General features: G+C 41.6%; 4 protein-coding genes across 4 annotated transcripts; all 4 read left to right on the forward strand.

Moving 5' to 3' along the window:
- Positions 1-1,317: 1,317 nt before the first annotated feature.
- Positions 1,318-3,636, forward strand: LOC139314992 (protocadherin alpha-5-like). Its single transcript, XM_070941011.1, has one exon. It carries the CDS (start codon positions 1,318-1,320, stop codon positions 3,634-3,636), a length of 2,319 nt encoding a protein of 772 aa, XP_070797112.1.
- Positions 3,637-23,965: 20,329 nt separating this feature from the next.
- Positions 23,966-39,021, forward strand: LOC139314993 (protocadherin alpha-4-like). Its single transcript, XM_070941012.1, has 2 exons — positions 23,966-26,323; positions 38,923-39,021. The coding sequence occupies exons 1-2, from the start codon at positions 23,966-23,968 to the stop codon at positions 39,019-39,021; spliced, it is 2,457 nt and encodes an 818-aa protein (XP_070797113.1).
- Positions 39,022-39,129: 108 nt separating this feature from the next.
- On the forward strand, positions 39,130-43,614 carry LOC139314994 (protocadherin alpha-5-like). Its single transcript, XM_070941013.1, has 4 exons — positions 39,130-41,496; positions 42,149-42,320; positions 42,481-42,553; positions 43,512-43,614. Exons 1-4 carry the CDS (start codon positions 39,130-39,132, stop codon positions 43,612-43,614), a joined length of 2,715 nt encoding a protein of 904 aa, XP_070797114.1.
- Positions 43,615-58,883: 15,269 nt separating this feature from the next.
- On the forward strand, positions 58,884-63,385 carry LOC139314997 (protocadherin alpha-5-like). The gene is made up of 2 exons (XM_070941021.1): positions 58,884-61,244; positions 63,293-63,385. Exons 1-2 carry the CDS (start codon positions 58,884-58,886, stop codon positions 63,383-63,385), a joined length of 2,454 nt encoding a protein of 817 aa, XP_070797122.1.
- The last annotated feature ends 8,166 nt before the right edge of the window (positions 63,386-71,551 follow it).

Here is a 71,551-nt window from a genome sequence, read left to right on the forward strand (position 1 = left end):
TTTGAAGATGGGCCTTTCTTCACTTATCTGGCACTATATCTATTGCTCTGACTTCTCAAAGATCACAGAAAGAGCTCCATCGTGACATCGACAAGCTCCTTCTAGATTATCAGATATAATTAATTTGCTTCTGGAGACTTAAACTTGTTTATGGTTGCTAAGTGCTCTTTAAATTTCTCTTTATTTTTCTTAGGTTGTCACTTCATCCTTATAGCAATTACTCTACATTCACTTCTTTGAGTTCTGAGCTCTCCCTCTCTAGTGACTGTTTTACCATCCTGTCATAACACCAGATCCTCCCTTTCCTTTCATGTGTTGCTGATGTAGACCAAAACTGATTTTTGTTGCTCTTAGTTTTCCTTGGAACCTAAGATCCTTTTTAAATTTTAGCCTTTCTTATTTTCTTTTTACAGACTTGGCTACTTGCTAATACACCAATTTGATGATAATGCCAACATTCTATTTTCTATACATGTTCTTTCAGCTATTATTTCAGTCCAAAGCTTCCTATGTATCCACAATGTTTTTCTAAATTACTCCTTTGTTTCCTTCTCATGGGAATAGTATGCAATTGTATCAACAATATCTTAATTTTGAGGTGTTTCTAAATATTCTGCATACCCTTTGACATGAGGATTTCTTCCCACAATCTCTGGCCTACTAAATTTCCAAATATGTGGAAATCAAGTATCTACTGTATATATGACTCACATTTCTCTCTGTAGTGCCTTGTCAATTTTTTCTCTCATTAGATACTTCTTAACAGTTTGAACATTTTGCATCAGTATTGAATCATTATGCTGAAACGTAGCTATTACGCTTCTTACGACTGAGTCAATGATTAGGGGAAAAATGACACTGAAAGTTACAGTAATACAGAAATATATGAATTAACTCCAAGCAGTCTATGGAAACATATATTCATATGCTCATCAATACTGGAAGTTTATTAGAAATCTGTCATGAATACAAAAGGATAATCTGTTTTTCCATTTTGAAATTCAGTCACAAGAGGTCGCTGTTTCCTAAGGAAACCCTCTAAGTGAAACTGAAAATGCAGAGCCCCTCCCTTAAAGGGACAGACATTCCTGCCAGTCAGATCCACAAGGGAAATATCGAACAACAGGGAAATCTCAACAAGCCAAGATTCAACCTATGAACCAGTATGGCTGGGGTAGATGGTCTCTGCTCCTGACACCTTTGAGACAAGATATTTAGAGAAAAAGAGAAGAGCTTGCTGGTGTTGTGCCTGTATCTGCGATGCTTACCTGGCCGAAGGGGCTGCTGCAGCTGCTTCTGCTCCACACCGCCTGGAAAATGGGGAGCGGCCAGCTCCATTATTCTGTGCTGGAGGAATCCCAGCACGGTACCTTTGTGGGCCGCATCGCCCAGGATCTGGGGTTGGAGGTGAGCGAGCTGGTGCCTCGGATGTTCCGGATGCTGTCCAAAGGAGAGAAGGACTATTTTGAGGTAAACCTGCAGAATGGGATCTTGTTTGTAAATTCCCAGATAGACAGGGAGGAGCTGTGTGCCAAGAATGCAGACTGTGTCCTTCATCTGGAGGTGATTGTGGAGAAACCTCCGAGGTTCTTCCATGTGGAGGTTGAAGTCAAAGACATGAATGACAATGCTCCCATCTTCTCTGCCAGGGAACAGATCCTGAGCATATCAGAACTCATAACATCTAGGATACGATTCGCCTTAGAGAGAGCCTCTGATGCAGATATTGGTACTAATGCTCTGTTAACTTACAAGCTCAGCCGAAACAACCATTTTGCTCTTGATTCAGGAAATAATGAAGATGGCAGCAAATCTGTAGTTCTTGTACTGAAGGTTCCACTTGACAGAGAGGAGAGCCCTGTGCATCATTTAGTACTGACAGCCACTGATGGGGGTGAACCAAAACTCACAGGAAATGTTCAGCTAGTCATCAAGGTGCTGGATGTCAATGACAACCCTCCTGTGTTTAACCAATCTGTTTATAGAGTAAAGTTGCTAGAAAATACAGCTAGTGGGTCATTAATTATTGCTCTGAATGCTACAGACTTAGATGAGGGGATTAATAGGGAAATCTCTTTTTTTTTTAGTAATAGCCTACCTCTAGATGTCACAAAGCTCTTTAGTATAAATTCTGATACTGGGGAAATCAGAGTTATGGGAAAATTGGACTATGAAGATATTAATTGCTATGAACTTCAAATTGTTGCAGAAGATAAAGGCAGTTCTCCATTATCAGGACATTGTGAAGTTTTTATTGACGTATTGGACATGAATGATAATATTCCAGAATTATTTGTGAATTCTCTCTTTGTACCATTGCCAGAGGATTCCACTCCAGGAACTGTGGTAGCTATCCTCAGTGCTTCAGACAAGGATTCTGGAATCAATGGACAAGTAACCTGTGTCCTACAGCCCTCTGACATGCCATTCAAAATAGAGTTCACATTCAAGAACTACTATTCCCTGGTTGTTGGAGCACCTTTGGATAGGGAGCAAGTGGCTGACTACAGGATGGTTGTGACAGTGGAAGATCAAGGCGTTTCACCACTGTCTTCTAGGATCACCCTCGTAGTGCCTATTAGTGACATAAATGATAATGTTCCAGCTTTCACTCAACCCTCCTACACAGTCTTTGTGAAGGAGAACAATCCCCCTGGTGCTCATATCTTCACAGTATCTGCCTTGGACCCAGATGTTGCTGAGAATGCTCTGATCACCTATTGGATAGATGAGAAGCTCTGGCCATTGTCAAGCTACATCTCTGTACATTCGGAGAGTGGAAAACTTTATGCTTTGCAGTCCTTAAACTATGAGGAGTTGAAACTGCTGGAGTTCCAGGTGAGAGCCAAGGATGCTGGAATGCCCTCCTTGTGTGGCAATGCAACTCTTCAGGTCTTTGTGATGGACGAGAATGACAATGCACCTGTTGTGTCAGGATCATCAGAAGAGAATCTGATTCTTCTAGTGGTCCCTGTGATGCCTGGGCATATTGTAGGCAAGATCCATGCCTTGGATGCAGATTCTGGATACAATGCATGGCTAAGGTATGAACTGGTTGAAGAAAGCAATGCTCCATGGACTGTAGGGCTGTATAGCGGTGAGGTGAGTACCAAATATTCTTTGGATGAATCAGAAGGCAGCAGAATCCAGAGTCTGTTGGTTCTTGTGAAGGACCATGGAAAACCTCAACTCTCAGCCACAGCTACCCTGAGTGTGTCACTTGTGACAAGTGGTCAGACAATCAAAACAGATATTACCCTCCCATGGTCAGGGGAGAACTTTGTGCCCCTGGTGGACTCGATCAACGTCTATCTGATCATTGCCATCTGCTCTGTTTCCAGTCTCTTCTTGCTGTCCACTCTCATCTATGTGGCCCTGCGATGCCACTGCAAGGCAAAGGAATCCATGGTTTATGGCCCTGGCATGGCCACCCTGGTGTGTGCCAGCGAAGTGGGCAGCTGGTCCTATTCCAATCGCCACAGCCACATCCTGGCAGGTGTGAGTGCAGAGGCTGGTGCCAAGAGTGACCTTATGATTTTCAGTCCCAACATTCCTGTTTTTGCAAATAATGGGGAATTTAGGAATGGGACAGAATTGATCCCAGATTCAGCTAAAGAGGTGAGTTTCTGGTTTTGAAGTTGTTGATAGTCATTCAAAATTGTATTTTTGTTTTAACACTTTATGATCAGTTTTGGTATTTATCTATTTACAGTATATTCAGAAAGTATTCAGATACCCTTCACTTTTATTAATTTTGTTATGCTGCAGCCTGATTCTACAGTTGTTGAAATTCATTTTTTTCCTCATTAATCTACAGTTAGTACTCTATAATGACAAAGTGAAAACAGAAATTTAGAAATATCTGTAAATTTATTAAAAAGAAAAAACTGAAATATCACATTTGCATAAGTTTTCAGATCCTTGACTCAGTACTTTGTTGAAGCACCTTTGGCAGCAATTGCAGCCTGGAGTCTTTTTGAGTATGATGTGACAAGCTTTGCAAACCTGGATTGGGGGAATTTCTGCCATCCTCACAAGCTCGGTCAGGTTGAATGATAACAATTGGTGCACAGCCATTTTCAGGTCCCTCCAGAGATATTCAATAAGGTTCCAGTCTGGGCTCTGGCTGGGCCACTCTAGGACATTCACAGAGTATTCTTAAGCCACTCCTGCGTTGTCATGGCTGTGTGCTTAGGATCATTAGGTGAACCTTCGGCCCAGTCTGAGGTCCTGAGTGCTGTGGAACAGGCTTTCATTGAAGATATCTCTGTACTTTGCTCCATTCAGATTCTTTCTCAATCCTGACTAGTTTCCCAGTCCCTGCGGCTGAAAAACAGCCCACAGCATGATGCTGCCACCACCATGCTCCACTGTTGGGATGGTATTAGGCAGGTGATGAGCAGGTGCCTGTGTTCCTCCAGACATAACATTTAGAATTGAAGCCAAACAGTTCAATCTTGGTTTCTTTGGATCAGAGCATCGGTGAAATCAAAAAATTTTTACTACCAGTTCTGTCGATGTGGCTTGGTGGGCATTGTGTGGCTTGGTGGGCATGGCAGGGGTAGGATATTGCAAAATCTCCATTCCCACCCCACTCTGGGGCCAGCCAGAGGTGGTATTTGACAGTTCTCCAAACGACTCAAAATTTCCACTACCGTTTCTCCAGAACCTGTCAGAATCTGCTGGATTTCACCCCTGGATCAGAGAATCTTGTTCCAGATAATTTTAGAGTCCTTCAAGTGCTTTTTTGCAAACTCCAAGTGGGCTTTCATGTGTTTTGCCCTGAGGAGAGGCTTCCGTCTAACCTCCCTAAAGCCCAGATTGGTGGAGGACTGCAGTGATGGTTGTCCTTCTGGAAATCTGTTCCATCTCAAAACAGGATCTCTGGAGCTCAATCAGAGTGACCATTGGGTTCTTGGTCATCTTTCTTATTATGGCCCTTCTGCTCAACTGCTCAGTTTGACCAGGCCACCAACTCTTGGAAGAATCCTGGTTGTGCCAAACATCTTCCATTTGAGAATTATGAAGGCCACTGTGCTCTTAGGAACCTTCGCTGCAGCAGAAATTTTATTGTAGCCTTTCCCAGATCAGTGCCTTGCAATAATCCTGTCCCTGAGCTCTGCAGGAAGTTCCTTTGACCTCATGGCTTTTACTCAGCTACAGTATGCATTGTCAGCTCTGAGGCCTTCTATACAGAGGTATGTGCCTTTCCAAATCATGTCCAATCAATTTACCACAGGTCGATTCCAATCAAGGTGTAGAAACATGTTACCAACAATCAAGGGAAATGAGAGGCACTAGAGCTAAATTTCACATCTTGCAAAGGATCTGAATAGTTATGCCAATGTAATATTTCAGATTTTTCTTTTTAATAAATGTACAGGCATTTCTAAAATTGTGTTTTCACTTTGTCATTATGGGGTACTGATGTGTAGATCACAGGTATCAAACTCGATCGTGTCAGGTAATGTCAGGTGAGGCATCACAATGTTTTTTGTCTTTGCGGAGCCAAGGTGGGTGTGGCCTCCATGTAATGCATCCAGCCCACGGGCCACTAGTTTGACACTCCTGGTGTAAATTAATAAGAAAAAAATGAATTTCAACAACTGTAGAATCAGGCTGCAGCACAACAAATTTGACAAAAGTGAAGGGGGTCTAAATACTTTCTCACTGCTATCTATCTATCTATCTATCTATCTATCTATCTATCTATCTATCTATCTATCTATTTATTTATTTATCTAATCTATCCCTCTGATTTTACATTTATAATAACAGTCAGTAATACCTAAAATGTGAGCTCATAATGCATTTGCTCAATCAGGATATTGAGTTGCAAATCTATTATATTTTTTGTAAGGAAATATGTTTGGAATGATAATAGTATTCAAAGATACGCTTCAAAATCATATTTTATTTAATAGTCTGTATGATATAAATATAACTAGATTTTATTCTTCTAATGTTCTTATATTAATTCTATGCAGATTCCAGCAATGTTTCTCAGACTTGGCAACTTTCAGATATGTGGACTTCAACTCCCAGAATTCTCAGCAACAAGAATTATTGGAAATGAAGCCCCTACATTAAGCTGCCAAGGCTGGGAACTGAAATACTAATCTGTAGCTCATGAAGCAGTCAACCAATACATTCTAGAAATCCAGGTGGAGTTTTTCAGGACAATTTTTATTAGGCTAACCTTTTTTTAAAAAATTAAATAACTTCCTCAGTAAATTGGTGAGAATAGGTAATGTTCCATAAAGTTTCCTTGAGAACAATATAGATATGTTCTGCCATTGCCTTTGGCTAAATTTTCTTAGCCTCCCAATTTAGCCCATAACCCAGATGTCTCCGGTTGGTCCCTAATCCAAATACTCAAAATATCCAGATGTAACAATTGGAGAACCCATAGGCTTCTAATAGAAAATGCGTGAAATTTTGGGAGATACAGTTTCAAGATGTTCAATCATCTCCTGATGATTGAGGAAAAAAATTTTTTTCTCAAAAAAGGAGGATTGAATCATTTCTTAAGTAGACGAATCCTTATACAGAATGAATTGAGTACCATACAGCCGGAGGCTTAAGATCTTGGCCTTCAACAGTTAACTGCTGCAGACATCTAGGTATTGCTTTTATGGTTTGCAAGTCTAATTAATTTGTTGTGCCTTTTGTCAGAAGTTCATTTATTTGATGGCTACAGAAGGCCAATGTTTAGAAGTAAATCCCAACATTTGCTCAATAGATCTATTGCTAACATTTCAATTATGGAAAAAATTAAAATGCTTTTTGGTGAAAGTTGGGACTTCTGTTTTACAAAACCAGTTTCTATTTTTTCCTAAACAAATGTATTAAGGCTTCTAGACATTTGTGAAGGCCAACTTGGAATGCAGAAAAGACTATAAAAGATATAGCCAGTCTATAAATCAGAGGTATCTCTCAGATAAAAGTTCAGCCATGTCTTGGTGAAGCTGACTATCTGCCTTCAGGATAAGATTAAATGATGGAAGATGAAAGATGGTCACTATCTATATGGGAATCAATAATAAAACCTCCATAATAGGCAACAAGTCTTTCTCATATTAACATACAATCAAAGGTAGTTGCCGCTCTGCTGGCTCTAAGTAAATTCTCTCAATATCACCCCTGGAGTCAAGCCTTTTAATATCTAGAACCCAAATATCACCTCCAGGTGGAATAATCTCCAGCTTTCAGGGCTAATGCCTTAGGTTTTGAAGCATTGCAGAATAAAATGAGTGGTCTAATAATATAAAAAGAAAGTGGGATGTTCAAATGTTGAAGAAGTGACTAATCAATGAATTCCCTTCTAAAGTGAGAATTACTGGATGTTATTATTTCTGAGTTTGTGCACTGGACTTTCCATTTGGACAGTTACTGTATTTATGGGGCAGTCAGCGAGATGAGGAGGTTGACTTATTCTACAAAGCACCTGAGTATAGGATGAAAAGCAATGGCTGGAAGGTCATTAGAGGGAAAGTCAACTTGGAACTAAGGAGCAATTTCCTGACAGTGACAACAATTAATTCACGGAACAGTTTGCCCCCAGAGTTGTGGGTGCTGTATCACTGGAGATATGTAAGAAAATATTGGACAGCCATTTGTCCAGGATGCAATAACACCTCCTGTCTTTGGCAGAGGGTTGATCAAGAAGACCTCCAAGGTCCCCTCCAGCTGTATGAGTCATGGTTTTCTATGTCTTCTATAATCACAGGTACAACGGCTGTTAGAAATCTTTTTGTGAGGTGGGAAGATTTATATTGATTAGAAAAATATTTAGGGGCCCAATTTTTTAAGACAATGACCAACACTAAAGTGTCACAATGAATGGATGGATGGATGGATGGATGGAGATCTGGTACAGAATTTGGAAGAAATAAAAATGTTGACCTTCCCAAGAGCTTGTCTACTTTTCCGGTTGCATGTTGCAGAGAGAAAAAGATGTACAGAGGTTATCTGGTTCCAAGAATTCTAAATCAAACTTGTACAGATAAAATTGGGCTCAATTTATTTAGCTTGCCAGTCTGTTATGTTCCAAGATAGTAACTGTGCAGCAAGCTAAATAAAGGTCATAATTGGAGTTAGCCACATTGCTGATCTGGAGGATCCAATACATCTACCGGTAACTGGTATTGAACTGGCTAATTGACAAACTACTTAAATGTGACCTTGATGGCTTGCCTATTTAAGTGACTCTGTAGCTGACTTGAAACCTTTAATTTAAACAAGTTGATCAACAGCAACTCATCAGACTGGGGGCAAATATGAAAGATTAGGCTCCCATGACCACTACTTGGGAGGAAAGAAGAGCACTCCTGATTTTATATGGTTTAAACTACCATATTTTTCAGAGTATAAGATACACCTTCCCCCCCAAAAGGGGGTGAAAATTTGGGTGCATCTTATACACCGAATGTAGCCCCACCCACCCGCTGGCCCTTACTCTTTGGCCTTTGGCTCCCAGCAATTTACTTCCTTGCAGCAAACAGCAAGAAGAAACAGCTTCTTTCTGCTTCAGCACAGCCTAATTAGCACAAGTTGATTGGATAGGCCTCCTGACTCTCAGCTGTTTTGTGCAGGCCTCTCCTGCTTGCTGCAAAGAAGTAAATTGCTAGGAGCAGATTTTTTTTCTTGTGCTAATCAAGCTATGCTGAAAACAAAAATGAAAGTAAAGCAGGCTGTTTGCTGTTTGCTGCAATGAGGCAAAATTGCTGGGAGGCAGAGGCAGAGACAGATTTCTTTTTCTTGTTTTCCTCACCAGAAAAGGTAGGTGCATCTTATAGTCCAGTGCATCTTATAATCTGAAAAATATGGTAGTCTCCATTTTTTTATTCATTTGCTATACATGAAGAGGAAAAACAATATAAAATCCACTGATCCAAGGCTGTAAATTTTGAGGACTGATAGTGTCCTCAATAGTGAGTATTGTCAGTTAAGTTGTTTTATGTGCATTACTGTTGAAATTATATCAGTATCATTATGGCAAGCAAAAAAGGAATAATTTAAAAATATTTCCAATGAAAGGCTCATTTAGACATCAAATGGTTTGGAAATTCACATGTTGCTCTGCTTTTCATCTATCTAAATTATTTAAGAAGTTCATACCCAGGGCAAGAAACAAAAAAGTAAGACAGACAGTATTTCATATTTATCTCTACCTTTTATGTACCTCCTTGGTACTGATGTTTTATTATACTTCATTTTGCTCAGAACTAGCTCACATGGTTTGAAGCCAATTCAATGTTCCTTCAATGGCACCATGGTACATTTGTGAACAATGGATGAGATCACAAAAGTTACAGATAATTTACATGTCTCATTTCTTTCTTTTTTTTATTTTAAATTTTTTTTATTAGATTATAAAACAATACAAAAATAAAAAAAACAAATAATAGGAAACAATGGAGAGGAAAAAGGGTATTATAAATTTAACAAGAGAAGAAGAAAATACTTTTTGAAGAACAAAGGGGTCAACAGTTTAACAACTCTTGATTACAATTTATATCTTTGCTCTCCTCTTGGATTACAATTAACAGTTCCACTTCTTTTTTGTGGATTAAAATTATGCTTCTCTGGGACTTCAATTAAAAAAAACAGTGACATTATTTGGAGATTGAAAATAAAAAGAAGGAAAAAGGGCTACAGTAATATTGAATGTTTCGACTCCTGAATAGCTTTGTAAAAAGGGAAATTGGAAGGAGATAGTGAAGTGGGTGATCAACGCTGGGGCTTTTGGGGTATTGTAGTTAATATCCTTAATAATTGGTTTACATTTATTAAAACATCTCAAAATGACAAAAACTACATCTGCGCCATCCTCAGCATCAGCATCTAACCCAGCAGGCCAAAGGTCATTGGATGTTATGTTGCAGCAAGAGAAAATGAACACGATGCAGTTAGAAATGAAAGCTATGATTCTGGCCATGCATGAAGATATTAAGGAAAGAATAGGAAAAGTAGAAGATAAAATAGAGAATTTTCAACAAGTAATGGCTAAAAATGAACAATGCATTCAGAAAGTAGAAGAGAAAGCTGATCAGAGAAAAGAGTGGAAGAGGTTGATTACAGACTTATCCTGGCAGATAAGAGTCATGAGAGAATAATAATATCACTTGAGATGTATAAGGCTGATTACTACTTGCGATTCCAGAATATTGAGGAAGAAAAGGGAGAAAACTTGGCGGAGATAATGGCAGAGCTGCTGGCAAATACTTTACAGGTGAACAAAGGAAAGATGCTTGCTGAGATGGATGAAATATTTAGAGCCTACACTAGATATCTGAGAAGAAATAGACATCCCAGAGAGGTACATCTGAGATTTACTAAAAAAGCAATAAAAGCAGAGATATTACAAAAAGTGAGAGATGACCCTTTAAAATACAAAGGGAAAAAATAGTACTTTTAAAACAGATCCCCAGAAATCATCATTGGCATCCTTCAGTCTCAAGAGACTATGGTATCGTGCTCTGGAAAGAGGTCCTAAAACAGCATCTAGTGTGACTAAAAAGGGCAATTCGAGAGTGGCAATCCCTTCCACACTGAGGGCAGATGCATTCTGTCCCCTGCCCAGGTCCCCCATGACTTCGCTGGTTCCGGGACTGCCTCTTTGCCTCAAGCTGCTGAACAAGTGTCTCTTCGAATTGGAGAAGGCCATGCTGCGTCTTTAGCCTCCAAGCTGAATGATTGGAGGTCAAGGTCTTCCCCAGAAGTGTAAGAGAAATAAGAAAGGAATGTCAGCTTCTGACAAGACAGCTCATTAAGAATGGAGTAAATTTTAGATGGCTGATGTCAGGCATGCCTCCTTTCAGATTTCAAGAAAGAATGACCCTGACTCCATTTTCTTTTCTTTTCTTTTCTTTTTTTTATTGCAAAAGTTTTACAATTACATTTTTACCCCACTTTTTTCCTCCCCAACCCACCCCTCACTCCCCACCCTAACCCCCCCAAACCCCCCTAACCCTCCCCCCTGACTTCCACTGAATATAATCCCATCAAAATCCCTTTTTAATAAAACTTGAACCCCTCAAACCCCCTTATAATTTTTTCTCTTCACAATTCATACATTCATACATTTCTATTTTTATATAATACTTTCAGTGAAAAGCTATTTGATACTTCCTAACTTGATATTTATTCTGCACATAATCTATCCATTTTTTCCATCCCCAGCACGCTTCCCCCCCAGCTTCCTCCTAGCTCCCCCTCCCCATTACCATGGCAGCCGATGCAAGCAAGCATTGAAAGAGCAGAGGCTGACATTCGGCCCCCCTGCAGAAGAGACATTATTCCTGTAAGAGAGAAAAAGGGAGATAACAATATATACAAACTATATGTACACAAATTATGGTTTATTAGGATATTTGGTGTGAAACAATTGCACTTTCTTTGGCGCTTGGACATCTCGTTTGTTTACCCATTCAGCTTTAGATAATGGGAAATGTTTCCAGGTCACCAAATACTGCACCTTACCACGACACTTCCTTGAATCCAAGATCTCCTTAACCTCAAAATGTTGCTCTCCTTCAATCAGTATGGGGACAGGAGGAGGTTCTTGGTCTGGACGCAAAGGGGATGAATGTTCCAGTTTTAGTAAACTGACATGGAACACAGGATGAATTCGTCTTAAATTTTTTGGCAACTCCAATTGAACTGTGACGGGATTAATGATTCGAACTACCAGAAAAGGGCCCACATATTTGGGTCCAAGCTTTTTAGACTTTTGGGTAGTTTGCAAGTATTTGGTGGAAAGGTAAACCATGTCACCAACTTTATAAGCTCGTGCCTTACCCCTTTTTTTATCGGCTTGGGCTTTATGAGCTCGATGCACTTCATCGAGTGCTTTACGAGTTACTGACCAAGTGCCACATAGCTGTTTGATCCAATCAATCAGAGATGGGTTTTTTGGATTCTCTTGGGGCAACTCTGGAATTGGCACAAAATCTTGACCGGAAGTCACCTTGAAAGGGGTGAACCCAGTGCTGCTATGTATGGAGTTATTATAGGCCACCTCTGCAAATGGCAATAACTCTGCCCAGTTATCTTGCTGATAATTAACATAACACCTCAAATATTGTTCCAGTATGGAATTGGTTCTCTCACAAGCCCCATTTGTCTGAGGATGGTGGATGGAGCTTAATCCCTGGGCAGAGCCTATTAGTGCTAGGAACTCTTTCCAGAAATGGGAGGTAAATTGAACACCCCTGTCAGAGATTATACGTTTTGGAGCACCATGTAATCTGTACACATGTTGGACAAACATTTTTGCAAGTGTTGTTGCAGAAGGAATCTTGGGACATGAGATGAAATTCACTTTTTTTTTAATTTGATTTATATGCCACCCTTCTCCGGAGACTCAGGGTGGCTTACAATGCGCTAAGCAACTTGTTTGGAAAACAAATCAGTGACCACCCAAATAACTGTGTTCCCCCCCACTTTCGGGCAATTCTACAATAAAATCCATGGAGATCTCTTTCGAAGGGGCATCTGGCCTGGCAACACTCTGAAGTAGTCCAGGCGGCTTCCCCGGAGGTCCCTTGGCTGAGGCACACACGGGGCAGCTAGCTACATATGCCTCTATGTCTTTCTTGAGTGTGGGCCACTAGAATTGTCGTTTGACTAGATGTAATGTTTTGACAAATCCGAAATGCCCAGCAACTTTGGCATCATGAGCATGCTGTAAGACTGTTGCTTCAGACTGGCGGGAACATACAACTTGGCACCCACCCAAGCCAGACAATTGCAAAGTGTACACTCATTTGAGTGGCTTTGAAACCACTTGTCGGTCTTTAGAGCTTCTTAGCCGCTTCTTTAGAGCGGCTCAGACAAGTCATCCGATAAAGCTGGATCTGCCTTAGCCTGTGCTCTAGTAGTTACCGGTGCTGCCAACTGCATTGAGGGGATGATTGGCTGAATCACTTCCTCTCTAACACTGTTGTATTGCAGCAGTCTGGAAAGTGCATCTGTCATAAAGTTCTTCCCTCCAGGAAGGTAGCGCAGGGAGAAATTAAAACGTTTGAAATGCTGAGTCCAGCGGACTTGCTTTGGGGACAGTTTACGTGGTGTTTTCAATGCTTCCAAGTTCTTGTGGTCAGTCCACACCTCAAAGGGGTGCTTAGCCCCTTCAAGGAATTGCCTCCACATTAACAAGGCCCAACGCACCGTGAAAGCCTCCTTCTCCCATATGGCCCATCTCCTCTCGGTCTCCGTCAGCTTATGAGAGGTATAAGCACAGGGTTGCAGCTTTCCTTCTGCATTCATTTGCAGAAGTACTGCTCCTACTGCTACATCACTGGCATCAGCCTGTACAACAAATGGTTCTTCCATGTTGGGATGCTTAAGGACTGGTTCAGCAGCAAACAGGCACTTTAGTTTCTCAAATGCCGCCTGCAGTCCATAGTCCATTCGAGGGGTCGGGAGGGCTTTGGTTTTACTTCTCCTTTTGTCTTCAAAAGATTGGTAATCGGCAGAGCGATTTTGGTGAATGAGGGGATGAAGTGTCTATAGAAGTTAGCAAATCCCAGGAAGCTCTGTAGTTGTTTGTGGGTGCATGGTGGGGCCCATTCCAACACCACCCGGACCTTTTCTGGGTCCATCTCTATTCCCTCATGCGAGATGCAGTACCCGAGATAGTCAATTTTGTTTTGGTGGAATTTGCACTTTGAGAATTTGGCGTATAGTTCAGCAGCCCTGAGTTTTTTCAGGACAGTCCGCACCAATTTCACATGGTCGTCCATGTTCTCGGTGTAGATAAGAATGTCATCCAGGTAGACCAGCACCCCCTTGTACAAGTGTTCATGCAGTACTTCATTGATTAATTGCATGAACACAGCAGGGGCTCCTTGTAGTCCAAAAGGGAGCACCTGAAACTGGAAACATCCCAGTGGGCAGTTAAAAGCCATTTTCCATTCATCCCCTTCCTTAATTTGGACTCTGTAGTAAGCCTCTTGTAAATCAAGTTTGGTGAAAATTTTCAATAGATTGGCTAAAATGTTTGCTGGACAATCGGCAATTTGTTGGAAATGTGGGCAAGAAAAAGGCACGTATTATCATCAATGGTGGACATGCCAGGAAGCAAAAAAATTTGGGGGGAAAATTAAAAAATGGCTGAATGAGATTTTAGAACAAAAAATTGAATGGTCACCAGAGACATGCTTGCTCGGCTCCAAACCGGATAAGATCAAGAAAGATTCATGGTATTTAGCTCTTCACATTATTACAGCGGTGAGATTGATATACGCTCAATTTTGGAAAAACCAGAATATCCCATCAGAGGAAGCAATCATAAAAAAGATTTTGGATTGTGCAGAAGCTGATAAATTAACCAAAAAAAAATTAAAAGATAAGGACCAAACACAAACATGTTTATCCTGGGAGAAACTATATATTTGGCTAGAGAAGAGAATATCATAACCCAAAGTAAATATGGAAGGATTGTCAAGGAGGAAACTATATTAAGTGAGGTCGGTTAGACCTAATTGATATATTAAGAGAGATGAGTTGCTCTATCTCCCCTGGAATGTAATATTATATTGAATACTCAGATATGAAGGTACCATCTGTACCTACTACTTGTGTGTTATTTGTATTGTTCTTTGTGTTGTACATTATTTATATGGTGTATTGTTATTTTTTTTGTTTGTTTTTAAAGGAAAATGTAAATAAAGACTATTTAAAAAAAAAGTTTGGTGAAAATTTTCCCCTTGCCTAGGTAGGCCAGCATGTCCTTCATAAGCGGCAGGGGGTAGACATTTTCTACGCAAATGGCATTCAGATTTTTGTAGTCAACTACAAGGCAAAAGGACCCATCTTTCTTCTCCCGGAAGAGTACTGGTGGCTGCCACCTTCGGCCTGGCTGGTTGGATAAAATCCAGTTCTAGGTTTTTGTCAATAAAGTTCTGTAGTTCCCTCAGCTCCCGAGGGGTCATGGGGTAGATTTTTGGCTTAGGGAGTTTTACTCCAGGAAGTATTTCAATGGTACAGTCCGTTGGTCTGTGGGGAGGTAACACATCTGAGGCCTTTTCGCTGAAAACCTCCCGGAGGTCCTAATACTCCCTTGGAATCTTCTCCTCCCCCTCAATGTGATCTATTGCCATTTCCGCCCCCTTGTTTTCCACTCCGTCCTCCGAAGGGGGTTCTTCCCTGTCTTTTCCTGGTTTCTTGGAGCGAATGCACAAAACTCCCATCCTCCAATTAATGTGCGGGTTCCATTTATGGAGTCAAGGTAGTCCAAGTATGAGGGGTCACTCCATGCCAGGGGCCACAATGAAACTAAGAGTCTCTATGTGATCCCCCAACTGCATCTCAATGGGTTTGGTCACAAAACTGGCTGGGCCCCCTCCTGCCACTGATCGTCTAACTGACAGAAAGCAATGGGCCTTCTCAATGGTTTTAGCCTTAGGCCCATCTTTTCCACCACTTTTGGGCTGATTATGCACCTAGTGCATCCAGAGTCTAGGAGGACTGGCATCTGCCCATGAGCCCCAGTGGATGGCACCCTTATTTCTACAGGGATGATCATGGGGCCCCCGTTGTGGCTCACCAGGTCATTGTCGTCAGACTCGATGTCAGTTTCGCTGTCGTCTGCGATGGTCAGAGTTCCCAACTCACCCTGTTTTCGGGGAGCGAACTCAACAACTTCTCCTTTCAGGGCGGGCTCACGGGCTTTTGCGGGCACTTTGTCAGCCCTCTTCCCTCCAGGGCCAGTTGATTTTGGTGCTGGCTTGGAGAAACACTCAGCAGCTCGGTGCCCTTCCTTTCCACATTTGAAACACACGAAGGATTTTGGCTTTGGTTTGGGCTCTGTCTTCCCCACTGCTGTCTTTGGCACCCCTTTGTGGAAAGAGGAAGATGACTGATCCCAGGCATGGCCACCACAGATCCGGCTTTGGGCCAGATCGATCTCTATGTCCGCTGCTACCACATACCAGCTCTGCAGATCTTCGGGGACCCCCCGTGCTCTGCAATCTTTGTAGATGTCCTCATTCAATCCATCTTTATAGTTTTCTAATAGGGCCACTTCTGACCACCCTCTCTTGAAAGGTGCTAGCTCGCGGAACTCCTGGGTGTACTTTGCCACCGATCTCCGGCCCTGGTGAATGTCCTTCATTCTGATTCTCACCTTCTGCTCAGCTAGGGGGTTCTCAAAGCACGTTCTGAGGGCTTCCCATAAAGAGGTTGTAATTTCTCAGCAGGGAGGAGTTGTTATTGTGAAGGACCACCATCCATTCAGCTGCTACTCCCTCTAGGACATTTGTAACACACCTCACTCATGCCACATCTGACAAGAAGTCCTCCCCCCAGTCCTGCATATGGTTCCACACTTGGGTCAAAAAAAATCCCAAGATCTTCAGATCTCCTCTGAACTTGTCTGGGGGGGGGAATTTTGGCTTTCTTTGCCTCTGGGGTGGAGCCTGCAATGCTGGGGGCCCCTGGACTGCCACATCTCTTGCCTGAGTTTCAGAGGCTTGAGATGCTCCTTCCCCAGCTTGCTCTTCCTCTCCCCCACAAGCAGCCATCTCTGGTTCATCTCCAGGGTGGTCTCCTCCCTTCCCAGTTGGGTAAACATACCACTCCCAGGCTCAGTGGCTTTCTTCGGCATCTCTGAGAAGTTGCATAGCCTGGGTGACCATGAGGCTTTCTTTCTGCTCTTGCATCCATGCCAATTCTCCCTTTCAGGGACTGGCACTTGTTACTCATTGGGGGGTCCTTTCCAAGTCCACTAGCCTCCCCACTCCCGTCGACCATCTGGCTCGCTCTCTCCCAGTCATAATTTTGTCATCCATTCCCAGGTTCCCCCCCCCCCCAGTTGGAGGGAAGAAATTGTTGAGCCAGCAGCTCCCATCTGGTCCTGATCACTGTCTTGATCAGACATCGTTTGGTTTCAGCCCTCTCGGTAGTTATCGGGGATGGCTGTTAAATGAGATCTTGTTTAATGTCAGGTGTGCCTCCTTTCAGATTTCAAGAAAGAATGACCCCGACTCCATTTTCATAGATAAAGGTACTTTTACTGAAATTGAACTGAATGCAGCCAAGGAAAAGCAAGACCTGAGGCATAGGTGCGAAAATCACATATAGAAAGCATCCCCTCCCCACTGTCCAATGTAAATCATCCAATCCAAAGGTCCTCTAGGGGTCATGTGGAAGCGCACGTCTGGCAGTGTCATCAATCTGGAATGCCACGACGGTTGACCTGATATCCACTTCAAAGAATAGACTACAGCTACAATTCACTTTCGTTTTTCCTTTCGTTCCTCCTCCTCCAGCACGCTTTCCCCCCCAGCTTCCGCCTAGCTCCCCCTCCCCATTACCATGGCAGCCGATGCAAGCAAGCATTGAAAGAGCAGAGGCTGACAGCTGATACCAGAGGGAATATTGTTGACTTGGAAGGAACAAAGACATAGACTGGATTCCACAGAAAAAGCAGAACAATTTTATGAGCACTATTTTGGACCACAAGAAGAAATGAAAGTGAGAGAGGAAAAAGAGGATAGAGAACAAGAGGAAGCCATAGGAGCCTTGGTGGTGCAGCGGACTAAAGTGCTATTAAGTAGCATTTAGCTGCCAGCTGCCTGCAATTACTGTGAGTTCAAATCTCACCAGGCTCAAGGTTGACTCAGCCTTCCATCCTTCCGAGGCAGGTAAAATGAGGACCCGGATTGTGGGGGCAATAAGATGACTTTGTATAAAAAAGAACACCGCTTGGGGGGAACGAAAGCCCTACTAAGCAGGTATATACAAAAGTATGAAGGCTATTGCTTAACACATTGTAAGCCGCCCTGAGTCTCCAGAGAAGGGCGGCATATAAATCGAACCAATAAATAAATAAATAAATAGGAGAGAGAGAAATGCAAGAAGAAGAAGATGAAAGGGGAACTGGAAACGTTGCAGCGAGACTGGCTGGAAAATAGTGAGCTCCAACGTGCTTCACAAAAATCCAGCCAGACAAAATGCTGTCGGGGGATCTTCAGACCTGAACTGTCTTGGAGGAACGCTGAAGAAAGAGAGGCACCTCAGATGACCAAGAGGAATAGGCAAATTCCTCGAAGGGTTGGAGGCAGCTCTTTGATCTAGTGGCAGGGGTGGTGGCCATTAAAATGACCATTCTAAACTGGGGCAACTGGACTAAGATCTGTGCAGGAGTGATGTTTGAATTGTTACTGGGTGAGTGATTGGCCAACTCACAGGTAAAAATAATTTTTTTAAAGCTTAAAAGAGGTCCCAGCATGAAATAAGCAGCTAATTGGCACTTGGGAATTTTAATTGGAGGGAGAAGAACAAAGAGGAAGTTAAAAGACTAAAGCCCCCCCCAAAAGAAAACTTTCTACCTGGACTTAAAATTGGATTTGAAGAAATCAAAAATAATATAAGAAAAAGAAAACTGAGAGAAAGCACTCTTTAACAATAAAAGGAAAAGAAATTGAAGAGAAAGTACTTTTAATGTGGATTTAAAAGTGATACTTTGTTGCCTGGGGAATTGTGGTTTGGAGAGAGACATCTGCTGGTGGAAAGAAAGCACTACAACAGCTGCTTTAAACATTGAAGAAACAGTAAGAATTTTGACTACCATGGGAAATTTTAAGGAGTATTTGTTTAAACAACTGGATCCCGACTTTGAAAGGAAGTGAAAAAGAACAAAGCCTTAAACTGGAATGGTCTAGACAAATATTTGAACTGGATATTACTTGGAAATTAAAAAAAGAGAGACACTATATGGACTTGAATTTTAATTACAGATAAACTAAAATATATATTTTTTTTTGAATTCATAATATAGAACTTTGGGAGTATGAGGAACTAATGGGGATGTTTAAGAATGTGCACGAAGCATTTAAGTGTAATAAAGAAGCGGAAGCTGGTTAGAATAAAAAAAAAGGAAAAAGAGAATACAAATGAGAAGCAAGAACATAACGCTGAAAGGAAAATAATTGAAGATAAAAAGATAGATAATTACACTGGGATTGACAATGGGAAAAAAATGCATAGGGGGGAATATCTCCCCCCAAAAAGAAGGGGAAGGAAATGGGAAAAGAGTGAGGGGGAGAATTAAGAGGGTAACAATTTTAAAAATTAGAGAAAGGATTCAGGGGAAAAGATACAATAAATATAAAAAGAAAAAGAAGAAAATAAGAGAATGGGAGAAAGGGAGAAAAATATTAAGAAGTGGAATTTTGGAGAGACCAAAAGAAAATGGTTAAAAGGGGAAGAATAATGGAGAGAAGGAAGGGAAATAAAGCACTTATTAGTTGATTTAAGGGAACTGTGTTAATAGTAGAAATTGTATGTAAGAAGCAAACAAGAAGAAATATATTGTTTATTGTAAAATTGATCAGCAGATGTAATATCAAATGTAGATTGGTTTAAATATGAAAATAACTGAAATTAAGATATAAAATTGAAATGCTAGTAAATGACGTATCTAAGAAGCAAAAAAGAAGTATATTGTTTATTGGAAAATGGATCAGCAGATGTAATATGAAATGTAGACTGGTTTATATATCAAAATAATCAAAATTAAGATATAAAATTGAAATGCTAGTAAATGAGGAAAATAATTAATTGATGTTGGAATAAGAAATTAGGAACTAAGGAAAGTAAGAGGTGAAAGGTTAATTTAGTTAAAAGGTTTCAATGTAAAACTGGGATAAGTTGAAATACATTGTTAATAATCAAAAAATGTGATGGGGATTTCAAGAAATACATTTAATAAGTGGAGAAAATATCGGGGTTGCCCGGATACCATAGTGGAAAATATTAAATTGAAAATGAATACAACAATGGAGAGAGAATGGAAAGAGGAGTAGAGGGATAGAAGGAGGGGAGAAGAGAGGAAGGAGAGAGAGGAATAGAAAAAAGGGAAAAGGAGAGGAAGAAAGGGAGGGGAAACAAGAGTAGGAGAGAAGGTTAGAAAGGAAGGAAGGAAGGAGGAGGTGGGGAAGGAAGGGGAAGTAGAGAAGGAATAGGAGAGGAAGAAAGAAGAAGAGGATAGAAGAAGGGAGGGAAGAAAAAGAGAGGAGAAGGAGAAGAAAGATTGTTGTAAAACAAGGGAGATGAAATGGTAGAAAGGCAACCTCAAGCATGCTTAAATTTATTAGGATGAAGAACGAATTAATATGAAAGTTAAAAGAGAATATATATGATTAACAATGGATAATATAATTAATTGAAATAATGTTAAGAAATTAGGATTAGAGGGTGGATGGTGATACTGTTTATATAATATGTATAGAAGTATTAAGATAAGATGAAAAAGTAGGGAAAAAGAACATTTTGGCAGAAACTGTAATTATGTAAAGTGTATTTGGATATGACAAGTTGTATAAGATATGATATCATCAATACTCTGTGGGTGTGTGTGAAAGAAAAAATCAATAAAACTTGATTCAAAAAAAAAAAAGAAGACGACAAAAGAGAGTTAGAGGAAATAGCAAAGAGAGAAGGAGCAAAGGCAAAAGATCAGAGAGAGATAAGAGCAATCAGAACAACAAAACCTATCTATAAGTAAAACCATGGAAGCAGAAATAAAATTACTGTCAATAAATATAAATGGATTGAATTTGGCTATAAAAAGGAAAAGGACTTTTAGTAAACTAGAAAAAATAAAGTTGGATATAATTTGCCTGCAAGACATTCATATTAAAAAACAACACAATAAACTGTTGGAACATTCCAAAATTGGGAAACTATATACCTCTCTATCACAACATAAGAAGAAAAGAGTAGCTCTTTACATAAAAGAAACAATAAATGTTAAGCAAATTTTCATGGATGAAAAAGGGAGAATTTTGATGGTGGAGATAATGAATTACAAACAGATACTTTTGATAGTAATTTATGCACCAAATAGCAATCAAGAGGACTTTTATAGTAAACTTCATAAGAAAATAATAGAATTGGAGTATGAAAATATATGTGTAGTAGGAGATTTTAATAAATTGTGGATGCAGAACTGGATTATAAAACTAGGAAAGTAAATAAAAAAGCTAGGAAGACACTTCCAAAGGCTTTTTTTTAAAATGGTGGAAGAATTAGGTATCTAAGATGTTTGGCGCAAGATACATCCTAAGGAAAAGCAATATTCATTTTATTCAAATAGGCATATGTCTTGGTCGAGAATAGATATGATATGGATGTCAGCTGAATTAAGATCAGAAATAGACATAGAAACAAGTAATTGGGCAGACCACACTCCAATAAAAGTTAAATGGAAAGGACAAAAAGGAAAATTAAGGTGGATGTTGAACCAGTCAATATTAAAAGATAAGGAATTTATTCAATTAGACTTTTTCTTTAAAGAGAATAGAAAAGAAGAGACCTCATTACAAAATGTATGGGGCACAGCTAAGGCATACATTAGAGGTTTAGCTATAACTTATATGGGAAAGAAAGATAAGAAGAAGGAGAAACAAAACCAAAAGATATTAGAAGAAGAATATAACAAGCTCACACGGTTTGAAGCCAATTCAATGTTCCTTCAATGGCACCATGGTACTGTACATCTGTGAACAATGGATCAGGTCACAAAAGTTACAGATAATTTACATGTGTCATTTATTTTTTTATTTTTTTATTGTAAAAACATTTTATTAGATTATAGAATAAAATACAAAAATAAAAAGCAAATAATAGAACACAATGGGGAGGAAAAGGGGAAAGAAAAGTGAGGAGGAGAGGGAGTTAGCTACATTATTGATGGATACAGCTACCGGTAACACTGAACTGACTAATTGACAAACTACTTAAATGTGAGCTTGATGGCTTCCTATTTAAGTGACTCTGTAACTGGTTTGAAACCTTTAATTTAAAAAAGTTGATCAACAGCAACTCATCAGACTGGAGGCAAATATGAAAGATTAGGCTCCCATGACCACTACTTGGCAGGAAAATAAGAGCACTCCTGATTTTACATAGTTTAAACTAATCTCCATTTTTAAAATTCATTTAGTATTGTATGAAGAGGAAATAAAAACAGAATCCACTGATCAAAGGTTGTAAATTTTGAGTATTTTGTCACTGTAAAAGAGTGATTCCTTTCAATATATCTCACACTTTGGAAATCTATAATTCTTTGTACATATAGAAATTATTAAAAGATGGTATAATTGAAAATCAGATATCCAAACCATATTAAAGATAAAGGTAAAGGTTTCCCCTGTCAAGTCATGTCTGACTCTACGGGGCAGTGCTCATCTCCGTTTCTTAACTGAGGGAGCCAACATTATCCAAAGAAATTTCTGTGGTCATGTGACTAGCACTACTATATGACAAAGGTGCATGAAACACGGTTACCTTCCCATGAAGTGGTACCTATTAATCTACTTGCATTTGCATTCTTTCAAACTACTAAGTAGGCAGGAACTGGGGCAAGTAATGGGAACTTACCCCATCGCACAGTGCTTGGTCTTGAACATCGGCTATTGCTCAGCGTCTTTAACCACTGAGCCACCGCACCCCCCTGAAACAATACTACTCTTTCTCAAAGCCACATTAGATAAAATATGGATATTAAAACAAAATGCAAAATATTGTGGCAAGGGAGGATGCCAACTTGGAAATAAAAAGGAATTTCTTGACAGTGAGAACTATTAAGCAGTGTAACAGCTTCCCTCCTGGAACTGAGGGTGCTGAGGGTTCAAATTTCAAAAAAATTGAACATTGTGACAGTTTAAATGATTATAAGTTGAAACATACAAAGCAAAACATATCACTTATATTAAAACAGGAGAATATGTAAAGAGCATAAAAAGAAAATATATATATAAATTAGTTTATGAAAAATAAATTATCAAGATTGCTAGGCAATTTTCTCACAGCAATATTGGCTGCAAGAAATATGGCAACTATTTTGGAACAAGGGACTTCTTCCCAAACACTTTTGAAGTGTGAATACAGTAGCTTTATTAATTATTAATCTAATTAATTATTATGCAGAAATATACAACTGATGACATGAGAGTCAAAACATAGTAGTTAGTGGTAACAAATTCAATTATTAAAGCAACACAGTTCATCAGTTGTCTAAGTCTTGTCAAATACGTTGCTTTATGTGCATTGCTGTTGAAATTATGTCAGTATCATATGGCAAGCAAAAAAGGAATAGATTTCTATGATTATTCAATTCCTCATTTAAAAATGTTCTCAATGGGAGACTCATTTAGACATCAAATTAAATATTTTGGAAATTGACATCTTGCTCTGCTTTTCATCTATCTGAATGATTTCAGAGCTCCATACAATGGACAAGAAACAGAAAAGTAACAAGGACAGTATTTCATATTTATTTCTATCTTTTATGTACCTCTGTGCTTCTGAAGTTTTATTATTTGTCATGTTGCTCAAAGTTAGCTCAAATAGTTTGAAGCCAATTCAGTATTCCCTCAGTGGCATCATAATCACATCTTTGAACAATGGATGAGATCATAAAAGTTGCAGATAATTACACATCTTATTCCTGTCCATACTAATAAAAGTACTAAGCAATAAATATATGTAGTAACTTACAATAAAATTTAATTACTCTTTTTTTAATGACTGTATGCTATTTAATTAACCTTCTATATTTGGGTTGGTTTTTATATGTATGGTCAAGAATGTACCCAAGCACTGCATGAATCTGTGCATGAAGCCTGGATAATTATTAATAATTTGTCATGAACACAGAATGAAAGTCTGCTTCTCCAGTTTGATATTCGGTCACAAGAGGGCGCTGTTTCCTAAGGAAACTCTGTAAGTGAAACTGAAAATGCAGAGCCCCTCCCTTAAAGGGATAGAGATTCCTGTCAGTCAGATCCACAAGGGAAATCTCGAACAACAGAGACAGTTCAACAAGCCAAGATTCAACCTATGAACGCATTGCCGGTATGGCTGGGGTAGATGGTCTCTGCTCCTGACACCTTTGAGACAAGATATTTCGAGAAAAAGAGAAGAGCTTGCTGGTGGTGTGCCAGTGTCTGCAATGCTTACCTGGCCGAAGGGGCTGCTGCAGCTGCTTCTGCTCCACACTGCCTGGAAAATGGGGAGCGGTCAGCTCCATTATTCTGTGCTGGAGGAATCCCAGCACGGCACCTTTGTGGGCCGCATCGCCCAGGATCTGGGGTTGGAGGTGAGCGAGCTGGTGCCTCGGATGTTCCGGATGCTGTCCAAAGGAGAGAAGGACTATTTTGAGGTAAACCTGCAGAATGGGATCTTGTTTGTAAATTCCCGGATAGACAGGGAGGAGCTGTGTGTCAAGAATGTAGACTGTGTCCTTCACCTGGAGGTGATTGTGGAGAAACCTCTGAGGTTCTTTCATGTGGAGGTTGAAGTCAAAGACATGAATGACAATGCTCCCATCTTCTCTGCCATGGAAAAGATCCTGAGCATATCAGAACTCATAACGTCTGGCACCCAGTTCCTATTAGAAGGAGCATCTGATGCAGATATTGGTATGAATGCTCTGTTAACTTACAAGCTCAGTCCAAACAACCATTTTGCTCTTGATTCAGGAAATGATGAAGATGAGAGTAAACCTGTAGTACTTCTATTGAAGGCTCCACTTGACAGAGAGGAGAGCCCTATGCATCATTTAGTACTGACAGCCACTGATGGGGGTGAACCAAAACTCACAGGAACTGTTCAGCTAGTCATCAAGGTGCTGGATGTCAATGACAACCCTCCTGTGTTTAACCAATCTGTTTACAGGGTAAAGTTGCTAGAAAATACAGCTAGTGAGTCATTAGTTATTACTCTGAATGCTACAGACTTAGATGAAGGGATTAATAGGGAAATCTCTTATTTTTTTACTGATAGCTTAGCTCCTCATGTCACAAAGCTCTTTAGTATAAATTCTGATACTGGGGAGATCATAGTGATTGGAAAATTGGATTACGAAGAAAGTAGGTTCTATGAACTTCCAATTCTGGCAAAAGATAACAGCAGTTCTCAATTATCAGGGCACTGTAAAGTTCTCATTGAGGTTTTGGACATGAATGACAACATTCCAGAACTATCTGTGAATTCTCTCTCTGTGCCATTGCCAGAGAACTCCCCTCCAGGGACTGTGGTAGCTATAATCAGTGCTTCTGACAAGGATTCTGGAATCAATGGACAGATAAACTGTTTCCTCTGGCCCACTGGTGTACCCTTCAAATTTGAATCTACATTCAAGAATTACTACTCCCTGATTGTTGGTGCAATCCTAAATCGAGAGCAGGTGGCTGAGTACAGGATGGTTGTGACAGTTGAAGATCAGGGCGTTCCACCACTGTCTTCTAGTCTCACCATTTTAGTGCCTATTAGTGACATAAATGACAATGCTCCGGCTTTCACACAGCCCTCCTACACAGTCTTTGTAAAGGAGAACAATCCCCCTGGTGCTCACATCTTCACAATGTCTGCTGGGGACCCAGATATAGCTGAGAATGCCCTGATCACCTATTGGATAGATGAAAAGCTCTGGCCATTGTCAGGCTACATCTCTGTACATTCAGAGAGTGGAAAACTCTATGCTTTGCAGTCCTTGGACTATGAGGAGTTGAAACTGCTAGAGTTTCAGGTGAGAGCCAAGGATGCTGGAATGCCTTCCTTGTGTGGCAATGCAACTGTTCAAGTCTTTGTGATGGATGAGAATGACAATGCACCTGCTGTGTCAAGATCACCAGAAGAAAACCTGATTCTTCTAGTGGTCCCTGTGATGCCTGGGCATATTGTAGGCAAGATCCATGCTTTGGATGCGGATTCTGGATACAATGCATGGCTAAGATATGAACTAGTTGAAGAAAGTAGTGGCCCTTGGTCTGTGGGACAGTATAGCGGTGAGATGAGTACCAAAAATTCTCTAGAAGAATCAGAAGGAAACAAAATCCACCGTGTTTTGGTTCTTGTGAAGGACCATGGAAAACCTCAACTGTCAGCTACAGCCACGTTGAGTGTGTCACTTGTGACAAGCAGTGAGACAATCAAAACAGATATTAATCTTCAAAGGTCAGGGGAGAGCTTTGTGCCCCTGGTGGACTCGATCAACGTCTATCTGATCATTGCCATCTGCTCTGTTTCCAGCCTCTTCTTGTTGACCACTCTCATCTACGTGGCTCTGCGATGCCACTGCAAGGCAAAAGAATCCACGGTTTATGGCCCCGGCATGGCCACCTTGGTGTGTGCCAGCAAAGTGGGCAGCTGGTCCTATTCCAATCGCCACAGCCACATCCTGGCTGGTGTGAGCACAGAGGCTGGTGCCAAGAGTGATCTCATGATTTTTAGTCCCAATATTCCTGTCTTTGCAGATAATGGGGAACTTATCAATGGGATTGATGTGCCCCCAGATTCTGCTAAAAAGGTGAGTCCAGCTCTTAGAGTTCTTGTCATCCACTTAGCATCCTATTTCCATACTTATAATTTACAATTACTTGGGACAATATTGTTTTTGAATTGCTAGATTTAGACACTGATAGAAAATACATTGAATTACAAATCATGAATTCTTTTTTCATATATAAAATATTTTTTCCAATTTGAGAAGCTATAGAAAGGTTCAAAAAAAGTTTTTCATTTACTTGACAGTAAATGAATCTGTCTTATTTGATAGTAAACATATAAAGTAAGCCATGCTGTTGCAGTGGTTAGAATGCAGAATTCTTGACAGTAAATTACAATAATAATGATTTTTCTATTGTTGATAGTTTTGTTATTTAATGAATCAGTTATCAATTGCTAGCATAAATTGCAAATGTTAAAAATTTATTAATCTACTAGATTACACAGAACATTATTTGTAAGTTTGGGAAGTTTATATTTTGTTAATATATTGTTGGTAACTTTAGAAAGTCTAATATTGTACAGGGGTTAACAATCGGATAGAAGTAATATGTTTGTAATACAGAAATTATAATTGATAACTGTAGTCATATTCATAAAATGATCAAATATTACTTTGTACTAGAGCTTTCTAATCCAAACTGGAATGGCCGTGTCAGTTTAACAACCATTAGGTGGATTTTTTTATCCTGTTTCTATTGCAACACCTGCAGTGTCACACTTTGTGAGGTTGGAAGGAATCAAATGATCTTCCTACACCAAAGTCCCTCCCAATCCTTACATTCTATAATTCAAATATTTGAGAATGGTGTCAATTTAGCATGTGTTTTGGGAGTGGGAAAGAATTATATCATATGAAAACCCAGATCTTTATCTTATATAGCTGAATGAATAATCTGAGAGAATAGATGAAATATGAGGGGATTGGAGGAGGGAAATCCTTGCAACCTTCAACAAAATATATTTAGGGGATCTATAGTTTTGAAAGGCTGACGTTGGTATTGGGGAGGCTCAGCAGTGTTTCCCAATCTTGTCAAGTTGTAGATGTGTAGTCCTGAGCTTCCCAAATCCTCAGCAAAGGGCTGGCAGGGAATTCTGAGTCTGCAAACCTACATAGCTGAAAATGATGGAGCTCAAGGAACTTCTGTTGTGTTCTGAGAAGCTCATAAAGCAATTAAGCAGTAAATGCTAAAGATCTGCTTGGACTTTTCAACATGTCTTTGTTTAATCAGACAATTTTCTCAGTATAGATGTGCTTTGCCCGTCCTTTAATTCTGTGAAGTATTTTTATCTTCACTATCTATTTTATAAGCATGGGATGTCTCGGTGATCCGTCATCTATGTACTCACAATTCAACTTTCTTGAGTTTAGTCAAGATCAGCTGGGTGTTGCATCAACTTACTGAAATTGTAGGAATGATGTGAACAACTTACATACTGATTTTACCAAGGCGTTTGACAAAGTATACTGTAATTTTCTGATTAATAAACCTGTTAAAGGTGAACTTGAAACTTTGCCAATTCAATGAATCATTTCACCAACCTTGGAACGATGGAAGGCTGAATCAACCTTGAGCCGTTCAGGTTTGAAATCTTGATATTGGGCAGAAGTAGCCTGTCATATTCCATGGGAGGTGCAATGGCTCAGATGTTAAAGACACTGAGATTGTCAGATAGAAAGCTAACAGCCCGGGTTTGAGACTTTAGCAGTATGCAATGGGACAAATTCCTGTTCGAGACCACTATGCGACTGAGTGAGCTTTCATTACTTGCCCCAGCTCCACTAGCAGTTCAAAAGCATGCCAATGTGAGTAGATTAATAGGTACCACTTTGGTGGGAACGTAACAGCATTCCATGCATTTTGGTGTATTGCTGGCCACATGACCACATGACCACAGAAAATGTCTTCGGACAATGCTGGCTCCCTCTGCCAAGAAACTGAGAGGAACATCGCATCTTAGTGTTGGCATGACTGGTTAGGGAAACTTTTACCTTAACGCATTTTAACTTTTACCACCCCCACAGCTATATACATTGACATGGCCAGATAGAGTATGCAGAAATTGAATTGACTATATCATTTGTACAAGGAGGCAGAAGAGCTCAGTTATAAGAACAAAGACTTGGCCAGGGGCTGACTATACCATTTCAAAGTAGAACAGAATTACTTTGAAGCCCTGAACATCAGAGTAACTATGGAACAGATCCATAGAACAAAAATAGAAATTTCCCAGAAAAGGAGCCAGACCCAAGAAAGAGAAAGTTGTCAGGACTCAGGTCTGAACTTAACAAGGAATTTCAAGGAACTTCTAGAAGAGATCAGAATCAGTATTATAAGATCTGTGAGAACATGCAAATGCAAACAGACATGGAGAAAAAGTGAATATCTTTCAAAAAGTCTCCAAACTCAAAAGGAGGTTCCAACCTTGAATTGTACTAATGGGGAGATTCAAAGAACTCAATCAAAAGTGAAAGGATTCATAGCAGTGTGTTTTCCGCTGTTTTGAGGAAGCTTCACTGGATCCATCTGTACTTGACCATTTTGGGCCAGTTTCCAAGAAAAGGATGAGAAGGTGATAGTGCTACAATTCCAGACAGTTCTGGAGACGACTGATTATTTGGATTTCTTTCAGTCAGGTTTCTAGCCTGGACATAGGTGTCTATACTGGTGTATGATCTTTAATAGAACTGGGATGGTGATTGTGCAATCATACTGGTTGTTCTTTTTTTAAAATAATATAATTTTATTAAACTTATTAGAGTATAAAATACAAATGAAAATAGTGGGAAAATTGGAACAGAGAAAGAGAGAAATGTAGGATGAAGGGGAGAAAAAAAAGCATTAACTTCTGATATTTTAACATTAGAATTAACTTCTGACATCTTATACATCTTTGACAATTATCAGATGTTAAATACCAATGGTATATCATTTTATTGAAAAAAAATATAGTTCAATATATTTTTAAATGTAAATTTCAAACCCTTTGTTCACATGTGTTCCCATTGTTCAAGCATTATATTATACCACAAATTCTTTGCCCATTGAATCATGCATTGCTTTACATATTCGTTCTCCAAATTCAATTTCAATGACAGTTTATAAACCTGGGCAATAACATGTTCATCATTACCACACAATACAATTTGAAATTCATAATGTTTTTGTCTATCTTAAATCTTTCTTTTAATTGTATATTAGTAAACCAATGACAGACACATTCTTCTCACTCTAACTCTTTGTCAGACCTGGAAGCCACCTTTTACAGTTGGGTCTTCAGGTCTGCCTCATTTTCTCCTGTGGGACCCTGACACTCTTCAAAAGAGCCATGGTGGCACAGTGGTTAGAATGCAGTATTGCAGGCTAATTTTGCCCACTGCAAGCAGTTTGACCCTGACCGGTTCAAGGTTGACTCAGCCTTCTATCTTCCAAGGTCAGTAAAATGAGGATCCAAATTGTTAGGGGCAATATGCTGACTCTGTAAACCACTTAGAGAGGGCTGTAAATCACTGTAAAGTGGTATATAAGTCGAAGTGCTATTTCTATTTAAATTTAAGAGTATGTTCACCTTGAATGAAAGTTATTATTTGACCATAAATCCATCTGTCTGAGCTCACCAATGTTTCTTTTCTGAAAAAAGTTGGAATGACACCTAAAGTGATACCTTCATAGAGAATCCTGTTTTATATCTATTTCAAACTCTTAGGATGCCAACCAAATAATTCTTAAAGTCAACATTCATCTTAACCTTATCATACCATAAGTAGACATGTCATCCAAACCTTAATTCATGGCCCTCTAATTCAAGTAATCTTTTTTATTTGGAGAGTTACCCATTTTCCTAAGAATCAAAGCAAGAATCAAAGTGCAATGTCAAATCGGGTCAACCTAAACCTCCTCTTTCTTTGGCATCTTGCAGTAATTTGTATCTAATTATTAGTTTTTTCCCTTGCCATATGAATTTAGAAATATATTTTTGCCATTGTTTAAATGGAGTGCTGCGTGACAATATTGGTAAAATCTGAAATGAAAATAGCATCTTTGGTAAGACATCAATAAGAATTATCACATCTTAATAAAGTCTTTTTAATATAATTCCATACAAATACAAAATTGTTTTAAAAGATTTCGGTATTTGTATTTGTCAACGTAACCTGATTGTATTTAGAATTTTTCTCCATCTTAAAACCAGATTCTTTTGTCAATATTTCACGTTCTAGAGAAGCCATATTCTTAACAAGCATTTTTGTTTTCTGATTATTTATTTTGAAGCCTGCTAAACCTCCAAAGTCATTTAGTTTCTTCATCAAGTTTTTTGAGGTCTTGCAAGAATCTGTAACTAAGTCATCAGTGAAAGCTCTTCATTTATAAACTTGTTTTGTGATTTTTATGCCCATTATGTACTTATCCTCTCAGACACCATTATTCAAAACTTCCAACACTTACATAAATAACAGTGGAGATAGAGGACATCCTTGTCTCATATTCTTTTGAATATCATATGTTGTAGTTAAATCTCCATTAATGATAACATTTGCTTGCTATGATGGTTATATCGCCTTAACCCCTTGGATAAATTTCTCTCCAAAATCCATGTCTTCCAAAACTTTAAACATAAAGTCCCAATTTAAGTTATCAAAAGCTTTCTCTGCATCCAAAAATATTAGAGCTGCTTGTTTTTCATTAAGAAATTGTAAATATTCAATAACATTCAAAACAGTACTTATTCATTGTCTCTCAATTGTCTTTCTGGCAAAAAGTCAGATTGGCCTTTGTGACTGTAAGATTAGAAATTTCATCAATCCTTCTGCTAGTATTGCAGTAAAACGTTTATAATTCTTGTTTTAATATTGAAATTGGTGTATAATTTTTTATCCTCAGAACATCTTGACTCTCCTTTGGTATTAACACAACATTAACTTCTTTCCAAGTTTGAGGCATCTTTACATCCTGTAGTACACAATTCATTATATCCTTTATATAATCCATTTTATCCTTTAGTAGTTATAGGAGTTGCCCCTCAAAGTATTTGTTATACTGGCTGGTGAGGCCATCTGGATCTGGAGTTTTACCTATTTTCATTTGTTAATAGTTTCTGATATTTCAAAGGTAGTTACTGGAATCATACTGGTCTTCTTGATCTCTCACTACATTTTGCTAGCATCAACCATAGCCTGTCTGAAGGGATTAGTGCTGGGAAGTACAAGTTGCAAGGTTCTCCTTCTTTCCCTGTGGTTGGGTTCAGTTGGTGGGGACAAGAGAGGTGAAATTGAATCTGAAGCCCTTGGTGGATTGGCTTCCTCAGAACTCTACTGTATACTCTTTTCCCTTTATTTTCATGTCTACATGAAGGCACTGAGTGAAAGAAGTATTCAGTGGGGTACACCAAGGCTCTGTTTTAGGCCCACTACTCTTCAATATCATCATCAATGATTTGGATGAGGGAATAGATGGGGAACTCATCAAGTTTGCAGATGACACCAAGCTAGCAGAAATAGCAACTTCAGAAAATAAGCTTAAGATACAGAATGATCATGACAGATTTGAACATTGGGCCCTATCTAACAAAATGAAATTCAATGGTGAAAAAAGTAAGATTCTACATTTAGGCAAAAAAAAAATCAAATTCACAAGTATAGTATAGGTGCTACCTGGTTCAATAATAGTAACTGTGAGAGGGATCTTGGAGTCCTAATGGGCAATCGCTTAAATATGAGCCAGTAGAGCCAACACAGTTCTAGGCTGCATTAACAGAGGAATAGAATCAAAATCAAGTGAAGTGAAGCACTTTATAATGCTTTCGTAAGACCACACTTGGAATACTATATCCAGTTTTGGTCGCCACAATGTAAAAAAGATGTTGAGACTCTGGAAAGAGTGCAGAGAAGAGCAATAAAGATGATTAGGGGACTGGAGGCTAAAACATATAAAGAACATTTGCTGGAATTGGGTATGTCTAGTTTAATGAAAAGGACTAGGGGTGACATGATAGCAGTCCAATATCTCAGGGGTTGCCACAAAGAAGAGGTAGTCAAGCTTTTCTCCAAAGCATCTGAAGGCAGGACAAGAAACAGTGGATGGAAACTAATCAAGGAGAGAAGCAACCTACATTGTATGCACAATTATTAGGCAAGTGGGTATTTTGACAATATCATCATTTTTATGCATATTTTTCATCTCCAAGCTGTATAAACTTGAATGCTTAGTGGATATAAGCTTATCAGGTAAAGTATATTTGTGTAATGAGGGAGGGTGTGGCCTAAGGAGATCAACATCCTATATCAACGTGTGCATAATTATTAGGCAACTTCTTTTCCTCAGGCAAAATGGACCAAAAAAGAGATTTAACTGACTCTGAAAAGTCAAAAACCATAAAAAGTCTTTCAGAGGGATTCAGCAGTCTTGAAATTGCTAAGATATTGGGGTGTGATCACAGAACCAGCAAACGTTTTGTTGCAAATAGTCAACAGGGTCGTAAGAAACATGTTGAGAAAAAAAGACATACATTAACTGCCAAAGATTTGAGAAGAATCAAACGTGAAGCTACTGGGAACCCATTATCCTCCAGTGCTGTCATATTCCAGAACTGCAACCTACCTGGAGTGCCCAGAAGTACAAGCTGTTCAGTCCTCAGAGACATGGCCAAGGTAAGGAACGCTGAAACCCGACCACAACTGAACAAGACATATAAACTGAAATGGCAAGACTGGGCCAAGAAGTATCTGAAAACAGATTTTTCAAAGGTTTTATGGACTGATGAGATTAGAATGCCTAAGATTTCCCCCACCAACACTGATGGGGCAAATCACTAGAATATAAACTGACAGCAAACAGCACTGGTTACTAGCACTGATGGTGTTACCCAGTGAGGGTAGTCAACCATCTGCAAGAAAACAAGCAAGCTCAGAGAGCACCAAGGACCCCACATTTCAACCCTGAGCTACAAATATTCCCCTTTATTGTTTTAGTTATGTGCCCCTCTTTCCATTTTTTTATATTTGAATTTTTTGACCCTTAGTTTGTCAAAGAACTTTTTGCGCAACCATACTAGTCTTGTATGGTATCCTTTGTTTTTCTTTCTCTGTGGTATTGTTTTTGCTTGGGCCTTCATTAACTCATTTTTCAGGGTTTCCCAGGCAGGGAACAGGGTTTCCCTGGTTTTTTCATCCATGGAATCTTTGCTAGTCTCCCTCTTAACTTGTTGAAGTTATCTCTTTTACAGTCTAAAACAGTAGTCTCACTTGATTCATTTACTTGTACAGCAGTTGCATTATGGTGAATTCAAGTATGACATGTAGCTCTCCCCTAAAAGTTAGGGGAGAGCCCAAGATGGGGGTCATTCCTCCATCTTGGTGCTACTTGACCTCTCAGCGGCTTTCGATACCATTGACCATGGTATCCTTCTGGGACGACTAAGGGAGCTGGGAGTGGGAGGCACTGTGTTATGGTGGTTCTCCTCCTATCTCTCTGGACGGTCACAGTCGGTGTTGGTAGGAGGACAGAGGTCAACCCCTAGGCCCCTCATTTGCGGGGTGCCTCAGGGCTCGGTCCTCTCTCCCCTCCTATTTAACATCTACATGAAGCCGCTGGGTAAGATCATCTGACGACATGGGGTGAGGTATCAGCAATATGTGGATGATACCCAGCTGTATATCTCTACCCCGCATCAAGTCAGTGATGCGGTGGATGTGATGTGCCGATGCCTGGAGGCTGTGAGGGTCTGGATGGGAATCAACAGGCTCAGACTTAACCCAGACAAGACCGAGTGGCTGTGGGTATTGCCTCCTAAAGACTATGTTGATTGTCCATCCTTGGTTCTGGGGGGGGGAGAAATTGTCCCACTCAGAATGGGCTCGCAATTTGGGTGTCCTCCTAGACTCACAGCTAAGATTAGAGCAACATCTGACAGCTGTGGCTAGGGGGACCTTTGCACAGGTTCGCCTGGTGCACCAATTGCGACCCTACTTGGATCGGGAGGCTCTCCTCACAGTCACTCATGCCCTTGTCACCTCATGGTTAGATTATTGTAACACGGTCTACATGGGGCTACCCTTGAAAAGTGTTTGGAGACTACAGTTGGTCCAGAACGCAGCCGCGGGAGCTGTCGTGGGTGCACCTAGATACACCCACATTACACCAATTCTCTGTGAGGTGCACTGGCTCCCTATTGGTCTCCGATCACAATTCAAGGTGTTGGTTATTACCTTTAAAGCCCTACATGGCTCAGGGCCAGGTTATCTTCGAGACCGCCTTCTGCCACATAGCTCCCAGCGACCGGTAAGATCTCACAGAGTTGGTCTCCTCTGGGTCCCGTCAGCTAAACAATGCCGGCTGGCGGGCCCGTGGGGGAGGGCCTTCTCTGTGGCTGCCCCAGCTCTCTGGAACCAGTTACCTCCTGAGGTCCAGACTATCCCCACCCTATTGGCCTTCCGAAAAGCGGTGAAGATCTGGCTTTTCCGGCAGGCCTGGGGTCGTTGATCTCGCTCTTGTGATCTGGTGAGATCCGGCCATGAATGGCATGAATGAGTTTTTAATGTTTTTAATTTTTAAATGTTTTTTTATAATGATTTTTTAAAATGTATTGTGAGCCGCCCTGAGTCTTCGGAGAGGGGCAGCATATAAATTGAATTAATTAAATTAAATTAAGTTAATTATTACTTCCACTCCCTCAACTATATGGTCCCTATTAGTAAAAATTAAGTCCAGTATAATTGTCTGTTTAGTTCCCTCTTCTATCTTTTTATGACAAATTTGTCAGCTAGGCACACCCAGAAACTGTTTAATCTCCCACTCCCTGGAGAGTTTCTTTCCCAGTTAATGTCAGGGTAGTTAAAATCCCCCATTAATATAGTGGTGTGTTTCTTGCATACTTCAGCTAACTGATTAGCTGAGACAGAAGTGTCCATCTATTTCCTCTGGTTGGTTGGCTGGCCTCTAGTACACATCTATAGCAAAGTCACTTTTTGATCCTCCCCCCCTTCCCCCCCTTCTTTTGTTAGGCCTGTTTCTTTTGAGCAATTTATATACTTCTAATTGTGTATTCCAATCATGGGTTGTATCCCACCAAGTTTCAGCAATAGCTACAATTTCATATTTGCCCTCACATACTAGGATTTCAAGCTCTCCCTGTTTGTTCCCTATTGTATGAGCATTGGTATATAGGCATTTGACCCTTATATGGTTGATCCTAGAGTTGATACTCTTCTTGGATTTTTGGTCCTCTTGAGTGACATGCTGCCATCAGGCCTCCTCTAGGTTTTATTTTTCCTTGTTGTTGTTTCTTCCTTGCTGTGTTTAGTTTAAATACAGACTTTTGGATTCCTCATTTTCATGGCTGAGGCAAGTGGCTAGATGTGCCTCTAGACCATACACTTTCTCTTTTAGCAATTCTATCATTTTATACTTGGGTGCAGGTATAATTTGAGGTATAATCCTCCACAGGCAGGAATACAAACATAGCATACATCTTGCAGGTCACCATGGTGCTAGTTTCTTTCTCCATGAATTGGTTACTCTTCAGGATTTGTGCAGATGTAAATACATATTCTCTTGTTTATTTCCTATTTTAGGTTTTTAGTTGTAAGATTCACTAGCTTGATCTGCTGCACAAGGTCCCAGTTCTCTGCAGCTTGTGGTGAGCAAATGGAACAATGATTCCTGTAAATGCAACCAGTGACTTGATTTGTTGTGCTCCAAGTAACATACATTATGAAAGTAATATGCAAATACAACCAGCAACTAATTTCTCAGGCTGCTAGTTTGAACCACTGGATGAAATCCCAGTTCTCTACAGCTCATGGTGAGCAACTCTTTGCTTCCACAGCAACCTCTAGTGGTCTGCAAATGCAACCAGTGACTCAATTTGTTATGTTCCAAGTACCATACATTATGAAGAAAATCTGATCATTAAATCATTGCTTCCTCTCGGATCTCTTATTTCTTGTTCTACCACAAACTGTGAATCTATTATGCCACTGATGGATTTTGAAATCCCTCTATTATATATTTGACCAACCCATCTTTTAGATGAAAGTTCTTTCGCATGAAGAAAAACATTAGTTCCCTGTTGTTTTTTTAAAAAATTTAAATTGCTCAGTTTAGAAAACATGTATTGATAACATTAATGAGCATAGAAAAAAATATTTTCATAGGCTTAGGTAAAAAAGGAGGAAAAGAACTTTTATGTAATTGAACAGTTTGGAAAAAATAGTACAGTACAGGATTTCCCTCCTTACTTGCAAATCAAGTTGAAATATATCCCCTTTAAAAAATAATTGAAACTGCTACTTCTTTATTCCTTTGAATGTGAGACAAATAATTTTTTCTGTAGTTAGTGATATCTGAAACCCTAACTTCTTCACTTAAATATCTAAGAATAAAGAAAAAAAATCAATAGAAAATATATTTAAACACCTTGCATTTTGTTACCAAATAAGTTTTGTTAAATAGCTAGCATTTCCGAACCATTTCTGGTGGCAGATGTGGAAGAACAATTTAAACCATCCTGCTAGGTAAGATAAATGAAAGATATGATCTTGTAGAACTTAAATATGTCCTCCAAATAGATTTCTGTACTGAATAGATAGAAAGGCCTACATCATAAGTAGTTTCAATTTCCAACCTGTATGCTAGCTGTACTGAAAACACATACAGTATACATTTACATTTCTCAATAAAAATAATTGTAGACTGTTGCTCAATGTTATAAAGAATATTTTAAAATCATAAATTAACTATAAGTGGTCACTTCATCTTGAACATTTTTATTTATGTTCAACATTTGTTCAATGAGGCTGCACTGTGTGTCAGAAATTTCAAGTTGAGTTATTTTTTCCCTCTTCATTTGCTGCAGTTTTTATCTGAATGAATTCTGTCCGTTTAAAAGACCGTAAATAATGAGAAATAGTTTTTAAAGAGATAAGCAACTCTGTGCAACTTCCGTTCTGTGTTAATTTTTCTGCCATCTTCAGTTGTGAGACAGAAAGAAAAATCATGTTTCTATAGTTCTTCAACTCAAACAAGATGTTTTACTTTGGATGAGTGGGATGATTTTTCTTTTTCTTTTTTCTTAATATCATTGTTTGTTACTATAAACTGCTAATTTAAACAAGATAAAGGCAGTAATTTAACCCCCCAAAAAGTATTTTTGTGGTTAGGATCCCACAGAAATGTCACAGACCTGGTTCAGCCAGTAAGAAACTTCATTGCAGGTAATAATTAAGCCATATGAAACAGCTGACTGCCTATAATGTAAGTTGGTCTTCTATCTGCAGTGATTCAGATGCTTAGCTTCCCACTTCTCATGAATTAACAAATTCTTTGTGTAGCTGTTTGTGGCCTTAAAACTGATTGTTGAATGTTAACATAATTACCAACACTGACTCTTGGCATACTTTTCACGTGTAGTATACTACCACACAGTTGTTTAAATGCCAAGTATCTTCTGAGCTATGAAGAGGAAAGGTACAAATTCCTTATTGTGGTTAGATGTTCAACCTCTCTGTATGTGTGTGTGTATAAACAACAACAAAAAAAAAACCCCAATGAAAATTTTTTTATGTGAGGTTATTTAATGACAGACTCATTAAGTCACTTGAAATGAAATAAAAAAGACTAAATGTTTGGATTCCAGTATCTTTTCCTTCTCAAAAGATTTAGTACAGAAGAGTACATGTTAAACATCTGAAAATAAGTTGTGGAAAAAAGTGATAAAAAATCTATGAAAGTAAAAAAGTGATACAAAATAAGTATCATTGAGTACGGTTTGTCAGCCAGCTATAAATTTGCTACTGTTTTCTTCTGAGCTATGAAAAGTTAAGGTACAAACTCCTTTATGATGCTTAGATGTTCAGTGTGTCTGTAGGTGTGTGTGTATAAAAGAAAAAAAATGAAAATTTTTTATGTGAGGTGATTTAGCGACAGACTCATTAAATCACTTGAAATTAAATAAAAGATTAAATGTTTGAATTTCAGTATCTTTTCCTTGTAAAAAGATTTAGTACAAAATTAAATAGGGGTCATAAGAAATACATGGGTTAGATTAATTGCAACATGTTATCTATTTCTGGAATAAACCAGTTAAGACATCACATGAGTTTTGAGAACTTGACCTGCTTGTCATTTGCCTAAAAAGTTCAGGAGTTGCATATCCAGCCAAATTCAGAAATAAAACTAGAAAAGTACTTCTGCTTTCATAGCATCGGAATACCATTATGAGTTTCATTGGAATTAATGTTCCAATGTTTGTGATTTGGCCAAAAGTCTGATTCAAATGGTTTGCGATTACTTCAACGTCCCCCCATGTGTCTGGTGCTCACCTATTGGGAGCAATGGGAAAGGTGGCCAGAGAACCAGACAAATATCCATTCCATTATAATGCATTTCCATGGAAGCACCAAGGGATCAATATAAGATCTAAATTAATATAATAGTTAAAGACCAAAAGAAGTAAAACTACACATCAGAGACACATGAAGGCTTCAAGCAAGCCCTTGAAGCCTTAAGGAAAGAATATCACAGAGGCTCAATGAAGAATGGAAGTCTGTTTCTCATTCTGAATTTTGATCACAAGAGGTCGCTGTTTCCTAAGGAAACTCTCTAAATGAAACTGAAAATACAGAGCCCCTCCCTCAAAGGGACAGACATTCCTGCCAGCCAGATCCACAAGGAAAATCTCGAACAACAGAGAAAGCTCAACAAGCCAAGATTCAACCTATGAACGCATTGCCAGTATGGCTGGGGTAGATGGTCTCTGCTCCTGACACCTTTGAGACAAGATATTTCGAGAAAAAGAGAAGAGCTTGCTGGTGGTGTGCCAGTGTCTGCAATGCTTACCTGGCCGAAGGGGCTGCTGCAGCTGCAGCTGCTTCTGCTCCACACTGCCTGGAAAATGGGGAGCGGTCAGCTCCATTATTCTGTGCTGGAGGAATCCCAGCACGGCACCTTTGTGGGCCGCATCGCCCAGGATCTGGGGTTGGAGGTGAGCGAGCTGGTGCCTCGGATGTTCCGGATGCTGTCCAAAGGAGAGAAGGACTATTTTGAGGTAAACCTGCAGAATGGGATCTTGTTTGTAAATTCCCGGATAGACAGGGAGGAGCTGTGTGCCAAGAATGCAGACTGTGTCCTTCACCTGGAGGTGATTGTGGAGAAACCTCTGAGGTTCTTCCATGTGGAGGTTGTAGTTAAAGACATGAATGACAATGCTCCCATCTTCTCAGCCAGGGAACAGATCCTGAGCATAGCAGAATTGACAACAGCATCTGGTACCCGATTCCCGTTAGAGAGAGCATCTGATTCAGATATTGGTACTAATGCTCTGTTAACATACAAGCTCAGCCCAAGCAACCATTTTGCTCTTGATTTAGGAAATGATGAAGATGAGAGTAAATCTGTAGTACTTCTTTTGAAGGTTCCACTTGACAGAGAGGAGAGCCCTGTGCATCATTTAGTTCTGACAGCCACTGATGGGGGTGAACCAAAACTCACAGGAACTGTTCAGCTAGTCATCAAGGTGCTGGATGTCAATGACAACCCTCCTGTGTTTAACCAATCTGTTTACAGGGTAAAGTTGCTAGAAAATACTACTAGTGGGTCATTAGTTATTACTCTGAATGCAACAGACTTAGATGGAGGGATTAATAGGGAAATCTCTTATTTTTTTAGTCATGAAGTACCTTTACATGTCACAAAGCTCTTTAGTATAAATTCTGATATTGGGGAAATCAGAGTGATTGGAAAATTGGACTATGAAGATATTAATTGCTATGAGCTTCAAATTGTTGCAGAAGATAAAGGCAGTTCTCCATTATCAGGACATTGCGAAGTTTTTGTTGATGTATTGGACATGAATGATAATATTCCAGAAGTATTTGTGAATTCTCTCTCTGTACCATTGCCAGAGGATTCCACTCCAGGAACTGTGGTAGCTATCCTCAGTACTTCAGACAAGGATTCTGGAATCAATGGGCAAGTAACATGTGTCCTACAGCCCTCTGACATGCCTTTCAAAATAGAGTCCACATTCAAGAACTACTACTCCCTAATTGTTGGAGCACCTTTGGATAGGGAGCAGGTGGCTGAGTACAGGATGGTTGTGACAGTGGAAGATCAAGGTGTTTCACCACTGTCTTCTAGGATCACCCTCGTAGTGCCTATTAGTGACATAAATGATAATGTTCCAGCTTTCACTCAACCTTCCTACACAGTCTTTGTGAAGGAGAACAATCCCCCTGGTGCTCATATCTTCACAATATCTGCCTTGGACCCAGATGTTGCTGAGAATGCTCTGATCACCTATTGGATAGATGAGAAGCTCTGGCCATTGTCAAGCTACATCTCTGTACATTCGGAGAGTGGAAAACTTTATGCTTTGCAGTCCTTAAACTATGAGGAGTTGAAACTGCTGGAGTTCCAGGTGAGAGCAAAGGATGCTGGAATGCCCTCCTTGTGTGGCAATGTGACTGTTCAAGTCTTTGTGATGGACGAGAATGACAATGCACCTGTTGTGTCAGGATTATCAGAAGAGAATCTGATTCTTCTAGTGGTCCCTGTGATGCCTGGGCATATTGTAGGCAAGATCCATGCCTTGGATGCAGATTCTGGATACAATGCATGGCTAAGGTATGAACTGGTTGAAGAAAACAATGCTCCATGGACTGTAGGGCTGTATAGTGGTGAGGTGAGTACCAAATATTCTTTGGATGAATCAGAAGGCAGCAGAATCCAGAGTCTGTTGGTTCTTGTGAAGGACCATGGAAAACCTCAACTCTCAGCCACAGCTACCCTGAGTGTGTCACTTGTGATAAGTGGTCAGACAACCAAAATGGATATTAATGTTCAAAGATCAGGGGAGAACTTTGTGCCCCTGGTGGACTCGATCAATGTCTATCTGATCATTGCCATCTGCTCTGTTTCCAGTCTCTTCTTGCTGGCCACTCTCATTTATGTGGCCCTGCGATGCCACTGCAATGCAAAGGAATCCATGGTTTATGGCCCTGGCATGGCCACCCTGGTGTGTGCCAGCGAAGTGGGCAGCTGGTCCTATTCCAAGCGCCACAGCCACATCCTGGCAGGTGTGAGTGCAGAGGCTGGTGCCAAGAGTGACCTTATGATTTTTAGTCCCAACATTCCTGTTTTTGCAAATAATGGGGAATTTAGGAACGGGACAGAATTGATCCCAGATTCAGCTAAAGAGGTGAGTTTCTGTTTTTGAAGTTGTTGATAATTATTCAAAATTGTATTTTTGTTTTATCACTTTAGGATCAGTTTTGGTATTTATCTATCTACAGTATTCAGAAAGTATTCAGATACCCTTCACTTTTGTCAATTTTGTTATGCTGCAGCCTGATTCTACAGTTGTTGAAATTCATTTTTTCCTCATTAATCTACAGTTAGTACCCTATAGTGACAAAGTGAAAACAGAATTTTAGAAATATCTGTAAATTTATTAAAAAGAAAAAATTGAAATATCATATTGGCGTAAGTATTCAGACCCTTGATTCAGTACTTTGTTGAAGCATCTTTGGCAGCAATTACAGCCTAGAGCCATGATGGTGAACCTATGGAACAAATGCCAGAAGTGGCACACAGAGCCATTTCACCAGGCATGCAAGGCATTGCCCATTCCTCTTCTGGGTTTCTGGCACACGCATGCATATTTGCCAGCTAGTCTTCTGGTTACTGGTGCGCATGTACGCACGACGATCAGCTGACCTTCACATGTGCGGCAATGCCAGAAAGAGAAAGATCAGCCGGCCATCTGATTGTCGCGCACACATGCGTGCCAGCAAACAAAAGACTAGTTGGCTGGTGCAGCTTGTGCCCCAGGACATCCACTCCCTTGCCAGCCAGGAGCACTCCCCCAGTCACTCCCCTGCACCCGCTCGCCTGCCTACCTTGTCATCGACACTGCAAGGAAAGGCCCCGAAGCTGCACTGCCTGAGATCCACAAGGGCTGCCACAGGGAGGAAGGGAAGCCCCGGCCTGCCCGTCCTTGCCACCGCCACCCAGTCACCCCTGGTAATGGGGGTTCCCTCAGTGCCACTTCCTTGGCGGCAGCAGGAATAGCAGCTTGGGGCTTCCCTTTCTCCCCACCAGAGGCTTGGGGCTGCTTGGGCGGGGAGACAAGCAAGCCCCGGCCTAGCCGGCAGCTCTGCTCCTTTTTCTCTTTTGGGTTCAGGTGTGCCCCCTCACCCCTTGCAGCCAGGCGAAGGAGAAATGAACTGCTCCCAGGAGGACCAGAGGACAGTGCAGTAAGTGGCTGCAGTGCAGGTTCAGTTCATGTCTGAAGGCTACTCAAAAGAGATCGTTGGCTCAGCTGGTGGCACAGTGGCAGACATGGAGGTCGGGCGAGGGGCCCAACTGCAGGTGGCGCGGCACCCCTGCCCGACCCTCACAACACCGGGGAAGGAGCAGAAGGGCGGCCGGAGTTTCTCCTTTTCTTTGTCCTGAAATCTTTTAAGACTAAACTAAAACTGATACCTGAAGAATCTGAATCTCTCTCTCTCTCTTCCTCCTTCACCCCGCTCCACCCCCTCTCTCTTTTCCTTCTGAAAAATCAATTCAGCAAATAAGCAACCTGGTCCTGATCTCTCATGAGTAGCCTTCAGACATGAACGCATGTTAATTTAACAGGAACCTCTACTTTCAGCAACCCTATCCAGGCACTGGTGGGTAGGTAGGGGGGGATCTGCAGAGAGTTGAGGGTTAACTTTTCAGCATCCCACAATCCAAACCCAACTGGCTTCTCCACGTCCCAAGGAGACACCCACACCCACTGTGCTCACAAGCCATTTCTACTGGCTTCGCCTTCTTGCGCCCCATCCGAGCCATCTGTTACAAGCCGAGGAGAATGCAGGACGATGATCGCGACCCTGTCTTGAAGTCCCCTCTCAACTCCAGACGAGTTTCGCAAGTGTGTCTCTGAGTCAACGCCGGGGAAGGAGCAGAAGGGCAGCCAGAGTTTCACCTTTTCCATGCCCTGAAATCTTTTGAGACTAAGAAGAATTTTAAATCTCTCAGGAGAGATCGGGACCGGGGTGCTTATTTGCCGAATCAATTTTTCTGAAGGAAAAGAGAGAGTGGGGTTGGGGTGGGGATGGGATGGGAGTGGGGAGGGAGACAGAGATTCAGATTCTTCAGGTATCAGTTTTAGTTTAGTCTCAAAAGATTTCAGGATTTCATGCCTCCGTCTGCCTGTCTCTTGGCTAGGAAGCTTCCCGGAAAGGCGGCTGAAAGCTCCATGTGGAGGCCACCAATCACAAGCTCTGGGGGCGCCTGCTTCCAAGGGAATGGCTCAGCTATTTCAAAGTGAGCGGCTGGGAAGCTGAGAGACAGGCAGATGGATGCTGTGTGCGCTCTTTTTTTTTTTTTTTTTTAAATTTGATTTATATGCCGCCCTTCTCTGGAGACTCAGGGCGGCTTACAATGCGTTAAGCAATAGCCTTCATACTTTTGTATATTTATACAAAGTCAGCTTATTGCCCCCAATAAGCTGACTTGCCTCACTCGCCAATTGAAAACAGTGCTGAGCTGTGGAGAGCAGCAAACTCCAGAGCTGAAAGAGGCTGAGGAGAGGCTGGGTCGGGATCGGAGTCAGCCAGGGGGAAAGGAAGGTGTGTGGTGCCACTCCTCCCTACAAGCGCAGCATCCGTCTGCCCCTCTCTCGATGAGGAAGCTTCCCGGCTGCTCGCTTCAAAGTAGCCGAGCTGTTCCCTTGGAAGCAGGCACCCTCGGGGCTCATGATTGGCGGCCTCCACATGGAGCTTTCGGCCGCTTTTCCCCAGAGCCCTGAGGCATAGCAGCTGCCTGCTCCTCCCTCTCTGCCTCCTGCCTGCCTCAGCCCCGCACTGAAGTTTGGGAAGCATCAGGGAAAGTTTGTGTGCTGTGCTCGGGGCAGGAAAGCAAGCTGCCACTGTCACCAGCATCATGGCAAGCAGGCCAGCTGGGTTGGAGGAAGCCGCCCGACCAGCTCCCTGCTCCTCCGGCAGCTTGCTTCTTCCCCGGAGAAGGGATGACGGCATACAGCAGAAGTGTTCTCGGCCCCCACAGGGAAGCTCCAAACATGTGGCTTGCTTGGACTCTTCCCTGATGGGAGCCACAGGCTCCAGAGGGAAGGGCAAAAGCTACCATCTGGCTCAGGTGTACGGGGCAGCATTTGCTGGCTGGACGGCTGGCTGCCCCGCCTGCTGCTCCTTCCCCAGCGTTGGCTCGGCTAGCGGCACAGCAGCATGTGTGATGGGGATCAGGTGACGGGCTCAACTGCAGGCAGCGCAGTGGTGGGGGTTGGGTGGGTGTGCTGCACCGAGCCAGGGAACGGTGGCTCCCAGGGGGAAGGAGCCCAGGCAAGCCATGCATTCGGAGCTCACTGGCTGCTGGTCTGCCAAAGCCCCGCCAGCCGCACCTGCTCAGCCTGCAGGTCCCAGTAGGGAGGAGCCTAGGCAAGCCGTGCATTCAGAGCTTCCCCGGCAGGGCCGAGAGAGTGGCCATCAGCCAGGGAACTGTGGCTCCCAGCGGAAAAGAGCCCAGGCAAGCCGCACGTTCACAGCTTCCCCAGTAGCGCTATTGCCCCGCCATGCAGTGGACGGAGAACGGCTGTCTCGCCACGGAACAGGTTGGTAGCTAGTTGTCCTCCAGTAAGAGGAACACCAGCCCTCTTGGAAAAAGTGGGGGGGCATGTTCGGGGACGTGCATGTGCAGTGCGGGGCACATGCACAGGGGGAGCATGGGGTGTGTGTCCTGCATGCATGCACAAATGGGGCACGCATTGCATTATGGGTGCTGGCATGCAGGTGCGCAACAGCGCTTGTGCGCTCTGACTTTTGGCACGCAATGCCAAAAAGGTTCGCCATTACTGGCCTAGAGTCTTTTTGAGTATGATGCAACAAGCTTTGCAAACCTGGATTGGGGGATTTTCTGCCATCCTTCCTTGCAAATCCTCTCAAGCTTGGTCAGGTTGGATGGTGACAATCGGTGGGCAACCATTTTCAGATCCCTCTAGAGATATTCAATAAGGTTCCAGTCTGGGCTCTGGCTGGGCCACTCTAGGACATTCACAGAGTATTCCTAAGCCACTCCTGCATTGTCGTGGCTGTGTGCTTAGGATCATTAGAAAGTGAACCTTCGTCCCAGTCTGAGGTCCTGAGTGCTGTGGAACAGGTTTTCATTGAAGATATCTCTGTACTTTGCTCCATTCAGTTTTTCCTCAATCCTGACTACTCTCCTGTGGCTGAAAAACAGCCCACAGATGATGCTGCCATCACATACTCCACTGTTGGGATGGTATTAGGCAGGTGATGAGCAGGTGCCTGGGTTCCTCTAGATATAAAGTTTAGAATTGAAGCCAAACAGTTCAATCTTGGTTTCTTTGGATCAGACCATCGGTGAAATCCAAACTTTTTTATTACCGGTTCTGTCAGTGTGGCTTGGTGGCCGTGGCAGGGGAAGGATACTGAAAAATCTCCATTCCCACCCCACTCTGGGGCCAGCCAGAGGTGATATGTGATGGTTCTCTGAACTACTCAAAATTCCCTCTACCAGGTCTCCAGAACCTGTCAGAACCTGCTGAATTTCACCCCTGGATCAGATAATCTTGTTCCAGATAATTTTAGAGTCCTTCAAGTGCTTTTTTGCAAACTCCAAGTGGGCTTTCATGTGTTTTGGCCTCGCCTGAGGCGAGGCTTCTGTCTAACCACTTTGCCCTAAAGCCCATATTGGTGGAGGGCTGCAGTGATGGTTGTCCTTCTGGAAATCTGTTCCATCTCAAAACAGGATCTCTGAAGCTCAGTCAGAGTGACCATTGGGTTCTTGGTCATCTTTCTTATTATGGCCCTTCTGCTTGATTGCTCACTTTGACCGGGTCACCAACTCTTGGAAGAGTCCTGGTTGTGCCAAACATCTTTCAGTTGAGAATTATGGAGGCCACTGTGCTCTTAGGAACCTTCACTGCAGCAGAAATTTTACTGTAGCCTTCCCCAGATCAGTGCCTTGCAATAATCCTATCCCTGAGCTCTGCAGGAAGTTCCTTTGATCTCATGGCTTTTACTTGGCTACAGTATGCATTTTCAGCTGTGAGACCTTTTATACAGAGGTGTGTGCCTTTCCAAATCATGTCCAATCAATTTAATTTACCACAGGTCAACTACAATCAAGGTGTAGAAACATGTCACCAATGATCAAGAGCAATGGGAGGCACCAGAACTAAATTTCACGTTGTGCTGCCCTACTTACTCACACTCACACATTAGTGTGGTTTACAGAGGGTTTTATTTGTCTTCCCCCAGCAGTTCTCTTCACCCAGCTTTATAACTATCCCAACTGAAGCCAGCCACAAACAAATGCAGATTATTTCCCCAGGCAATGGTTAATTAGTTCATAACACAAATAGCAGGCTGCTCAAACAGTGAGTCCAATAAACGAACATAAAGCCCCCCCAGGCAAAACCTGAAGTACATCCATGTTAGCTCATGGATTCATTCTATCTATCTAACTTTCAGATATGTGGACTTCAACTCCCAAAATTCTCAGCAACAGGAATTATTGGAAATGAAGCCCCTACCCTTTTAAGCTGCCAAGGCTGGGAACTGAAATACTAATCTGTAGCTCATGAAGCAGTCAACCAATACATTCTAGAAATCCACGTGGAGTTTTTCAGGACAATTTTTATCAGGCTAACCTCTTTTTTTAAATTAAATAACTTCCTCAGTAAATTGGTGGGAATAGGTAATGTTCCATTAGGTTTCCTTGAGAACAATATAGATATGCTATAAATTTAGCTTTGGCTAAATTTTCTTAGCCTCCCAATTTAGCCCATAACCCAGATGTCTCTATTTGGTCCTTAATCCAATTACTCAAAATATCTAGATTTAACAATTGGAGAACCCATAGGTTTCCAATAGAAAATGCATGAAAACTTGGGAGATACAGTTTCAAGACTATCTCCTGATGATTGAGGAAAATAAAAAAAAATGTTCTCAAAAAAGGTGGATTGAATCATTTCTTAAATAAACGAATTCTATACACAATGAATTGAGTACCATACAGCCAGAGGCTTAAGATCTTGGTCTTCAACAGTTAATTGCTGCAGACATGTAGGTATTGCTTTTATGGTTTGCAAATCTAATTAATCTGTTGTGCCTTTTGTCAAAAGTTCATTTATTTGATGGCTACAGAAGGCCAATGTTTGGAAGTAAATTCAAGCATTTGCTCAATAGATATACTGTTAACATTTCAATTATGGAAAAAATTAAAATGCTTTTTGGTGAAAGTTGGGACTTCTGTTTTACAAAACCAATTTCTATTTTTTCCTAAACAAATGTATTAAGGCTTCTAGACATCTGTGAAGGCCGACTTGGGATGTAGAATAGATAGCAGCAACTTCTGCATAGAATAGAGCAAAAATAGGCTGGTGGATGGGGATAGAAGATGGAAGTTATATTTAGAAAGAGACAGGAATATACCTCTGGTAACACAATAGAGAATTAAAAATATATTGCTGCTTAGCTTCTTTAGAGATAAAATGGGCAGGCTGTTGCTTAGTGCTTCTGCATCTGATTTGCATAAAGGTATTATCACGTAACAGCATTTTTAGCCTCAGCAGACAGTATTATGTAGGACAGATAGGCAGAAGGTTAGCAGAGCACATCCATAAACACCAACATATGGAGAGACCCAACCATAGTTTCAACTGAGAAATTATGAACCTAAACCAAGCTAAATCCAAAAATGCTACAGAATTTTTGGAAGCTTAGCACTCGGAAAAATCAATCATCAACAGACACAAAGAGATAAACCACAATTATACATCATCACAAGAGATAACAAAAAGTAAGGAAAAAGCCTAAACCACATTCTCTCCAACAGCCAACACACCCAGAGACAGTAAGCAGGGATTAACACCAGAGAATAAAATGGAACACAATACCCTAATCAAGGAACTACCTAGGACAGGGTTGTCAAACTGGCATCATGCACAGGCCATGCCCACCCCAGCTCTGCAAAGGAAAAACATTGCAATACAGAAGAGAATACATATATTCTCTTCTGTTGAAAGACAATAGTCAACAGATAAAGCAAGTAACCTCCTTGACACTCACTCTTGAAAACTGAACAAAAAGACAGTTTCTGGTTGATGAAGGCAGGATAAAAGAGTGTTTGAAAACTCTGGACTACTTTGTTTTTAACGACAAACTGTTTAATAAAAAATTATTTAAAAAAGAAAAAAGAAAAATCTGGACTACTTTAAGATGCATAGGTTTCAACTCTAGAATTCTCTAGCCATGGCTATGGGTAGAGAATTCTATAAGTTGAAGATGACAGATGTCAAAGTTACTCAGGTTGGGAAACACTGACAAAGGAGGGCCTCTTGGAAGACTTGAATATTCCTTAACCAGACTATAAGTCAGATGTCAGGCTTCGGTGCTATCTTAAATAAACTTCATTCTCAAACTCAAAGTCTCTAATGAAACTCTTTTATTTAAGAATAGAAAAAACACGACATGCCTAAACTCTGGTTGCAGCCAAACTGGCCCCTCCTTCCAACAACCTCCCCTTCTGCTCTCCAACCCCAATATCCCATTGGGCATCATGCAGATCCATCTCTTCGTCTTGGCACATTCTTTTCACAGGAATTTGCCCCCACCCTCTATCACCCAGGTACACTATCTGTTGCATGCAGAAAACTAGGTAAAAGTTCATCTCAGCAATAAATCACCGCTTCTGCTCTCTGTTTCATTTCATTCATGTCAGCATTGGAAGAGAGCCTAACTTGGAACACTGACATCCGGCCCCTCTCCCTTCACTTCTGCGACGTAACCTACCCCATAGGGAAAAGCACAACAAGATAAGTATCATTAGCCCCTCCTTGGCTGCGCACCCCCCCTCCCGGCTTTCCCGGGTGGTCTGCATGGAATTTTGCTATAAGGCGGTCAGCTTGGATGTTTGTGCTCTTCACCCACGAAGCCTCTGATAACGGGTAGCCCTTCCATTTAATTAAGTACTGGAGGCGCCCCCTGTGCCATCTTGAATCAAGAATTCGCTGCACTTCGTAGTGTGTTTGGCCCCCAACAACCAGGGGCCAAGTGGGTTCACGTGGCGTCGGCCTTAAAGTAGACCCCACTACAGGTTTTAGAAGGCTACTGCAATTGCACTGTAACGGGGTTGATTATTTTTATTATAGGAAATGGTCCTATAAATTTTGGGCCCAATTTCTTGCTCGGGAGTCTAAGTCTCAAGTACTTGGTGGAAAGGTAAACTTTCTTTCCCAACTGAAATGGTCTTTGGGGAGTTCGGTGCTTGTCTGCTTGTTCCTTATAAGATTGAGCCGCCTTTGCCAGCGCCCTCTTAACATTCTCCCAAGTTTCTCTCAACATTGCCATCCAGTCAGTCAAACTGACTGAGGAAGGGGGCTCCCTCGGATACTCTGGCATGGGGACAAAATCCATGCCACTCACTACTTTGAACGGGGTTAGCCCCGTGCTGCTGTGGACAGCATTGTTATATGCAACCTCCGCAAAAGATAGGAGATCTGCCCAGTTGGACTGCTGGTAGTCGACATAGCATCTTAAATACTGTTCTATCATAGCGTTCAGTCTTTCTGCCCCCCCCCCCATTGGTGCTTGGGTGAAATGCTGAGCTGAGGCCTTGGGATGACCCTATGGATCGTAGAAACTCCCTCCAGAACTTTGCTGTGAACTGGACCCCTCGGTCGGAGATGATTCTCCTGGAGACTCCATGTAGGTGGTAGATGTGTTTCAGGAACAGTTTGGATAACTGGCGGGCTGAAGGCAGTCCACTACAAGGAATGAAGTGTGCCTGTTTGGAGAATAAGTCTATTACAGTCCAGATCACTGTCCTTCCACTGCTCCTCGGTAGGTCTACTATAAAGTCCATTGCAATCTCCTCCCATGGTCTTGTTGGCTCAGCTACTGGTTGCAACAGTCCAGGTGGGCACCCTGGTCTTGTCTTCATCGTGGCACAAATGGTGCAGCTTTTTACATAACTGTCTACGTCCTGTCTCATGTGGGGCCACCAGGACTGCCTTCGTACTAGGTGCAGAGTCTTTAGGAACCCGAAGTGTCCCGCTGGTTTAACGTCATGGCTCCTTTTGAGAATCAGGATGCGTAAAGTCTGTGGGACATAGAGCTTTGTCCCCTTCCATGCTAGGTCATCTCTTTTTGTCAAGAGATGTTGATTGTCCCGATACCAGGGGTCTGTCAGCGTTTCATTTTTTAATTTTGCAGTTAAGTCACTTGCAAGTCGGCCTTGCTGGTCACGTTGTTGCTGTCTGGTGATCACTTGAGCCGCAGCTTGGGTGGAGGGGATGATGGCATTCACTACCTGCTCCCGCTCACTGTTGTATTGGGGCATCCAGGAGAGGGCGTCAGCCAGGAAATTTCTCCCTCCTGGGATGTGCTTAAGCTCGAAATTGAAACGATTGAAGTATTGTGCCCACCGTACTTGCCTGGGCGACAGTTTCCGTGGGGTTTTTAGGGCCTCTAGATTTTTATGATCAGTCCAGACTTCAAATGGTTTCTGGCCTCCCTCTAGTAGGTGCCGCCAGGTCAACAAGGCCCATCTTACTGCGAACGCTTCCTTCTCCCACGCCGCCCATCGCCTTTCTGTATCGGTGAGTTTGCGGGAGGTGTAGGCGCAAGGTTGTAGATCACCTTGGTTGTTCTTTGGGAGTAACACGGCTCCTACTGCCACATCACTTGCGTCTGCTTGGATGACAAAAGGCTGTTCCAGATCCGGGTGTTTTAAGATGGGTTCTTTCACGAACATCCCTTTCAGCATCTCGAATGCCTGTTGGCAGGTCAGGTCCCACTGTAGGGGTTGTCCCGGGTGAGGTTTCACCGCTGGGCTTCCTGTCTTTAGGAGGTCCGTCAAAGGTTTGACAATCTTCGCGAACACGGGGATGAATTGTCTGTAGAAGTTCGCAAAGCCTAGAAAACTTTGCAGTTGTCTGCAGGTGCGAGAGGGCTGCCATTGTAGAACTGATTGGACCTTGGCTGGGTCCATCTCTATCCCCTCGTTTGATACTCGGTAGCCCAGGTAGTCTAGCCGTGATTGGTGGAAATCGCATTTTGACAGTTTGACATATAGGTTTGCCCTTAGCAATTTTTTCAGTACTTCAGTACTTTCAGGCGGACGAGGGATATATGTTCATCTATGGTCTCCGTGTAGATGAGAATATCGTCCAGGTAGACGAGGACCCCTTTGTAAAGGTGTTCATGTAAGACTTCATTTATTAACTGCATGAACACTGCCGGGGCTCCTTGCGATCCAAAGGGCATTACTTTAAACTGGAAACTACCCAGGGGGCAGTTGAATGCTGTTTCCCATTCATCTCCTGCCTTTATGCGTACTCGGTAATAAGCTTCTCGAAGGTCTAGTTTGGTGAAAATCTTCCCTTTAGCTAGGTGGGCTAGCATGTCTTTCATGAGGGGGAGGGGGTACAAGTTGTGTATGCAAACAGCGTTGATACTTCGAAAGTCGACCACCAGTCTCATGGAGCCATCCTTTTTCTCTTTAAACATGACCGGCGCCGCTACCCTTGGTTTTACTGGCTCAATAAATCCTCTTTGTAAGTTTTTGTCTATGTAGTCCCGCATTTCCTGCATTTCTCGGGGCGTCATGGCATACATTTTAGGTTTGGGTAGTTTAGCTCCTGGGATAATCTCGATGGCACAATCGATCTCGCGGTGGGGGGGGCAGAATGTCACACTCGGCCTCGCTGAATATCTCTCCAAGGTCTTGGTATTCCCCTGGGATCTGATCTGCATTACAGGCGGTGGTGGGTACGGCTGCCAATTGCTTTGCTGTACCTTCTGGGAGGGACCCTTGTGTTGGTGGTGTTTTGTTTTGTGGTGGAGGGCTGCTTTGGGGTCTCAGCGTGGGAGGGAATTCTTCTGGTCGGGGCGGCAGGGTTTGGGACCCCTTTGCTATTCTCAGTCTGCGGGTCCCCTCTTGCCACCAAATGATTGGGCCCCATTTGTCCAGCCACGAGAGTCCCAATATGACTGGTTCTGTCATCTTGGGGGCTATTATAAAGCGGATTGTCTCCCAGTGAACTGCCAGTTCTAGTCTCACGGGTTCAGTCAAGTGTGTGGCGTACGCTCCCCCCACTAGGGACCCATCAACTTGCTTAAAACGAATTGGTTATTTGAGTTGTTTGAGTTGTTTAGCTTGGATTCCCAATTTCAGGACTGTGGGTAGGTTGATTAGGCACTGTGTGCTACCAGAGTCTATTAGGGCTTGGAAAGTCTCTTGGGCCCCTGTTTTGGGGGCTGTCAGATGTATGGGGAAAAGAAAAGGATGGACAGGTCCACTCACCATCGGGTCGTCTTCGCCTTCGTCCTCCGTGTCATAGGGTTCGGGGAACTGATCTCCCTCCTCTGGGGTTCCTCTGGTTTCGGTCAGGTGAGCGAAAAACTTCGGGATTTGGGGAGCTTCCCACGGTACGTGGGTGGCGTGCTTGGGCCCTCGTTCCGGTCGTGCTTTGCGTGGTGGAGCTGGTCCCGGTCTAGGCGTTCCACATCTTGCTGCTATGTGGCCGCTCCCCCCACATCGGTAGCATTTCAGTGGGCTCCGTGGGGCAGTTGGTCTGTGGGAGGGCTGTGATGCTGGGGTTTCTCGTCTGTCGAGTGGCCTCTGGTCTGGTCGGCCTCTCTCCTTTCCCTCTGGTGGTTTCGATGGGTCGCTCACCCGTAACCCTCTTTTGACTTTTATCGCTACCCGGAACCATTCAGAGAGTCGGTTTGGGATGTCACGATAAGCAGTCACTTGGAAAATTCTCTTATCCAGGCTTGTTCTAAAAAAATACACCAGCAATCACTCTGGTAGGGGAGGCAGTGTCCCAATGACTCTCCTGAATTCACGGATATGCTCTCTGATGGGCTTCCCCTTCTGCAGTAGGCTTCTGAGCTCGTCTTCCACATAGGGGTCCTCCTCCTCCTCCTCATAATGGGCTCTCAATAGTTGCAAGAACCCATCCGCATCTTGCAGCTGGGGGGCCCTGTTTTTATAGAGGGATGCTGACCACCTCTTTGCTTCTCCCTCCAGCCCTTCCGAAATAGCATTCACTAGGGCTCTGGGGAAAGGGTAGAGGTGTCCAAAACGCTCTATGTATATCTCAGCTGAATCGAGGAATTGGGCGAGGTTGTCTGGGTCACCATCAAATTTCCCTCTGAACTGGGGTGGCTCCTCCCTCTCTGCCCTCTCCTCTCTGTGCTGAGCTCTGTAGGGCCGGCCTTGGTGTTGATAGTCCTCTGCCTTGTCTCTCATCCTGGGGTAGGGAGATGCTGCCTCATCTAGGTTTTGCTGCTTGCTGGGAGGGGGGGGGACCCATGGATGCGTCGTTGGGCTCCTCCTTCTCCTGCTGTGGAGGGGGGAAGGGCTGCGTCTTGGCCTATGGCCTCTCGGGTTAACAGCCCAGACTGGTTCTCTCTTTTCTTTGGGTCTGCAGGATGGCCCCTCCTCCTGAAGGGTGGCACGGTCAAATTCCTCTTTCAACTCATCTATGGGGCTTTCGAGTGGCTTCCTTAGAATTTCTTGGCGCTTAGTTTGTTTTCTGGCTTGTTCCCATTCCCATAGCCAGGATGCCCTGCCCAATTCACTTAGGGGTTTTCCCTTGTCTTTTACATTCAGAAAGGGAAATTCAGCCTCGGAGGCTTTTGGCACAATCCCCGGGTACTTATCTGGTTCACGCTTCTTTGTTTGAAGTTTTGCCGAGGGAGAAGGCGGGGAGAGTTGAGCCTTTGTACTTTCCAAATTGGCTGGGATCATGACCGCTTCTCCTCCACTCATTGCTTGAAGCAGGCTTTCCTCCGAGAGCCTCGCTTCAGCCATAACGTCGGGGGACAACCTCCAGTTCGACCATACGTCTGGGAGGAAACGGGATGATTTAAACTCAGCCAGCCTGGCTTTGAGGGAGTTTGGCTGTCCGTCTTGAGTATTCCTTAACCAGACTATAAATCAGATGTCAGGCTTCGGTGCTATCTTAAATAAACTTCATTCTCAAACTCAAAGTCTCTAATGAAACTCTTTTATTTAAGAATAGAAAAAACACGACATGCCTAAACTCTGGTTGCAGCCAAACTGGCCCCTCCTTCCAACAACCTCCCCTTCCGCTCTCCAACCCCAATATCCCATTGGGCATCATGCAGATCCATCTCTTCGTCTCGGCACATTCTTTTCACAGGAATTTGCCCCCACCCTCTGTCACCCAGGTAACACTATCTGTTGCATGCAGAAAACTAGGTAAAAGTTCATCTCAGCAATAAATCACCACTTCTGCTCTCTGTTTCATTTCATTCATGTCAGCGTTGGAAGAGAGCCTAACTTGGAACACTGACAGCAGAGGTATCTCTCAGATAAAAGTTCAGCCATGTCTTGGTGAGGCTGACTATCCGCCTTCAGGATAAGATTAAATAATGGAAGATGGTCACTGTCTATATGGGAATCAATAATAAAACCTCCATAATAGGCAACAAGTCTTTCTCATATTAACATACAATCAAAGGTAGTTGCCACTCTGCTGGCTGGAAGGAAGTTTTCTCAATATCTCCCCTGGAGTCAAGCCTTTTAATATCTAGAACCCAAATATCACCTCCAGGTGGAATAATCTCCAGCCTTCAGGGCTAATGCCTTAGGTTTTAAAGCATTGCAGAATAAAAGGAGTGGTCTAATAATATAAAAAGAAAGTGGGATGTTCAAATGTTGAAGGACAATCACTGAATTCTCTTCTAAAATGAGAATTACTGGATGGTATTATTTCTGAGATTGTGCACTGGACTTTCCATTTGGACAGTTACCATATTTGTGGGGCAGATAGTGAGATGAGGAAGTTGACTTATTCTACAAAGCACCCGAGTTATAGGACGAGAAGCAATGGAAGCAGTCATGCAAGAAAAGATCGGATGACCATTTGTCCATGACTCTTTTTATCTAGTTTAAACCTTTCTTTCAGTTTTTGATATGTAAATCAATGGCAAATGTAAAATTCGAGAACATTCAACAGTGTGGTTTTTTTTCTTTCCTTTTGAAGAGTTATAAAAGGAACTAATTTGCAAATAACTAAATCTTACTAAAATTGACTATTGGATTATGGACTGGAAAAACTGGAAGAATTTAGTGGACTAAGGTGGACAAATTTGGACTTGGACTATTAATGTTACTTAATAGAATATTCTAAGAGGCAAAAGAAGAAAAGATCAGAAGAAGGAAATAAGACTTCAAAATTTGGACAATTGGGGAACTATACGGCTGTAAACTATTATGAAATAAAATGTGGGGTTTTGGAGGTATAAATATGGGATTGATATAACTTGATTAAATAGAAGTTTTTTAAATATTGAGATATTGGAATAATAGAAATATACTTTTTTTAAGCTGTATTAAATCACTATAAAATGGAGCTAGAAATGTATGAATAAATATTATGCATGTTAAAAAGTTTACGTGAATCCTTAAGAAATGACAAAGAGACAAAGGGATTGTTTAAAGATACAGAAATGAATGTAGAAGCTACTCAACAATTGGGGGGAAAAGAGGAACACGATATTCAAGAAGTAGATGAGAAACTAGAAAAAGCAGGGGAAGGGGAGAATAAAAATGAGAAGCAAGAAGTTAGGAACAAAGAGGAGAAGAGACTAATAAGTAGAAGATAAATAAATAACATCATAATTTATTAGATTACAGAGAGAGAGAGAAAAACAAAAAGGCAAAACAAAAGGAAGTTTTGTATATGGGTGTTCAAAAAAAGCAGCAGAAAGGCAAAAGGCACCCAGAAGGGAAAGTTTAATAGACACAAAAAAATTAAAAAGAGATTCTAAGATTCTAAGAGATAGAAATAAAAGACTGACCAAAAAATCAATAAATGATGGAATTTTAGAAAGACTAAGAGATGATGGATAATGAAAAAATATATTAATAAAATGGAAAACCCCAAACCCCAGTAAGTTTTAGGTTAATAGATGGTAATTTAAGACTAGACAATTTAACTGAAGCACTAATATTAACAGTGTGTTAAGATATTGTGAATTTAAAATATAAAGGATTAGAAATGGTGGGGACTTGGAGATATACTCCCATGATGGATTGAATATTGTTAATAATTGGTATTATTTGTAATCCTATATATTTGGAATATTGATGTTATGATGGAATAATGAGTGATTTTTAAAATATTGAATGACAACATTTATTATTTATTTATTTATTTATTTATTTATTTATTTATTTATTTATTTATTTATTAGTTCGATATATATGCCGCCCTTCTCCGGAGACTCAGGGTGGCTTATAATGCATTAAGCAATAGCCTTCATACTTTTATATAATACCTGCTTAGTAGGGCTTTGCCCCCCCCCCAAAGCGGTGTTCTTTTTTTTTTTAATACAAAGTCAGCTTATTGCCCCCACAATCCGGGTCCTCATTTTACCTACCTCGAAAGGATGGAAGGCTGAGTCAACCTTGAGCCTGGTGAGATTTGAACTTGCAGTAATTGCAGGCAGCTGGCAACTAAGTGCTACTTTAACAGCACTTAGTCCACTGTGCCACCAGGCTCTATTTACTAAGGGATAATAAACACAGGGTGCGAAGAAATGTTATTTATGCTTAAATGAATTAAAGAGAAAATTTAAAAGGAATATGAAATGAGACTAATATAGTTTGAAGTTGGAAGATTAGAATTCTACATACTATTTGTATTATTGTTAACGTTATATAAAAAAGACCTGACCCAATCAATGTACTGTCCATGAAACATGTATGTTTATATTGGAAAAAATAAAAAACTTAAATTATATTTTTTCTCCGTGTGTCAATTCGCCGCTATTTTAAGCTTAGGAGTTTTCTTTGCATAATCTTTTTGTTATTGCAAGTCCTTAAAATAAAAGTTGGTAAATATTTCACCCAGTGGTGAAATGTAAAATTTGTTACTACCGGTTCTGTGGGCATGGCTTGGTGGGGGGGGGGGTAATGTGATTGGGTGGGTGTGGCCAACTTTTTTTTTTCTTTTAAAAGCATTTTTTTCTACAACCTCTTTGGCCAAAGAGGTTGTAGAAAAAATGTTTTAAAAAGCCTCTGACAATCCCAGTTGAGCCACACGATCATCAGAGGCTTTTTTTTTTTTTTTTACTTTTAAAAGCATTTTTTCGGTCAAGAGATTGTAGAAAAAATGCTTTAAAAAAAAGCCTCTGATGATTGCGTGGCTCAGCTGGGTATTGGGAGGGGCACAGGGATTTTTGCTACTGGTTCTCTGAACCACCCGCTGCTATCGCAACCGGATCGGGCGATCTGGTCCGAACCGGGAGCATTTCATCCCTGATTTCACCCAATTTCAATGTTCTGTCCATACACAGCTCCTACACCATCTTGGTTCCTGATTTCCCAGCTTCAGGGCTGCCAGCTTGCTTTGGACCTAACGAGGAATTTGTGGATTCCTCGTGATCAGTGAAGCGCCTCTCCTTCCTTCACTGTCCCTACAAGATGGCTGTGACCCCAAAAGGTCTCCTGGCAGCGGTTACCAGCTGGATTTTTGCAGAGCCTGCTATTTTCCTGCTGTAACCTTCTAAATCTAGCTCTTCCCTTGAGTTTAGGGTAGGGTCACCAGAGTTGAAAGATATTATTTTACCATAAGTCCACCATTCTGGCTTCCCCACCGTTTCTTTTCTTTAAAAAAACTTCCTGGAGAGAAACCCAAAGAGGCAACTTTGCAGAAAACCTTGTTTTATATCTATTCCAAACTCTTAGTATGGTATGGTACATCTAGCAAACTGATTATTAAAATCAAAATTAACTTTAACTTTGTCATACCATAGATAACTATGCCATCCAACTTTAATTCATGGCCCTCTAAATCAAGTAGCCTCTTGTTTTGGAGGTTCACCCATTCACCCATTCAACCAGGCCAGACAGCATGCATCAAAATACAGTGTTAAATCGTACCAAAATTGGGTTTGGTAAACCCAAACCCCCCTTTCCTTAGCATCTTGCACTAACTTGTATCTAATTCTAAGGTTTTTTCCTTGCCATATAAACTTGGAATTGTCCCTCTCCTAATGTCTCATTCCTATCCATATAAACAAAAGTACTAAACAATAAATACATGGGGTGACTTAATATAATATTTAATTACACTTTTTTAATGACTGCAGGGGATTAACCTCTTATATTTGGGTTACTTTTATATATATATGGTCATGAATGTACTCAAGCACTGCATGGAAAAGGCATATGTATCTCTGCACAAAGACTGGATAATTATTAGAAATATGTTGTGAATACAGAATGGAAGTCTGTTTCATCAGTTTGAAATTCAGTCACAAGAGGTCACTGTTTCCTAAGGAAACTCTCTAAGTGAAACTGAAAATGCAGAGCCCCTCCCTTAAAGGGACAGATATTCCTGCCAGCTAGATCCACAAGGGAAATTTCAAATAACAGAGAAAGCTCAACAATCCAAGATTCAACCTATGAACGCATTGCCAGTATGGCTGGGGTAGATGGTCTCTGCTCCTGACACCTTTGAGACAAAATATTTAGAGAAAAAGAGAAGAGCTTGCTGGTGTTGTGCCAGTGTCTGCAATGCTTACCTGGCCGAAGGGGCTGCTGCAGCTGCTTCTGCTCCACACCGCCTGGAAAATGGGGAGCGGTCAGCTCCATTATTCTGTGCTGGAGGAATCCCAGCACGGCAACTTTGTGGGCCGCATCGCCCAGGATCTGGGGTTGGAAGTGAGCGAGCTGGTGCCTCGGATGTTCCGGATGCTGTCCAAAGGAGAGAAGGACTATTTTGAGGTAAACCTGCAGAATGGGATCTTGTTTGTAAATTCCCGGATAGACAGGGAGGAGCTGTGTGCCAAGAATGCAGACTGTGTCCTTCATCTGGAGGTGATTGTGGAGAAACCTCTGAGGTTCTTCCATGTGGAGGTTGAAATCAAAGACATGAATGATAATGCTCCTGTCTTCTCTACCAGGGAACAGATCCTGAACATGGCTGAACTGATAACAGCATCTGGTACCCAGTTCCTCTTAGAGAGAGCATCTGATGCAGATATAGGTACTAATGCTCTGTTAACATACAAGCTCAGCCCAAGCAATCATTTTGCTCTTGATTTAGGAAATGATGAAGATGAGAGTAAATCTGTAGTACTTCTATTGAAAGTTCCACTTGACAGAGAGGAGTGCCCTGTGCATCGTTTAGTACTGACAGCCACTGATGGGGGTGAACCAAAACTCACAGGAACTGTTCAGCTAGTCATCAATGTGCTGGATGTCAATGACAACCCTCCTGTGTTTAACCAATCTGTTTACAGGATAAAGTTGATAGAAAACACAATGAGTGGTTCATTAGTTATTAATCTGAATGCTACAGACTTAGATGAGGGGATTAATAGGGAAATCTGTTACTCTTTTCATGATAGTGTCGCTCTACATGTCACAAAGTCGTTTAGTATAAATTCTGATACTGGGGAAATCAGAGTAATTGGAAAATTGGATTACGAAGAAAGTAGGTTCTATGAACTTCCAATTGTAGTACAAGATAAAGGCAGTTCTCAATTAACTGGGCACTGTAAAGTTCTCATTGAGGTTTTGGACATGAATGACAACATTCCAGAACTATCTGTGAATTCTCTCTCTGTGCCATTGCCAGAGAACTCCCCTCCAGGGACTGTGGTAGCCATCATCAGTGCTTCTGACAAGGATTCTGGAATCAATGGGCAGATAAACTGTTTCCTCTGGCCCACTGGTGTACCCTTCAAACTTGAATCTACATTCAAGAATTACTACTCCCTGATTGTTGGTGCAATCCTAGATCGAGAGCAGGTGGCTGAGTACAGGATGGTTGTGACAGTTGAAGATCAGGGCGTTCCACCACTGTCTTCTAGTCTCACCATTTTAGTGCCTATTAGTGACATAAATGACAATGCTCCGGCTTTCACACAGCCCTCCTACACAGTCTTTGTAAAGGAGAACAATCCCCCTGGTGCTCACATCTTCACAATGTCTGCTGGGGACCCAGATATAGCTGAGAATGCCCTGATCACCTATTGGATAGATGAGAAGCTCTGGCCATTGTCAAGCTACATCTCTGTACATTCAGAGAGTGGAAAACTTTATGCTTTGCAGTCTTTGGACTATGAGGAGTTGAAACTGCTGGAGTTCCATGTGAGAGCTAAGGATGCTGGAATGCCCTCCTTGTGTGGCAATGCGACTGTTCAAGTCTTTGTGATGGATGAGAATGACAATGCACCTGCTCTGTCAAGGTCATCAGAAGAGAACCTGATTCTTCTAGTGGTCCCAATGATGCCTGGGCATATTGTAGGCAAGGTCCATGCCTTGGATGCAGATTCTGGATACAATGCATGGCTAAAGTATGAATTGGTTGAAGAAAGCAATAGTCCATGGTCTTTGGGGCAGTATACTGGTGAGGTGAGTACCAAATATTATCTGGATGAATCCGAAGGAAGCAAAATCCAGAGTATCCTTGTTCTAGTGAAGGACCATGGAAAACCTCAACTGTCAGCTACAGCCACCTTGAGTGTGTCACTTGTGACAAGCAGTGAGACAATCAAAACGTATATTAATCCTCAAAGGTCAGGGGAAAGCTTCGTGCCCCTGGTGGACTCAATCAACATCTATCTGATCATTGCCATCTGCTCTGTTTCCAGCCTCTTCTTGTTGGCCACTCTCATCTACATGGCCCTGCGATGCCACTGCAAGGAAAAGGAACCCATGGTGTATGGCCCTGGCATGGCCACCCTGGTGTGTGCCAACGAAGTGGGCAGCTGGTCCTATTCCAATCGCCACAGCCACATCCTGGCAGGGCTGAGTGCAGAGGCTGGTGTCAAGAGCGATCTCATGATTTTCAGTCCCAATATTCCTGTCTTTGCAGATAATGGGGAACTTATCAATAGGGTGGATATGCCCCCAGATCCTGCTAAAAAGGTGAGTCTAGCTCTTGAAGTTCTTGTCATCCACTTAGCATCCCATTACTATGCTTATAATCTTCATACATTTTTTCATATATTGTTGGTAACTTTAGAAATAGAAAGTATAATATTGTTAACAATTGGATAGAAGTAATATATTTGTAATACAGAAATTATAACTGATAACTGGATAGTGATATTCATAAAATGATCAAATATTACTTTGTACTAGAGCTCTCTAATCCAAACTGGAATGGCCTTGTCAATTTAACAACCATTAGGTGGATTCTTTTATCCTGTTTCTATTGCAACACCTGCAGTGACACACTTTGTGAGGTTGGAAGAAATCAAATGATCTTCCTAACCCAAAGTCCCTCCCAATCCTTACATTCTATAATTCAAATCTTTGAGAATGGTGTCAATTTAGCATGTGTTTTGGGAGTGGGAATGGATTATATCATATGAAAACCCAGGTCTTTATTTTATGTATCTGAATGAATAATCTGAGAGAGTTGAAATATGAGGGGATTGCAAGAGGGAAATCCTTGCAACCTTCAACAAAATAAACTTAGGGGGATCTATAGTTTTGAAAGGCTGACGTTGGTAGTGGGGAGGCTCATCAGTGTTTCCCAACCTTGTCAAGTTGTAGATGTGTGGTGCTGAGCTTCCTGAATTCTCAGCAAAGGGCAGCTGGCAGGGAATTCTGAATCTGCAAACCTACATAACTGAAAATGATAGAGCTCAAGGAACTCCTGTTGTGTTCTGAGAAGCTCATAGAACAATTAAGCAGTAAATGCTAAAGATCTGCTTGGATTTTTCAAAAACATGTCTTTATTTGTTTAATCAGACAATTTTCTCAGTATAGATGTGCTTTGCCAGTCCTTTAATTCTGTGAGGTATTTTTATCTTCGCAATCTATTTTATAAACCCAATCCCCCATCTATGTATTCACTGTTGAACTTTCTTGAGATCAGCCAAGGTCAGCTGGGTGTTGCATCAACTTACTGAAATTGTAGGAATGATATGAACATCTTACATACTGATTTCAGCAAGGCATTTGCCAAAGTATACTGTAACTTTCTGATTAAGAAGTTTGTTAAATGTGAACTTGATACCTTGCCAATTCAATGAGTCTATAGCTGACTTGAAATATATAACGTGTTTCCCGAAAATAAGGCCCTGTCTTATATTTTTTTGAACCCCAAAATAAGTGCTTGGCCTTATTTTTGGGGATGTCTTATTACTTATTACTTATTACTTATTACTTATTACTTATTACTTATTACTTATTACTTATTACTTATTACTTATTACTTATTACTTATTACTTATTACTTATTACTTATTACTTATTACTTTGGGGTGCATGGAGCTAGATGGGGTTCCTCTTACCCTAACCAGAGGAAATGGTGGGGACCGGCTGTGCATGCTGGTAAATATTTTTGGGGAGGGCTTATTTTTTTGGGGGGGCTTATTTTAGCGCATGAGCTCAAAAGCCCAATTGGACTTATTATCAGGGGATGTCTTATTTTATGGGAAACAGGGTATTCAAAGCATGATGATCAAAAACTCATCAAACTGTAGGCAGGTATGAACAGTCAAAACTTCATGGCTAACTAATACTTGGCTGTAGATTCCAAGACACTCAACTATAGTGGCTAAATTTTTATCTCTTTTGCCAAGGAGGGACGAGAAGTGTGGGAGGGAGGAAGGAAGGAAGGAAGGGAGAGAGAGAGAGAGAGAGAGAGAGCATCTGAAATGAATATTTAAAACAGGAAAACAAGGACTTCAGCAGTTAATTGTTGATTATGTTGAGTAATATAATATTGACTACACTTTCTATTACGTAAATAAATAAGATACATCCATATGATGAATTCATTTTTCCCCATTAAAACGTGGCCTCAACTTTAACCTAACGCCCCCACTGCCACTTAAAAAGGCTGCTTAACGCTGTCCCAAAGATGTCCTAGACTTGGGGAACAGTATTATTTCCCTACAACCCAGCACTCCCCAGCATCTGCCATGTGCCATGTATCTTCCAACAATGTTCTCTTTCTGTAGACAGGCCCCTGTGACCTGCCCAAAGCTGTTCCAGACACACAGAGCTACGTTATTGAGGTGGTTTCAGAAAATGCTCTTCTGAAGCCTCTGTAGCCTCCAAAAACCACACCATGTCCCATTCTCATGCAATTTTTGGAGGTTCCAGAGGCTGTGCACCTAGTTCTCACATGATTTCTGGAGAGTCAAAAGGTAATGGAAGAGCACATCCCATTCTCATTCAATCTCCCCAGCCTCCAAAATTTGTGCGAGAAGGGAGCATGTTTTCAAGAATAGTTGTCAGAAGTTGCTGATTGCTGATGTGTCATCCAAAATGTTGTGATATGTCATTCTTGACACACATATCAGAGGTTTGCCATCACTTCTCTAATGTGACAATTATTCATGTTTATGCTCCCAAAACTGATGCAGAAAATGAGGAGGTTAATACGTTTTATAGCCATGTTTAATAGAACTTGCAAGCAGAATGCACTGCTTATAGATACTGTGATACCAAAATTAGAAAAATTAAGGAAGAAAATAAGAATTGGACTCTATGGCCTAGAAAATTTAAATGAAATAAGAGAACCACATATCAATTTCTGTTAGTCCAAAGATGGTAATAAAATCTTCCGATAACAACAAAAAAAATTAGACTTATACACTGCTCCATTGCTTTACAACACTCTCAGTTTATAAATGTCAGCATATTGCTCCCAACAATTTGGGTCCTCATTTCATGATCCCCTGTGAGGCAGCAGCAGCATGGGCAGCCACTTGGTGGCCAACACAGTGCCCACCACAGCTGAGAAGTGTCCCGGCAGCAGCTGGGCCAGCAGGCAGGGTGGAGGCTGGGGCATGCCAAGAGCTTGGTTTGTTGCAGCCGCAGGCAAGCAGACAGTGGGACGGAGAGGAAGAGGCCAGTGGTAGCTGCGCTCCCACTCCCATTGGCCCCCTGAGCTCACCGCCTCCTCCACTTAAAAAAACTAATACCTCTCCAAAAAAAAAAAGTCCAAGTGCTTATTTTCAAGCCCAAAAGAAAATAAGACCAGGTCTTATTTTCAGGGAAACATGGTAACTCCAAGGTATTTAACCTTTTTCTCCATCTTAAAACCTGATTTCCTTGACTCCCTCAACTTTTCATAATCTTGAGAAGCCATATTCTTAACAAATATTTTTGTTTTCTGTTTATTTATTTTGAAGCCCATTAAATGGCTCCAAAACCATTAAGCTTTTTTATCAAGTATTCTATGTATGTTTTGGGATTTTGCAAAAATATTACTACCGTATTTTATGGAGTATAAGAAGCACCTTTCCCCCCCAAAAAAAAGAGGGTGAAAATTTGGGTGTGTTTTATACATCTAATGTAACCCCGCCTAGCCTCTCAAACGGAGGTTTCAGATGCTGAAAAAAAGCCTCTCAAATGGAGGTTTCAGAGGCTGAAAAAAAAAGCCTCTCGAATGGAGGTTTCAGAGGCTGAAAAAAAAGCCTCTCAAACGGAGGTTTCAGAGGCTGAAAAAGCAAGACGCAGAGCTCACAAACAACGAACCTGTTGCTAAAATTCACCTCTAGGAACAGTTGATTGGGGGTATTCCAGGAGGCCGATCCACCCGCCGATCAGCTTTTTTCTCCTTTTCCTCCTCAAAAACTAAGGTGCGTCTTATGCTCCGGTGCATTTTATAGTCCGAAAAATATGGTAAGGGTTGTGGCCCATTGGCTGCCAGCAGAACTAGCAGTAGAGTCAGAGTCAGATGAGAAGGAGGGAGAGGGGGAGCCTGGGCCAGCTTCAGAGCCTTTGGAAGCTCTGATGAGAAAGCAGAATGAGAGGCAGATGCAGAGCCTGGTCCTTCTGTCTGCCCCCAGATGGAGAGGCAGCTGTCTTCGGGGCCTGAGTTGAGCTGAGTGAAGGGGAGGAACAGATGAGGCCCATCCCAGATACACGTATGCATAGAGAGGAGAGCAACGGAAGGCAATAAGTCGGCTCTCAGGAAAAAGAAGTTGTAGATGCTAGCCAGTCCCTCTCTAGCTGGGAAGTAAATAGTAGGGATTTGGGAGTGGCCTGTTGTCGCAGACAACCATTAGTTTTCCAGTGTACATCAATCAAGTCAGATTCCTTGCCAAAACCAGGTTTGTCGGAACTAATTGCTCTGTATTTGAGTTGCCAACTGAGTCTCCCTGCTGGGAAATAATACAGAGGTGAAATGTAAAATTTGTTACTACCGGTTCTGTGGGCATGGCTTGGTGGTGGGGGAAATGTGACTAGGTGGGTGAGGCCAACTTTTTTTTTTAACTTTTCAAAGCATTTTTTCTAATGCTTTGAAAAGCCTCTGCCAATCAGGCAACTTAGCTGGGATCGTCAGAGACTTTTCAAAGCATTTTTTTACCACCTCTTCGGCCAAGAGGTTGCAGGAAAAAATGCTTTGAAAAGCCTCTGATGATCCCAGCTGAGCCGCGCGATCATCAGAGGCTTTTTTTTTACTTTTAAAAGTATTTTTTCATCGGAAGAGGTTGTAGAAAAAATGCTTTTAAAAGTAAAAAAAAAAAAAGCCTCTGATGATTGTGCGGCTCAGCTGTGCATGGGTGGGGGGGGGGGGGGCACAGGGATTTTTGCCATCACTACCGGATCGGCCGAACCGGGAGCATTTCATCCCTGAAATAATAGGTAGTGAATTTGCCCCACCTGGGGTGAACAGTGACTATTTCTGCTTGGCTTAATCATTGAAGGACTTTTTATCTTGACTTCTCATGTGAACAGAGACTGTTCATGCTTTTTTCAGAAGGGGAAAAGACTCTTATTGTGACTAATTATTTTTGGTTTTGTCTATCCAATGTGAATAAAGGCAGTTTCTGCCCTGTGTTTAAAAAAGGGTGTTTTTTTTTACTCATGAGTAAATGGTTTCTCATTGTTTGCTAAGGCTGGGCCAGAACAGTAAGTCATCAGTGAAAGCTCTTCATTTATAAACTTGTTTTGTGATTTTTATGCCCGTTATGTACTTATCCTCTCAGACACCATTATTCAAAACTTCCAACACTTACATAAATAACAGTGGAGATAGAGGACATCCTTGTCTCATATTCTTTTGAATATCATATGATGTAGTTAAATCTCCATTAATGATAACATTTGCTTGCTATGATGGTTATATCGCCTTAACCCCTTGGATAAATTTCTCTCCAAAATCCATGTCTTCCAAAACTTTAAACATAAAGTCCCAATTTAAGTTATCAAAAGCTTTCTCTGCAACCAAAAATTACAAAATTGTAACTATTCAATAACATTCAAAACAGTACTTATTCATTGTCTCTCAATTGTCTTTCTGGCAAAAAGTCAGATTGGCCTTTGTGACTGTAAGATTAGAAATTTCATCAATCCTTCTGCTAGTATTGCAGTAAAACGTTTACAATTCTTGTTTTAATATTGAAATTGGTGTATAATTTTTTATCCTCAGAACATCTTGACTCTCCTTTGGTATTAACACAATATTAACTTCTTTCCAAGTTTGAGGCATCTTTACATCCTGTAGTATACAATTCATTATACCCTTTAGTGGCTGTAGGAGTTGCTCCTCAGAATATTTATTATACTGGCTTGTGAGGTCATCTGGACCTGGAGTTTTATCTATTTTCATTTTTTAATAGCTTCTGATATTTCAAAGGTAGTTACTGGAATCACACTGTTTCTTCTTGATCTCTCTCTACATTTTGCTACCATCAACCATAGCATCCCACTGGCCTGCCTGAAGGGATTGGTGCTGGGAGGTACAAGCTGCAAGGTTCTCCCCCGTGTAGTTGGGTTCAGTTGATGTGGACATGACAGGTGAAATTTAATCTGAAGCTCTTGGTGGATTGGGTTCCTCAGAACTCTACTGTATACTCTTTTCCCTTTGGTTTAACATTTACATGAAGGCACTGGGTGAGGTCCTCTGATGATTAACACTCAGATATCATCAATATGTGGATAAAATTATTTTACATGACCCCAGATTGATCAGGCACTATGGTCTGAAGGCTGTGGGGGACTGGATGGGGAGAAAAAAGTTTAGGCTCAATCCTGATAAAACTAATTTGCTAAGAGTTTGGGGACAATCTGAAGCTGCAAATGTTTCATTTTTACAAGCCCTCACTTAACAATCTTTCAGAATTATGATGGTGCTGAATGAAGGGACTTACAATCCATGCCAAAAGTTGTAGTTATTGTAGCACCCTACAGTCACATGATTGTGATCTGGGTCCTTGGTAATACATTCACACTTACAACTGATTGCCAAGTGCCCCATGATTATGTCATCACCATTTGCAATCTTTCCTGCTGGCTCCCCCAAATTCAATGCCAGCAGGGAAGGTTGCAAGCTTCCACCACCTGCCAAGAGGACTCCCTCTCATTTCTGAGACTAGCTGAAAAAGGTCCATCCCAAAAACCAAGTAGGATTTTTAGCCATGGAGGATTTTCAGCCCCACAGTAGAGAAACTGGTAGTAAGATAAGGAATGCAGAGTACCTCACAAGGAGAGGCCCTGGGAGATATGCACGAGTCTAGTGCTGGTGGCATGCGAATGTCTCCCTGCTCAGGGAATGAAAATTCTGCTTGGATTTAATAGGGATTTTTAACTCTAGAACAGTGAGACACTTGTGCATAGCCTGTGCCAGGCTTTCCTTACCTGGGACTCTTTCCATTTAATGACTCACAATATTGCTTAATGACTGCAACTGGGACTCCAAGATTACTGTTGTTGAATAAAATGGTGTCATGATGTCTTGCTTAAACTCAACAATAAAGATTCCAGTCCCAATTGTGGTAGTAAATAAAGAACCACCTGTAGTCCTTACCCCTTTGGGAATTTCTAGGACTCACGGCTCCTGCTTAAGGATCTGGTGGCAGGTGCAAACCTTAGGAGAAATCCAACTTGTATGTCAAATACCTGGTATGCTGCCCCACTCACTCACACACACATGTAACTGTGGTTTAGTGAGTTTATTAATGTTCCCCAGCAATTCCCCTTTGCCAAGACTCACAATTGTCCCAAATAAGTCCAGCCACAAGCAGGCCAAGATTAATCCACAAAGCAATGGGTCAATAGTAGTGGTGGTATTCAGCCAGTTCTATCCAGTTTGGGCAAACTGATAGGGGCGGCTGCGGGTGGCTCCGCCCACGTACATGTAATCACGTCCCATTTATCCATGTTTTTGATGCTCTGTGCATGCGCGCTCACATTTGCGAATCAGTAACGAAGGTAAGTGAATACCACCCCTGGTCAATAGTCCATAAAACAAGTGAAAGTTGCTCAAACAAATAGCTCCACCAAACAAACTTAAATCCACCAGGCAAAACTTAAACACACACATGAAAGCTCACTTGGCAAGAAAAGTTCAGAGTGTCCAAGGCACAATTCCAAACATGGTAAAACAGGAAGCACATGATCAAACAAACAGCCAGCAAACCAACATGTTGTTCCCAGCAACGTCTCTCTCTGCCTGCTGTCATAAATAGCCAGCTTTCTAGTACAGCCCATCAAGGCAGGCAGGGCCTTTTCCTCCCAAGTAGTCTGGCTGACCTCCATTGCTCCTGCCTTTTCTCTGCATTGTGTGCTCTCAGATCAGATACAGAAGGCAGTTCCTCCTCCTGTTCACTGGCCATCTGCTCCTGCAAGACTTTCCCAGCTGAAGCCTCCTCCAATTCTCTTTTGGCTGGCTGTTCAGAGCCATTAATCAATTTAGTTCCTGACGTGCCAGGAATAATCTCATCCTCCCTTGAGCTGAGGAAGAATCTGGGTAGTCGTCCAAAGGAGACATCACACCTGGATTGGGAAGTTCTTCAGAAAATTGCTTATACTTGGTTACCTTGCATGAGGACTGCTACAATCCAAGGTGCTAGTTATTACCTGTAAATATCTTAATCACAGTCATGGTCTGGTCATTTTCTCTGCCATCTGTCCTGCTGATATCATTGGGCAGATTTGAACATAGAACATCAAACATAGAATCATAAGGCTGGAAGGGACCTCAGAGGTCTTCTAGATCAACCTCTTGCTCAAGGCAGGAGACCTTATACTATACTGAAAATGATTGTCCAGTCTCTTTTGAAAATCTCCAGGAAAAGCTATTCCAGAAACAACTCCAGGAAAAGCTATTCCAGAAAATTTATCCTTTTAGGTTGGATTTGTTTAATAAGCTTCCACCCATTACTTCTTATCCTGCCCTCTGGTGCTTTGGAGAATAAGTCAATCCCCTCTTTTCTGCGATATGCCTTCAAGTACTGGGAGGCAGTTATTATGTCCCTCCAATTTGCTTTGATAGCCTAGTCATAGCTACCTCCCTCAACTGTTCATTGTACAATTTAACCTCCAGACCCGTTATCATCTTTGTTACTCTTCTCTGCATACTTTCTGGGGTCTCAGCAACTTTTTTGTATCTGTCAGGTATGCTTCCTTCAAAGTCCAAGAAAGAATGACCCCAACTCCATTGTTTTAAAGGGAAAGGTACGTTTACTGGAAAATGAAATGATTGTAACCAAGGAAAAGCAGAATCTGAGGCAAAAGCACAAAAATTACAGATAGAAAGCATCCCCTCCCACTGTCCAACATAAATCATCCAATCCAAAGGTCTCCCAGGGGTCAGGTGGAAGCACATGTCTGGCGGTGTCATCAATCAGGAATGCCGTGGCCGTTGACCCAATAGCAGCTTCAAAGATGCAACACTATATCTTAGGAATCACTTTCGTTTCTCTCTCCAGTATACTTATAACTCAATGCTATCTCCCCCCTCCCCCCGTTACCATGGTAGCCAAAGCAGCAAAAGGCGGAGGCTGACATTCGGCCCCCCTCCAGAAGAGAGGAAACCCTTATTCCTGAAAGAGAAGAGAAAGGAGGTAACAACACAATATAATCTACATATATAGAAATTAGAGTTTATTAGGATATTTGGTGTGAAACAACTGTACTTTCTTTGGTGCCTGGACATCACGTTTGTTCACCCATTCAGCTTTAGACAATGGGAAATGTTTCCAGGCCACCAGATATTGCACTTTACCGTGATGCTTCCTGGAATCCAAGATCTTCTTAACCTCAAAATGTTGTGCCCCTTCAATCAGTATGGGAACAGGAGGAGGCTCTTGGTCCAGACGTAAAGGGGATGAATGTTCCGGTTTCAGCAAGCTGACATGAAACACGGGGTGAATTCGTCGCAAATTTTTTGGCAATCTCAATTCAACCGTGACTGGATTAATGACTCGAGTAATTGGGAAAGGGCCCAACTTGGGTCCAAGCTTCTTTGATTTTTAGGGGGTTTGTAAATATTTGGTAGAAAGGTAAACCATGTCCCCCACTTTATAAGCATGTGCCAGACACCTCTTTTTGTCGGCTTGGGCTTTATGTGCTCGATGTGCTTCATCTAGAGCTTTTCGGGTTACCGCCCAAGTCCCTCGTAACTGTTCGATCCAATCAATCAAAGAAGGGTTCTGTGGGTTATCTTGAGGTAGCTCTGGGATTGGCACAAACTCTTGGCCAGAAGCCACCTTGAATGGAGTGAACCCTGTGCTACTATGTATGGAGTTATTATACGCCACTTCCGCAAATGGCAATAAGTCCACCCAGTTATCTTGCTGATAATTTATGGAACATCTCAGATACTGTTCTAACATGGAATTGGTTCTCTCAGCCCCATTTGTCTGGGGTGGGTGGGTGGAGCTTAACCCCTGGGCGGAGCCTATCAACATCAGAAACTCCTTCCAAAAGTTGGAGGTAAATTGTATACCCCTGTCCGAGATTATACGTTTCGAAGCACCATGTAACCTATACACATGTTGAATAAACATTTTTGCAAGGGTTTTAGCTGACAGGATCTTAGGACATGGGATGAAATGCACTTGTTTGGAAAACAAATCAGTTACTGCCCATATGACTGTGCACCCCCCACTATCCGGCAGGTCTACAATAAAATCCATGGATATCTCTTTCCAAGGGGCATTTGGCCTTGCCACACTCTGAAGTAGACCAGGTGGCTTCCCCGGAGGTCTTTTAGCTGAGGCACACACTGGGCAGGTAGCTACATATGCCTCTATATCCTTTTTGAGTACGGGCCACCAGAATTGTCTTTTAACGAGATGTAGAGTTTTGACAAATCCAAAGTGTCCTGCCACCTTGGCGTCATGAACGTGTTGCAACACTGTTACTCTCAAACTGGCAGGAACATACAATTTGGCTCCAACCCAAGCTAGTCCATCACAAAGTGTACATTCATTCGACTGGGTTTGAAACCACTCGTCAGTTTTCAGAGCTTCTTGTAGTTT

The sequence above is a fragment of the Pituophis catenifer genome, unplaced genomic scaffold, assembly GCF_029215685.1.
Source record: "Pituophis catenifer annectens isolate HBS135680 unplaced genomic scaffold, rPitCat1.0.hap2 SCAF_3, whole genome shotgun sequence".
Lineage (NCBI taxonomy): Eukaryota > Metazoa > Chordata > Lepidosauria > Squamata > Colubridae > Pituophis > Pituophis catenifer.

Excerpts from the sequence above, each read along its gene's own strand:
- LOC139314992 (XM_070941011.1), top strand. The coding sequence starts at position 1,318 with ATGGGGAGCGGCCAGCTCCATTATTCTGTGCTGGAGGAATCCCAGCAC.
- LOC139314993 (XM_070941012.1), top strand. The coding sequence starts at position 23,966 with ATGCTTACCTGGCCGAAGGGGCTGCTGCAGCTGCTTCTGCTCCACACT. Across the intron at positions 26,324-38,922 it reads CCCCAGATTCTGCTAAAAAG|AGCCCCTCCCTCAAAGGGAC; the intron begins GTGAGTCCAGCT and ends CTGAAAATACAG.
- LOC139314994 (XM_070941013.1), top strand. The coding sequence starts at position 39,130 with ATGCTTACCTGGCCGAAGGGGCTGCTGCAGCTGCAGCTGCTTCTGCTC. Across the intron at positions 42,321-42,480 it reads CCGCCACCCAGTCACCCCTG|GTGTGCCCCCTCACCCCTTG; the intron begins GTAATGGGGGTT and ends TTTTGGGTTCAG. Across the intron at positions 42,554-43,511 it reads GAGGACCAGAGGACAGTGCA|GAAGCTTCCCGGAAAGGCGG; the intron begins GTAAGTGGCTGC and ends TCTCTTGGCTAG.
- LOC139314997 (XM_070941021.1), top strand. The coding sequence starts at position 58,884 with ATGCTTACCTGGCCGAAGGGGCTGCTGCAGCTGCTTCTGCTCCACACC. Across the intron at positions 61,245-63,292 it reads CCCCAGATCCTGCTAAAAAG|ACAGGCCCCTGTGACCTGCC; the intron begins GTGAGTCTAGCT and ends CTCTTTCTGTAG.